At 43.7% G+C, this 63,149-nt stretch overlaps 1 protein-coding gene and 3 pseudogenes across 3 annotated transcripts; 2 read left to right on the top strand and 2 right to left on the bottom strand.

Annotated features, from left to right (window-relative positions):
- Nucleotides 1-1,687: 1,687 nt before the first annotated feature.
- Nucleotides 1,688-3,845, bottom strand: LOC144373541 (chemokine-like protein TAFA-3). The gene is made up of 3 exons (XM_078036584.1): nt 3,731-3,845; nt 2,622-2,771; nt 1,688-1,812 (listed from the first exon to the last, which is right to left on the bottom strand). Exons 1-3 carry the CDS (start codon nt 3,843-3,845, stop codon nt 1,688-1,690), a joined length of 390 nt encoding a protein of 129 aa, XP_077892710.1.
- Nucleotides 3,846-9,817: 5,972 nt separating this feature from the next.
- LOC144364681 (protein phosphatase 1J-like) lies at nt 9,818-15,588 on the top strand (annotated as a pseudogene).
- Nucleotides 15,589-17,834: 2,246 nt separating this feature from the next.
- Nucleotides 17,835-22,375, top strand: LOC144373542 (rho-related GTP-binding protein RhoC-like; annotated as a pseudogene). The gene is made up of 5 exons (XR_013433177.1): nt 17,835-17,867; nt 18,013-18,303; nt 20,440-20,560; nt 20,826-20,956; nt 21,790-22,375. The product of XR_013433177.1 is annotated as a rho-related GTP-binding protein RhoC-like (transcript).
- A 381-nt stretch (nt 22,376-22,756) lies between these two features.
- On the bottom strand, nt 22,757-34,136 carry LOC144373543 (helicase MOV-10-like; annotated as a pseudogene). Its single transcript, XR_013433178.1, has 17 exons — nt 34,076-34,136; nt 33,387-33,555; nt 32,870-33,106; nt 32,420-32,670; nt 30,802-30,936; nt 29,958-30,126; nt 29,059-29,212; nt 28,615-28,791; nt 28,345-28,492; nt 27,067-27,788; nt 25,412-26,975; nt 25,017-25,185; nt 24,740-24,805; nt 23,791-23,864; nt 23,568-23,656; nt 23,179-23,300; nt 22,757-23,093 (listed from the first exon to the last, which is right to left on the bottom strand). The product of XR_013433178.1 is annotated as a helicase MOV-10-like (transcript).
- Between the last annotated feature and the right edge of the window lie 29,013 nt (nt 34,137-63,149).

Consider the following 63,149-nt stretch of genomic DNA (forward strand, 5'->3'; position numbering starts at 1 on the left):
CCCATCCAAATGAGAGATTACTGGCCTGGCATAAGGAAGAAAGCTTTCCTTCAACTTATTAGCAGTTTACCATGGAATCAGGGTGGATGGAAAGGTGCTGATTGTGAATTCTCATCTTTTTGCCTTGTGACCAGGGAGTAGCCAAAGAGCTTCAAAAATTTCATCCCCAAACTCCTATCATGCCCTCAGCAGGTGGTTCAGAAGTCATGGTTCCATAGACTCTCAATGACCTAAATTATCTGTCTTCAATTCCCAGCCCAACTGGATATTCCTTAAGGGCAGGAATTGTGTCTTGGACTTCTTTGTCTCTAGCAGAGCACAATCTTCAAGATATGTGGTTGTAGATCCATCCATATCTGATTAGAGACTTGATTAAAATCAAGAGAGTTAATGCTGAATTTGACATGAAGTATGAGTCCAGGTGAGTGAATCTCCAAATTTGCTGGGTGATGACTGGATGCCATTTTTCAGTCCAAGGCTCAATCAAGCTTCTCCTGTCCAGGCTGTGATCCCTAAGAGCTATGATGTGACCTAAACAGCAAACAATAGAAGACAAGGTGGATCCATTCCATTGTTCCAGAGACTCTCCAGGATACACAGGTCACATTGCTGCTGGTCCCTTGCTCCTGAAGCAGTCCAGGCTGCAAAAGTGGCTCAGCTGGACCATGAAAACATAAATCAGGCACGCTTTACCCACTATTTGCTTCCAGGTCACTGTACAAATTTCAAGCACAGTGTAGGCTTTATGGGCTACAAACCTAAACATATAATGTGATGACAAATGTCGCAAGCTCTGTGGTGGGTCTCACTCTCATCTAGGCATAGGTATATTCAGAATGGCTGTCTCCTTTCTCTGCCTTCAGATAAGATGCTCTATATCTAGCCAAACTCCCTGCTCCATTTGTTCTGTGCTCTGGGAAAATTATTGCTTTCTTCAAAACTGTTGAGGCTGCCTTTCTTTCTCTTCTTGTTTGTTTGCCTGTTTGATGTGTGTGGTGATGGGCACGGAATGTAGAAGGCAATGCCTTGGCTTGCCCCACATTGTCACTCATCTGTACAAGTGGTGATGACAAAGAGATGCAACTAATTAACCATGACATGCATGGAATTGCTAACAATTTTAATAAAATTTTAATTACCCCTTGTATCATGGGATAGGCAACAAACCATGAAAATAATAATCCTCTTGGGTGCTGTCATAGCAGACAGAGCAATTTGTAGAGGAAGGGAGGTATGAACTGTTTGGAGTTTAGAATTGTGAGAATGGGGGGACAGTCCATGGAGAAGTGTTGGGCAGAGTGACTACTATACCTGGAATTCAGGTAGGAGGAGAGACTCCTCCCTGAATTATCTAGATAGCTTCCGCAATTCCCCACTTTTTTTTGTATAGACTTGATGTTTTCCAGAAGCAAACTCACTATAGGCAAAGAAGAGAAAACAAGGCATATGGACCATCAAAAAATCTGCCAGAAAGACACTCCTGGATTTCTGATCCACAGCCCTAACACCAGTCCTCAGAGTCTGACTGTACATGGAAGGACCACCTGGGGATGCAGTGAGTATCTCATTGCTCACAGATACCAACTTGGGTCATGCCATCCTGGGTACCCAGGGCTCCTGTGCCCCCTTGGCTGCCCCAGGTGAAAGAGGAAGAAGAGGAGTAGAATGAGGTGTCCACCTGAATACCTTAGTGGGTTTTGACTTTGTGTCCACTGCTGCAGCTCCATCCCGACAGGTCTGGGAGCACCTTACACTCCTCCCCTGGCAGGCAGGGCTCCATCTGACACCACCACCTCTGCAGGATGAAAGAGGCTATTGGGGCAGGAGGCAGGAGTGCAGCTCTAAGCTTTCTGCAAGCACAGCCATCAGTCAAGGGGGGGGTCTGTGAATGAGGTACACATTTCCACACACCCCTGGCATGGAGTCCCATGTTTCCCTTGTCCTCTGCCTACTCTGGGATGCCCAGAGAGGAAGAAATGTTGAGGCTTGGGGACATAGCCCTACCAACTTTAATCCTACAGGTCCCAGCATCTCACCAAAGATATTGAGGGGGAAAGGAGGCAGGTGAAGTTGTCTCTGAGGCAATCATGTCATTGGCACAGAGCTTGGTGTGTGTGAGCTACTATGCACCATGTGCAGAGGTCCACAGACCAGGAGGGCACAAGCTGGCATGCATGTGATCACACTGGGCATGGTTGCTCAGATGCCACTTAAGCTTGAGAGCAGAAGCCAGAGTGGGTAGGTAGGAAAGGGTGATGTGAAGGAATACAAGTGTTCATGTAAAGGCAGGGTTGAGAGTAGAGCATGTGGAAGAGGCTGGGGAGAGAGCAGTAGGTGAAAGGCTGTGTGTGACAGAAAGCCTAAAGTATGAGGGAACTAGTCTGTCGGTGTGGGCTGGGCAGTGAGGGACAGCACACAACAAGAGCTTTCCTTGTCTATAACACAGAGATAGTCATATCTACCCTCCTATCTCCCAGAGGGTGCCCCATCATTTGAGACTCTGATCATGAAAGCCCTGAGATGGGTATAAAATTGGATCCCCAGAAGATGAAATGGCCCAACAAGACCTCCTTATCTCTCTGCTCAGAGTCTCACTGACCAGGGCCTAGCTTCTCACTCACCATCCACACAGGAGGGCTTTGCCCGCACAGTGCCAGCCACCTGGCTGGAAAAGCAGGAGCATTTTACAGTCTGGGAGTGCTCCTCCATGTGGTATCTGTTGCAGCAGTGGTGAGAAGCGATCACCTCACAGGTGCCCTGCTTTACAAAGACTGATGGGGCCAGCCACATCAAATCAGGTCCCCAGCCCAGGCCTCCAGCCCTGCTCCCCTCCCACCCACCTGCTGGTCCTTGAGCCGCTTCTACCTGCTAGGGAGAAGGCCTTTCCTTCCTTCCTTTCTTGTTTGTGTGTTTTGGGTGGGAACTACTAGGGATTGAACCCAGGAGCCCTCTACCACTGAGCCGCACCCCCAGCCCTTTATATTTTATTGGGAGATGGGGTCTCACTCAGTTGCTGAGGCTGGCTTCAACTTGCCTCAGCCTCGGAAATCACTGAGATTACAGGTGTGCACCACTACACCTGGCTTGGGGAAGGTTATTTAAGAGATTTCCAGGGCTTTGGTTTTACGTCACTGATGGACCACATGCTCAGCAGCATCAAGTCCTCGGTTCGATCCCCAGCATCACACACAGAAAAAATCCAATGGCAGGGGAGAAAGACGCAGATGAAATCTTCCTGTTCCTCCCCAGTGAAGCCGCACTCATCACCCTTTGGCAGACCCTGGGTCTGAGCAGAAGAAAGCTGAAGCAGGCACCAGGTCCCGCCCCCATTTCCCTGCTTTCTCAGGGTGAGGGCAAGGGCCCCAGGGCTTATAGTGTGTGGGGAGGATCATCCACTTATATAGGCTTCAGCCATCCCAGAAGGAAAACCCCAGAATTAGGACAGGAGGCTAGACTTAAGCCCCCACCAGAGGGCCTCTCTCTCTGCAGAACACCTTCTGGCCTGGAAGGGACAGAGAACAGTGGGTCTTCCCAGGCATCATCCTGGTGGGGATTAGCAGAAGAGAGCAGTTGCCTGGGTGATGAACAAAGGAAGAGTCAGAACCCTGAAATCTATGGATTGTACTTTGCCTCCGAGATCTGCTCGCTGTGTGGAACAGGGTGGGGTGTTATCCAGTTTTCCAGTTGTGCTGGAAAACCTCCTTCCCAGTCCCTGCTGCCTCCCCTTAACCTGTGGCAGTTGGAGGCTGTGAGGAAGCAAAGGCCAGGAGGGTCCACAGCCACATCAAGCACAGTGCCAGCAGCCAGTGGCCTGAGTTCCAGTTCTGCATGGCCCTTTCACTCATCCTGTGGAGAGAAGGGCACACCTTGCATAGCTCCAGACAGGAGGGGCTCTCCTAGTGCCCAGCCCTTGTTGCTTCTCTGTGCTATGCCCTCTGGGAGGCAAGGGTGGGTAAGATGCCCATCTTGTCCCCAAGCAGCTCAAAGCCTGGCAGAAAGTCACTGTAGGGAGCAATGGATGCCACAGAGAACAGGGGAGCAGAAAGGGAGGACCTGAGGAGGAAGTGACATTTAAAAGGGGTCTTAGAGCTGGGCACAGTGGCACACTTGTAATCCCAGCTGCTTGCGAGTCTGAGGCAAGAGCATCCAGAGTTCAGAGCCAGCCTCAGCAAAAAGCGAGGTGCTAAGCAACTCAGTGAGACTCTGTCTCTAAATAAAGTACTAAATAGGGCTGGGGTTGTGGCTCAGTGGTTGAGTGCCCCTGAGTTCAATCCCTGGTATCCCCCCAAAATTAAAAAATGGGCTGTGGTGTGGGAGGAACAATCATGCTAACTCCCATTTTTTTCAGTTCTTAACCCAGACATGCTCTTGAATCCTTCATGACTATTCCAAAAACTAGGATAGTTATTACCTATTTTATAGATGAGCAAATGGAAACTCAAAAAGTCTGAACACAACCCAAACAGCCACCAATGAAGGACTGGCTAAATGCTTTGAAGAGAATCTGGGCAGTCTCTTCCAAACAGCTGTGGAAACACAATGGAAAATGCTTTATTTAATGATGCATGCAGTGATCTCCAATGATAATCCACTGTTAAGAGGGAGCAGCAACATGTGGGATGATGTGTATAAAACGTGTAAAAGAGAGAGATTATTTATACTGCTTGAATAGGCATAAACTAGCTCTGGAGCCACATGTGGTGGTCTGTACCTGTAAATCTCAGCAACTCTGGAGGCTGAGGCAGGATTGCAAGTTGGAGGTCAGCCAGGGCAACTTAGTGAGAGCTTGTCTCAAAATACAATAAAAAGGGCATGCACTTCGGAGGTCAGATAAGTCTGGCTGAAGATTCCTTAAATGGTGTGTCCTGCAGTGTCCTGTTAGCAGGTTCTATACCAGGCTCCGATGTCATTGGTGTAGGATCCATATTTTAATACTGTTCCTAAAATTTCATTTAATACCAAGATGTCTTTGACTTGATTTTATTCTTTGTAATTCTAGAAATGAGATTGTAGTTTAGCCATTACTGATATTTTTGAAAAAGGGATATGATTTTTTGCATAGTGCTTCAAAAGAGAAACAAGCTTCGGTTCTCAATGCTGACCTTTCTTTTTCAGGTACAAGTTTTCTAGCTCAGACAACTGAGAAGAACTATAGACCATTCTTGAGGCCTTGGTTACACGTTGATTTTCTATATTGCAGGCAGATTGGGCTGTGATGGGTGGTGTGCAGGCAGATACAGGATCTGACAACCTGGGAGGTTCTGTACTAAAATGTTACTTTGTATCAGTTTTATTACAACAAAATAAAGGACAATTTCAGAAAAAAATACTTAAAAATAAAAAGGGCCAAGGAAATAGCTGGCAATAGAGTAGCCCTGAGTTCAATCACTAATACCGCAAGCGTGTGTGCACACACATACATAAAACACCAAACCAAACCAAACCTCACCAAACAAAAATGTCAAAAAATTAGCTATGGAAAAAAACAGGAATAACATTGTTTGCCATTAAGAAGGAAAAGTGGTTGGCTGAGAAAGAAGATGATTTATTTTTCTACCAATTTCTTTTTTACTCCCTATTTATTTTTTTCTTTTTTGTACCAGGGATTGGACCCAGGGATACTTAACCATTGAGCCACATCCCCTGCCCCGCCCTTTTTATATTTATTTATTTATTTATTGTTTGTTTGATTTGAGAAAGGGTCTTGCTAAATTACTTAAGGCCTCCTTATGTTGCTGAGGATGACCTTGAACTTGCATCTTCCTGCCTCAGGGAGTTGCTGGGTTAACAGGTGTGCACCACCATACCCGGCTCTTTTTCATTGTTTGAGTTTCAAACCTGGGGAATGTAGTGGCCATTTAATTTAAACAATATTTAAATTTAAAAATGAAAATGAAAAATGGGGGTGGCAGGGGCCAGAACCCAGCAATCTTCCCTATGCCCACCTACCACCTTGCTTCTGAGCCAAACTCTCTTCCCCTTTCCTTATCTTCCTCCATCCTTGGTGGTTCAAACTCCCAAATCTGTTCCAGAGAGTCACTAGAAATGGAGGGAATTCCATCTGGGAAGTAGAGGTACACAAAGGCTGGGAGCTGCCCAGCCACAGATGGGGACAAAATCAGTCTCAGGAGGCATCAGGGTCTCAAGCTCAGGGATAGACCTGGGTCACTACCTCTGTTGCTCACCTAGCCCCTTGGGTCACTGCTGACCTCCCTCAAGTGCCAGCACAATTCTGAGAGTATTAGGGATCAACCAAATGCCAGGAACCTGCTGTCATCTTAGAATAAAATGCCCAATATCTGCCCACCCCTCACACTTCAAATCTTCAACTGTTTCTTCACTTACCTTTTGTTAGGATCTTTTAGATTCAGTCTGCTCATCTGCTGGTCTCAGACTCACTCCACCTGGACAAGTAGGAAAGATTTCAGTGAGTTGTGAGGTCCTGAGGGAGCCCGGGCCCTGGTCTGGTTGGGTAAAGGAAAGCTTGAGAGAAGGCAAGGGGGTGGGTTGGTCGGAGTCCAGTTATGAAGCTGTTCTAGGCAGGGGCAGAGTCTCTTCTTCTGGATTGGGAATGACCCTTACAGAGTCAGGATGAGCCTGGGACCAGTGGCCAGGGAGCTTCAATGTCACCAGAGTGAAGCAGTGGTGGGAGGGGTCTAAGAATCAGCATTGTCATCTCTCTGATCTTGGGACAGAGCTGAGGATCAGGGGAGGGTTCTAATCAGAATCTGCCAGATAGAGTCCTGCTGGGATAGACCTCTGGGGAGGATTCCCGATCCCTGAATCCTCTTTGCCTCTACCTCCAATGTCCCATGGCACTTGCTTCCTGGACTTACATACAGCTGGCTCAGTTCTGCCACTGTCACCTTCTTTCACCCCACAGAGCCAGAATGGGGGTTCAGCAGGTCTCTGAACTGCAGGCCACAGCTCCCCAACACCTTCTCCTAAGTACTCCTCCTTTTTCAGCCTCCTAAGGAGGCAGAAGTGAAACGCAGGATGGTGAGGCCCTGGAAGGAAGAGAACCCTCCCTCCTAGCTCCCAGCAACAAGGGACCTACAAAGGGGAATGAAGGTGTTCAGAGGAAGTGATGGCAATATCCTGGAGACAGTTAAGCTCCCACCTATCTGGATGTATCTCTTTCCTGAACAGATCTCTCCTCTCTCCGCCCCTATCAGGAAACCTCATTTCAACTATTAGAAATGCAGCTTCTCCCAGGTGAGGGGTGCTGGGGATTGAACCCAGGGCCTCAGGAATGCTAGACAAGGGCTCTACTACTGAGCTACATGCTCAGCCTGTCTCAGGTGATCTTGTTTCTGAGCTTACAGACCCTTCAATCCCACTCACCTGGTCTCTCTTATGAACCCCAAGATTCAAAAGACCTGGGGGAGGGGAGAGGACTGGGGCTAGAGGAAGCTGCAGAAAGCTTCTGGGAATGTTTCTTCAACTTCTATGCTCTACCTCAGTTTCCCAGCCTGTTTCCCCCCTGCTCCAACCCATGCTATAGTGAGACTGAGTGAGCAGCCTGCACACCAAGAAGGAGTTCAAGACGTGAACCACAAGAATCTCCAACCTTCCCCAACCTACCCTCACCCAACTCCAGTGTCCTTTCAGTCCTCAAAAATTCTGAGCACTCTCACAGGGACCTACCTGCCCCACAGCGGTGACCACTGTCCCACCTGCTGGCCTGAGGTCCGCGCTGCCTCTGAACCTGGGACCAAAACTCAGAGAGCAGACTACTGTTGGGTGCAGCCAGGTTGAATGCCCTCCAGTCCAGGGCTCTGTCTGCGTCCCTCACCAAGTTGCTGTGCCCCCAGGACAGCAGGGCTCTGGCCAAACTCGCATCACCTACGCGGCAGTGATGAGAGCCCTGGGCCCTGCTCTGATCAGTCGGACCCTCTCTGATTCTCCCGTCTGAAGGCTGGGGAGCGTGCTGCGGCCGCTGCAGCCTTGGCGCCGGTGCCGCCCCACTTCTCCAACCTGGGCCAGCACAGGACAGCGCGGGGCAATGGGCGGGCTGGTGGTCGAAGCCGGCCCGCAGAGGCCCCTGGCGACTCAAGACAGGAGGAGGGAGGGAAGAACTACTGGCCCCTATTGTCAGATAGGTAACCCAGAGGAAGTCCTCCCAAACCTGCAGGCCTCCTGACGCCTAGTTCTGTGGCTCAGGGGAAGGAGGTGATGCTCAGAGGTGAAGGGCGGAGGCAGGGTGGAGGTGGCGGTGGTGCGCTGGAAGTGAGGAGTCATTGCCTGGACCTGCAAGGTGTCTTGAGCTTTGAAGATTCCAGAACTGCATTGTCCGGTGGGGTAGTCGCTAGCCGCATTTTATTTAAATTTAAATCTAAACTCATTAAAATTTTACTTAGCACTCAAACGCTATTTAAAGTGTCCAGTAGCCACAAGAAACTAGGGACAAGTGTATTGGGCAGAGTAGATATAGAACATTCTCACGGTTGCACAAAGTTGTTCCCTGTCCTCCTTCTACTAGGGCTTGATCAAGGGGCCCTCTACTGGAGTTACATCCCTGGTCCTTTTTATTTTGAAAGGAGGTCTTTTTTTGAAGGGGATATATATGTATGTGTATATATATATATATATATATATATATATATATATATATATATATATATATATATAATTTGTTTTATACTTGACAGTAGGGTGTATAGATGAGGGCTGGCCTCAAACTTGTGATCATCCTGCCTCAGTATCTGGAATCAACAGGATTACAAACAATCACCATTAGACCCAGCTACAAAGTTCTTTTCAGTAGTCCTCTCCTAGATTGATATCTGGAAGGCAATATTTCTACCCCAGAAATGGTACCCTTAGTGACAGGCAGGAAGGCTATAATAGCCTGGTGAATGGTCACTATGGATGATGGGTGTGAGTCTCAACTTGGGAATCAAATTCTGGGACCCAGTGTCTGCATCAGAAAAAAAAATGTAATATAATTTCCACTGTAGATTTATTTATTTAGGTACTGGATATTGGACCTAAGGGTGCTTTACCACTGAGATACATCCCCAGTCCTTTTTAATTTTTTTTTACTTTGATACAGGGCCTCACTAAGTTGCTTAGAGCCTTGTTAAATTGGTGGGGCTGGCCTCCAACTTGCCATTTTCCTTCCAAGCCACTGGGATTACAGGCATGCACCACTATGCCTGGAAATAGTAAAATTCTTTGTAAGGTTATGTTTTGTATGTGAAAAGTACTAGGAAAATAAAGGCAAAGAGATTCTGTGAGTTTTTCTCTTCATATGAAGGACATACCTCTTACTGTAACAGGGCTCTGGGGTTGGGGTAATGTGGAGGGAAAAGGCAAGGAGGAAGAAATGGTAAGCAAACTATCCCTGAAACACCAAATAATAAAAATAATAGGCCCTGAACCCCTGCATGTGGACTGTGAAAAAGGGGCCTGCCTTGAGGCTCTCCAGTCCCCCTTTATGGCTAGACATTATCAGCCTGAACTAAGGAAAACATCCCACAGATTTGCTTCTTCCCATCCTGCTACCTTTCTCCTCTCACCTTCTGCCACCTTGGGATGGGTAGGGGCGATGACTGCATTACCAGGTCTGAAACAGTCTGAGGATGGAGGAGGTGCGATCGTGTCAGGAATGGGTGGGTGGCTCAGGGAGATGAAAGTCTTAGGGTCTGGGTAGGCTGGGGTGCTGTGCAACAAACCCATCTCCCTCTGAGAAATTGCTGCTGGACGAAGACAGAATGAGGTGGAGAAGAGATCAGGAACCATTGGGGCGGTTCCCGGGGTGGCCTAGAGCTAGGGGAAGTTCTGCCCCTCACAGTCCCAACCAGGCAGGGAGTCAATGGCCTCAAAGGACCAACAGGGGTAAGCACCGCCCACGCTGAGCCCTAGGGTCAGGGTCTGAGAGAGGCAGCGCCACAGCCGAGGGCGGGGCCAAGAAGCAGCAGGCTAAAACTGGTGCGCTCTGCGGTGGCTCACCTGGTGAGCTCTGGGGGTGCTTCACCTCTGCGCACCAAATCCCCAGACCTGCCCAGCATGACCTCCGCGCCACTGGCTGCAGCTACAGAAACGCCCAAGAGCCCTCCAGCGAGGCCAGGAAGCGAGAGCTGGGCGTCAGCGAAGACCTTAGAGGCTCCAGCGAGCTTCTCCAGACCGACCTTTCTGCAGCTGAGTCCTGGGGGCTGCGACGGCGCCGACGACCATGTGGGCTGGACGGGCTGGGCTGTGCAAAGCCCTCCGGACAGGGGCCGCCGCCTGCCCTGGAGCACTGGCTACACTGAGTGAACGCCCTCCCAGGGCACCCAAACCTGGATGGGACTACCACTTCTCCCCAACTCTGCATCCCCGCTCCAGGGAGGCGCCCCCCGTGTGGCGCTTGGAGCCGTGAACCCCCGTTTCCCGGGACCTTTGCTATCCTCTGGGCTTTGGGCACCACCCGCTCCGGGCCCTCTCTTCAATCCTGTGCAGCCTGAATCACCTTCCTCAAGACCTTGTAACTCGTTGATAACCCTCACTCTCTCCCCTCAAAACCCCGTTTTTTCCCAGAGCTGAGGGGGTGGGGGGGCTCTGCCAAGGATGAGTTGGCCAGGTCCTAATCGCAGCTCTGCAGGTTAAAGGCTAAGGAACTGCGGGGTGAGGGCGGTTGTTCAAAAAGGAGAGGAGTTCCTTCTAACCAGGGGATAGGGGTTGGAAAGACTATCAGCAGCTTCCAGCCCTAAAGCCCCAGTTCCCTGTCCCTCTTACGTTCCCCTCCCCCTCCACACCCAGAAATAGCCCAACACCAGAAGGCCGCCGGCCTCCCAGAGTGGGGGAGGGGGCAGCCTACTGCAGTGGGAGGGTACCATTTGGATTTCGTTCTCTGGGTAGACTTATTGGTGCAGCAGATAAAGGAAATAGACCCCTTGATCAGGACAGCGGGCGTGCTTCTAGGCTACATGGATTTTTTAAATGCATCTACCAGAAAAGCTAACCCTGAGGGAGATGGGGACACTGAGATCGCTGAGAAAGGTGGCTGGTGGTCTCATGTCCCCACCACCACCTCTTTTAACTTCCTACAAGGGAGAAGTTTGTGGTTAAGTGGATCCTTCCCAGTCCAGGTGGTCCTATACTCTTACTCTACTTTCAATTCCTCTTTCAGGATCTGGGCTGAAGCACTTCCTCACTACCAAACAGGCAGAAACTTTTGCTGGGTAGTTTTAGGGTGAGGGTGGGTGTGCACATGAGTTGTGGAATGCTGGGGACAAAGTACTGGGAGAACTGATTGACATTGGAGGTGGAATGTAGGGTCTTGGCGAGCAGAGAAGTAAAGCTTCTTACCCTCATCTTGCCTCTTCCAGCAGAACCTCTGAGGGAGCCTCTTTTGCCAAGTAAGGGGGGATCTGAGGCAGGCAGGTGCTACTGTCTACCTTTCTATGAAGTAGGGCCTGCCACCAAGACAGTATTCCTCGTCAGCTCTCCCTGCTCCTTTTCTCTCTGGTCTGGATACCAAGTGGCTGTGACCTTTCTCAGCTTGGCCAGCCGACAGGGGAGGATGTGTATATGTCTAAGGTGGGGGTTATTCCAGGACCTGGTCTGGTGTCCAACCTGATGTGGTCACTCTGGCCTGGCAGTGTCATCAACACTGGCAAGAGCCAGCACAATGAGGACCAGGCTTGCTGTGAAGTGGTGTATGTGGAAGGATGGAGGGGTGTTACAGGGGCCCCTAGGGAGCCTAGCCAAAGCCCAGTAAGACCTCACCCCTTCTCTTAGCCTCCAGAGACACAGACACTCGTCCTGAGGGATCCCAGGCATCTGGTTTTATTTCTGAAACTGGGAAGAACTGCCTCCTAACTCACTAGCTTTCTGTGTTTGCCACAGAACCCTTACGTGGCATTGATTCCTGCCATGTCAGATGAATGTTTACTTTTCTACTTCAAATGTAGATGTTCGTGTATTATGGATAATTTAATTAATTACTGATACTGATTTTTGCATCTTTTATCTTAAGAATTTGGCTTTTTTGAGGGTCTCCTTTCTTTTGACACATAGTGTGCCCTGGGTGAATAAGTGAATAAATCTAATTTGCCTGTAATGTCAACCTCTCTAATATTTATTGGATGCCTACAGTCTTGTTCTATACTATACTATACTATACTATACACACACACACACACACACACACACACACACACTCACTCACACATACACACACACACACACACACACACACACACACACAGATTTACTCTCCTTCAACTTTTTCCCCACCAGGGACTCAGCTTCTATTATTGGGGCCTGTTGGATGGACAGGCCAGTGGTGGAGCTGCCGAAATGGCCTCACGGCTCCTGCATCTCCACATCCGGGAGCAACTAAAGGACCTAGGAGAAACACTTCAAGACCACTCACCACCTCCCCTCTGCCTCCCATGCACCTCAGGGACCCCAGGTTCCTCTGATTCTACTCACTTGATTGGTCCTCAGTCCTGCTGGTCTTCACAGAAGGAAGTGACCCATGAAAGCCTGGTAGTAGGGGCCATTGAGAATGCCTTCTAGCTCATGGTGAGCGGGTGGCCCAGGACAAAGGCTGGCTAGGCAGACACTCTGGCCAACTCTGTGTGAGAGCCAGGTGGCCTCAGGGACTGACCCTGAGAACCCACAACACTATTGAGAGCCAGAGCAGAGTTTGGTTTTGAGGGGAGGCAGAAGGAGTAGTTACCCCCATGTGTTTCACTATTTTTCCAGTTGTGGTTTGGCTGTGCCAGATGATTTCTGCAGATGGGAGTGGGGAGGGTGACTCGGTGTCTGCAAACTCTTCTTTTACTCTCCTCCCTCTTGACCCTTCCTCACTTGACAGGATGAGCAGATGGCTTGGGAGCAGGAGTGTCATGGCCAACAAGTAGAGGGGGGCTGCTGTGCACTGGTTGTGGTGTACCTGCTAGGCAAGGTGTATGTGGTCAATGCAGGTGACAGCAGGTATGAAGGAGAAGGGCTTTAAAAGTGGCTACAAGGAGCCATACACTCTAGGATGGAGGGATAGAAGAGTGAGGTGGTGGGGTTCAAAGTCAAATATTGAACTTGGCATGGTGGCACATGCCTGTAATCCCAGAAACTCAGGAGGCTGAGGCAGAAGGATCACAAGCTCAAGATCAACCTCAGAACTTTAGTGAGACCCTATAATAAATTGGGTCTCAAAATAAAATCAAAATGGCTGGGGATATAGCTCAGTGGTAAAGCTGCCCTGGGTTCAATCCCCTGTACTGTAAAAAAAATAAAATAAAATATTTAAAGAAACCCTAAAGATTGAAGGAGCTTGGAGGACCACAGATATAAAGAAAGGCCTTATATATCCACAAGGAGAGGAAAGATGGAGTCCTGGGTAAGAAATCCTAAGCAGAAGGCCTGGTCCCTCTGGAATTATCCATGAAGGGGGCTGAGGAGAGCCAGGCCTTTTCTGTCTCTGGGCAGGGCCATCATTGTCCGGAATGGTGAAATCATTCCAATGTTTAGGAGTCTACCCCAGAGACTGAGCGCCAGCATCTTCAGCTGCTTGTAAGTAGAAAACAAACTTCCCACCCACATCGTTTACTGGTTCTTGTGCCTCTCTGCACTCTTGTCCCTGAGAACATCCCCCCAACCCTACCCTCTCTCTGTCTCTGTCTCTGTCTCTCTCTCTCTCTCTCTCTCTCACACACACACACACACACACACACACCACCACCACCACCACCACCACCACCATCAAACACAGAACACTCCCTACTGGAAGCTTCTTGGGAAGGCGGCTGTGTGGGCTCTTGAGTGCAGGGCTGTGCCCAGGGGATAATGCTACAGGAAGGAGTCTGAGATGGTTTGCAGCACCCACCGTGGCCCCAGCTGAGGAAGGAAGTAAAATCAGAGGTGGGGGGAGGGAACAGAAAAGGCCCCTGGGCTCTGGAACTGGACTGCCTGGATACTGAATCCTGGTTTGTTGTTCTCTGCTAATTATGTGACCTTTGACAATTCCTTAACCTCTCTGTGCAGTAATAGTTCCTGCCCCATGGGTTGTTTTGAAGAGTAACTGAGTTAATGTGTGTATCAGAATAGTGTGTAGCATGTGGACCTTTACTTAAAGGTCTGCTATAATAAATATCATCACAGGTGGCACACCTGTGATTCCTGCAACTCAGGAGCCCGAGGCAGGAAGAGCATAAGTTCAATGACAGCCTCAAAAAATTAGCAAGACCCTGTCTCAGAATAAAAATTAAAAAGGGCTGGGGATGTAGCTCAGTGGTAAAGCACCCCTCAGTTTAATCCCCATTAGTGCAAAAGAAGAAAAAAATTAACACTATCTATATATTGTACTAGGGTACGCTGTGAGTGTAACACCCTCTGGCCCTTTGCTCTGTCTGGCCATTCTCAACCCCAGGGCTTCCTGAAACCAGAGCTGCTGGGTGGTGAATTCACCCACCTTGAGTTCCCCTGCAGAGCTCAGCCCAAGGAGCTGGGGCAGAGGATGCTCTACCGGGACCAGAACATGACTGGCTGGTAACACTTCCCTCAGAGCTGGGTCGTTCCCATGGCAACCCAACCAGTCCCTCACCAGTAGCAAAGTGGAAGCTGAAGGCTGGGCCAGGCTGGGAGTTGGGGGATGGGGCCGTTCTAAGGGGTATGTGTGTGGGTGTCCAGCTCCTAGAAGAGAGGAGGCTTTGATGCCTAGGTGATGCCTCTACTCCCCCCCTCCCCAGAGCCTACAAAAAGATCCAGTTGGAGGACCTCAGGTTTCCTCTGGTCTGTGGGGAGGGCAAAAAGTTAAAATCCACGGTAGAGGTGGGAGAGGGCAGGAGGACCCACCACAATTTGTCTAGGGAGGTTGAGGTTCTACCTGAGGTTAGGTGTGCGAGGGCTGTGTGGTTTCAGAGAGCCTGGCAGAGGTCTAAATAGCTTTCCCCTTCCATGTTTCCCTCAGGCCTGAGTGATGGCCACTATTGGGGTAACCTGGGGATTGGGAGACCACAACCTTAATGTCTGCAGATCCACCCTGCCCATAAAGCCTTTCCTCTCCTGCTTCCCTGAGGTGAGCTGTATGGGGGCCTCCTTAACTATACCTTCCCTCCTCTGTGGGTCTCAAGCTGGCTTTCATCCAGGGTCCTTTTATCCCCAAGCTTCCTGTCCAGCAAACTCCACACCTCAATCCTCCCTATACTCTTTCCCCACCAGGTTCGAGTATATGACCTGACACAGTATGAGCACTTCCCAGACGATTTGCTAGTCCTGGGAACAGATGACCTATGGGATGTCACCAATGATTGTGAGGTAGCTGCCACTGTGGACAGGGTGCTGTAGGCCTAAGAACCCAATGACCCCAGCAGGTAGGGGTTGCATGACATAATGGTAAGGGGATGGCACTGGCAAAGGAAAGGGCAAACGGAAGCAATGCTTGAGGACCCCATGTGGGCTTCTGTGTCTATATTACCATATACATGAATCTGCACATGTTCTCCTGGCAGGTATACAGCTCTGGCCCAAGCTCTGGTCCTGGGGGCACGGGGCATCCCCCAGGAACATGGCTGGCATCTCCCTAACAACAAGCTGAATTCTGGGGATGACATCTCAGTCTTTGTCATCCCCCTAGGAAGGCCAGGCAGTTACTCCTGAGGGGATCAGCCCATCCCTCCCACCACCACCCAGCCTCTCCATGCTTACCCCTCTCTCAGCCCAGATTCTGCAGTTGTCTTCCTTTAGTGGCAGTTTAACCCAAAAAGGGATATCCAGTAGACCCAGAATTACAGCTTTTGGCAAATAAACCTGGTGGATAAAGGTGAGTGTCTTCATTTGCTTTAATTAGAAACTAAAAGTTAAGGAAAAGTTCTGTGCTGTGGTGGAAAGGACATCAGGACAGCCCCCCCCAAAATGAATTTTTTTCCAAGTTCTTCTTTCTGCCCTCTCCTCTCCTCAATCCACTCACTTGCCCTAAGTGTTCTCAGACACTTCTGTATCTTCATCCATCTGCTGATGTTTCTTCCAAATTGGGCTCTCTTCCCAAATCTTTCCTGAGCTTTAGATTCATACATACCAATCATCTCCCAAACATTTCCGTGAAAACCCACTGACACTTCACCTCAACACACCTCAATCCGCTATTTTCCCCACAGCATGTTACTTCTCCTACTTCGTCTTCTCAAAGAGCATCAGCTTGGCTGCTCAAATTAGAAATATTGGAGTTGGTAACCCTTTAATTTCCTCTTCATCATGCTAATCATCACTAAGTACCATCATGTGCTATATGATGTCAATGAGCTGCATTTATGATGGTATACACCATATAGCCTTGGTGTGTAGTAGGCTATGCCTTCTCAGTTTGTGTAAGTACACTTTATGATGTTTACACAACAATAAAATTGCCTAATGATGCATTTTTTATATCCCCATCATTAAATGATGCATGACTGTATTGTTGAATATATACATTTATGTATCCGTGTGTGTGTGTACCTTTTCCCACATATCTTCACTCCCACTGTCACCTTCTTATTTTTTCATTATATTAGTTTCCTAACTCTAGCAGCTCCTTGCTGTACCTGAGAAAAATTCACAGTCAACTCCTAGACATGGCATATAAGGACCTTCATGGTCTGTCTCTGTTTCCTTCTCCAGCCTCATCTTCCATCACCATCACTGTCTTCTGGGGAGTTCCCATGACTCTGTAGGCCTGCAGTACCTTCAATTTGTTATTTAAAATATACACATCAACCTAATTTGAATACTTTATTTGTTCTTCAGGGCTGGGCATCCCATAGCTAATGCATTCTCTCCACCCCCCAACAGCAAATGCCTCCTGTATGGCCGCCTGCAAGAGTTGTCCATAGGGAATGGCAATTAAGAGCAAGGTCTCTAGAGTCCATTGGTTTGAATTCTAGGACCAGACCCAACATCAATTCTGTAATCTCTCTGAGCCCCCATTTGTTTTCTCAGTAAAATGGAGATAACACTACTAGGCCATCAGGTTATTGTGAGGACTGAAATAGTTAATGGGTATAGAGTCAGGTTCCCCAAGCGTTAGATATCTTGAGATTGTCTGTAGTCCTCATTTAGACTATAAATTATTTGAAGGCATAAATCAATCTTCAGCACATAGCTCTCACTTCATACTGAGTGAACTATTGAGTGGATTAAGAGGCCTGGGGACCAAACTGCTCTTGAGCTCAGTTTTCTCATTTACCAAATGCGTTGGCTGTACTTCAGATCTTTAAAGTCTGTAATACTTCTAACATGCATCCATTCGGCAAATATTTCTTGAAAACCAATCATGGGACACACACTGTGCTAGACGAGAGGAAGGGAAGACTGGAGGAGCACGGTAGTCATCAGAAGACAGCACCAGCATTGTAGTCACACAGGACTGACTGTATGAATTCTTGCTATCAGAAATCTCAAACATTTGCTAAGCTGCGTCTTCAAATCTCAGTTTCCTTACAGGCAAAAGGAGATGGGTATACTTCCCCCGAAAGGATTGTGACAAGTATTTAAAAGGTTGAGTTATGTAGTTCCTAGAATATACAAGTCAATAAAATGTTGATAGATTTCCTCCTTCTTTGTCCACCTCCTCAGTCATTTTTACAAGAAAGATCTACATGTAGGTAAATATGGTATGTAACACATCATACGGGGCTAAGCGTCACTAACGGCACAATAATACAATAGTTGTGGGAACTGTATTCCTGGTTGAGGATCCAGAAGCACTTCCAAGAGTAGTACCCTTGGAGAAGTAGGTAGGAATTGGACTCAGGGAAATTCCAGGCAGTGGAAGGAAGGGGATATGAGGCAGAACGGTGGTCTGGGTCTGCAGGTCCCAGAAGGTCCGCAAGGATTCTAGTGGCAGAGAGTGGTCTTCTGCACACACCATGGCCCACTCCATCGCCCGCGCTGGCACCCGGGTTTCCCAGTCCTGCCTCCCGAGAGCGCCCAGGTGGGGCAGGAGCGGGTGCTGTTTGGCCGCGGGAGGGCACCAGCGGCCCTTCCTGACGCCACCCCGAGCGCCTCTCAACTTTCTCAACTTTCTCTACGCCTATCTGCCCCTAGGGGCTGGAATGCTGGGCAGAGGCCCCTCCGGGGTTCCACCTGCTCTGGTCACCGCCCACTCCTCTGCGGTCCTGGCAGCTCAGAGCGACTCTCCTTCCAGCCTCTCACCCAGCCCGGGGCAGGTGCCCCCCAATCCTCGCGCCGCAGCGGAGGCGACCCTTGGCCGCCTGGGGCTGGGCCAGAGGCCAGCCGAGCCAAGGACTGAAGGGGGGCGGGGGCGGGGCCCGGCCCCTAGGGTCAGTCTCAGCCTCCTGCAATGGCCACGCAACTCAAGAGGCAACCGAGCGGAAGGTACAGGGGTCCGGGCAGGGGGAGAAGGGCGTCCCAGTTCCCGGGAGAACACTTTCCTCCTCTCCACTCGCTGGGAGCTCGGGCGGGTCCGGCGAGGGGTTTTGGCCGGTTCCCTCCCCTTGGACGTGGTGTCCGGGCTGCGCTGGGGTCTGGCCTGCTGGGCTCCTCCCCGGACTGCAGCAAGGGGCCCCAGGAGCGGCCTGGCAGCGGCTCTCTCCTGCTGAAGCCCTGATAGGAGCCCTTTCCCTTCCCTCCGGGTTTCCCCTAGCCTCCCCCGCGGAACAGGGGAGAGGCCTTGATGTCCCTAGGCGAGGGAACCCAGCCCAGACGCCCTGGCTAGCCCCAGGCTAGACGGCCCAGCGCGGACCTGGCCTGGGGTGCTGGGCATGGGCTGGGAGTTCTCCCAGGCCCGGAAGGTGGAATGGCGTGAATAAGGGCATGGTGTGACCCTTGGGGGCTGCTACTGTTGGGGGAGGTTGGACACTGCCCTCGACAGTCCTTGGAAACTGCTTGGGGCATGGGGTAGGGGAGACCGGGAAGGATCCAGCCCGTGTGTGTTCGTGTGTTCGTTCATGCAAGTGTGTGAAGGAATCTACCCTCCACACTCCCCAGCTAGGCTAAAGATTTATTTTAGGGGTGTCGGCTGGGGAGCCCGGGGCACAGAGTTCTCTCAGTTCTGGCTTTAAAGTTGAGGAAGAGGTGTCAACTGAAGAGTGAGTCTTTCCCAAACTTCAGGGGAAGTGATCCAGGTAAAAGGCCCACTGGATCTGCGGGAAAATCAAGAGAATGAGCTAGGTGTCCCACATATCTTGTCTCAGGGGAGGTGCCACAAGTTCCAGGCTCCGTTCCAGCTACACTTCAGTCTCTGCAGGGGTTTGGTTGCTCCTTTTAGGGTCAGTGGGGCAGTTCCTCTGGGGTTTCCTCTCACAGGGAACTATTATTCATGCTATCTTGGCCTTGGGCCTTGTGTCCTGGCTTGGCCTGGGCTGCTTGCTCTTCTGGCCCAACCAGAGCCTGGAGGGAAAGTCTTCTGAGCTGGGGGTTCCAGGTCACTTAATTCATGTCCTTGTCCTGAAGTTCTGGCCTCTGCCTCCCACCATCTGGTGCCCGTTGCCTTGCTGGGGGATGGCAGTGGCGCACTCTTGCCTAAGTGACTGGTAGATCAGTAGTGATTGTTCTCTATCTGCACTGCCTGGGTTGGAGTTACCCCAGCCCGTGTTTACACAGCTGCATAAGTTGAACTAATGGGAGTAGGTGGGGGAGTTGGAAGAAATCCTAGTGTCAGTCACCTGGGTAGACTTCAATGAACCCCTGTTTGGAAAGGGATGTGCTGACAGGGAAGATGTGCCCTGCCATCTGCACTAAACTGCACTTTTAGAAAACCTGGATGTATTCACGTGTGGTGGTACATGCCCATCATGCCAGCTACTCAGGAGGCTGAAGCAGGAAGATTGATCACAAGTTTGAGGTCAGTGTGGGCAACTTATCCAGACCCTATCTAAAATAAAAAGGGCTGGAGTGTGGCTTATTGGTAGAGTACTTGCCCAGCATGCATGAGGCTCTGATTTAATCCCCAGTACCCCAAAGAAAACCTGGATATATCCTCTGGTTCTACCACATACTCACTGTGTAATCAGGGCCAAGTCCCTTTGCTTCTGGGTTTAAACTCCCCACCACCACAAAATGGTGATGATGGCATGACTTACCCCAAAGGAATGTGAGAATTAAAGTGGTATTCATGATAGCAATTCATCTGAGATCACAAAAATCAAACACATTTTAGTGATTTTTGTGGGAGAGGGGTTACTAGGGGTTGAACCCAGCAGCACTTTGCCATTGAACTACATCCCCAGCCCTTTTTACTTTTTTAAACAAATTGAATCAGCATCTTGTTAAGTTCCCCAGGATGGCCTTGAACTTGGCGATTTTTCTGCCTCAGCCTCCCACAATGCTGGTTTATAGGTATGCAGCAGTACACCCAGTTTACATCTTAGAACTTTAAAGAAAAACTCAATTGAGTTTTTTATGACTGTGATTAATATGGTGCCTTGCACACAGCAGGACTAGTGGTTTGAGAGGATCTCTGGGTAGTAGGTTGGGGCCCTTGGGGTCAGCTATGTATTGCCCGTTTGTCAGGTGGAGCTGGCTTTGTGGGACACAGCAGGGCAAGAAGACTATAAATGCCTTCGGCCTCTCTCCTATCTGGACACAGATGTCATCCTCATGTGTTTCTCCATTGACAGCCCCGACAGCCTGGGTGAGGACTTTGGAGAGAGCGGGTGGAGACGCTTTGGAGTCAGCCATCTTCAGAGGCTGTGGGGATGGAGTCACAAGGGCTGCACAGGCTCTGCTGGCTCCTTTGTTGTGGTATCTCCAGTGTTTGGAAGGGCTTGGGGGAGGATATGCTACAAGGGACCGGGTTTTGAGGTATGAAGGAGACCATCAGCCTCAGACTGCTATGGGAAGGAAGACCAGTGCCCACATGCTTAAACTGAGGAAACTGTTGGGACATGTCTGTACAGAAAACATACCTGAGAAGTGGACCCTGGAGGTGAAGCACTTCTGCCCCAATGCGCTCATCATCCTAGTGGGGAATAAGAAGGACTTGAGGCAAGATGAGCATATCAGGAGAGAGCTGGCCAAGATGAAGCAGGTGGTGAGGCTGCCTGATGGGGAACCCTGGGGAGGAAGGTGCCCTCTGAGGGGTTGCAATCTGAGGCAGAAAGGAGCTCTCTCTTCAGCCAACTGTCCTGTGTTAAGCAGTCATAGTGATATCTACCTCCTCCTCTCCCATGTGTGTGCCCTGCTAAGAACCAGAAGGAACCTCAGTATCAAATCAGATGATCATAGAATGAAGTGACTTGTCCAAGGTCACTTGGCATTTTAATTTATTCCAGTTTATTATTCTGTCTTTGGAATTGGGGCTACTAAGATGAATAAGGAAGTCCTTGTCCATGGGGAGACAGCTTATGTTTCACTTAGGGTATGCAGACTGTGCCATCAGTGTACCTGGGGAGGAAGGGCATCATCAATGGCTGAAGAAAGGCTTAGAGGGTGAGGGAGCTGGCTTATTCAGGGTCTCACTAAGTGGCCCACTGATCAGAGGAAGAGTTTATTACATGAAGCTGCCAGGGTATGGAATAGAGACTATCTTGAGAGGATAATTATATAAGGCAAGGTTTTAAACTGGGGACAGCAGGCAGAGGATGGGTTGGGGGGATGATGGAGAAGGTAGTCATTTAGGAGGTAGCTGACGCACATTCAGGCAAAACATATGTGGACCATAGAGTCTGCAACTAGGTGGGAGAGGAGGGGCTAGTCTGGGGATAACTTTTAATGTAAACATGAGGTTTAGATCCATGCCTGGGGCAGCCGGGGCCTGGATGCTTTGTAAGCTCAAGGCTGAAGGAGGTATTTGTTATGGGTGATGTGGTGTGAGGTGCACTTAGCCAACAGCTTCCTCTGCCTTATCTTCTGTCTTCTCAGGAACTCATCGGATCTGAGGAAGGCCAGGATATGGCAAATCATATCAGTGCCTTGAGTGCTCTGCCAAAATCTATGAGGGATTGCGGGAGGTTTTCAAGATGGCCACTCAAGCTGGCCTCCAGGTCCTCAAGAATAAGTGCCAGAGGGGCTGTCCCATTCTCTGAGATCCCCACGGCTCCTGATGCCCTTTTCCTTCACAGTGGCTTAGGGATCACCCACCTGCCCTTGAGCTCCACCCTTAGGACTCCATGCTGAAGGCTCCTTTTTCCAGTTTCCTCATGCCCAGGATTGCTTCGTTTCCCTAGCCCCCAGAGTGGTGGCAGGCCTGCTCTCCCTCCCTGTCCTCTGGGAGCTGGGCCTGTGGCCTGCCCTTCTTGAGCAGTGCCTCTCCCTGCTGCCTTGGTCCAGGGGTAGGGCTCTTGCTCCCTTTGGCCCTCCCCAGAGGATGGTCACACACCGGCACTTTATATACTTCTGGCTCAGAGGAGCATTTCTAGGGTAGGTGGATTGGGGTTTCTCCTTTGGGCAGGGGCCTTGTCTCTGACTGAACTTGTTGGGGGTCATGAATAAAGGCCACAGGTTCCAACACGTGTGTGGCAGCTTCCTATTTCCTTTGTCTGGTTCCTATCTTGGCTACAAGCCCAGAGTCCCATCTCTCTCTTCATTTCCAAGTTGCTTGCCAGACTGGCTCCCTGTTGGCAAAGGCAGGACTATGGTGGAAGGGTGGAGTCTTGGAGCAGAGATGAGGTCATGCCTGGCTTAGCCTGGGGGGTAGGTGAGGGGCATGGTCTCTAGTCTGGACTAAATTTAGTAACTGGTGGGTGGCTTCCCACTGAGTTTCCTCCCCTGGACATGGAGGCTGTGAGGAGATGTGGCCCTGGACAGGGTGTGACAGTCTCAGCCTCTTGCAGGTCAGCTTGGGGACACAGGAAGCTGGGCCCAAGAAGAGGAGACACGATCTAGAGGATTTTGCATAGAATAACATTTTTTGTTTTCAGAGTTTTTCTTCCTTCCCCTTCCCCCATAACAATGCTAACAAGCAGCTTGATGTGTCATTCTCCCCAGCAGTGGAAGGGGTGGAATGGCTTGGTTGTAAACACCATCCTCCAGCCTTCCTGTCCCTTAGAGGGGCAGCCCAGCTGGATTCTGGTTCAGGATTGGGTGCAGCGGGCTAAGGCTTGGCTTGGTGTGAGAAGGCAGGCAGCTGTGTCTTCAGAGCTCATTTCTCCACTGGGGCTCCACTTGCAGGGACAGGCCCCCTTTACTCTCCCACTCCTGGGGGAGGTATTCATGACCATGGGGCCCTAGAAAGAAAGGAGGTATGGTTTGTCTTCTTTACCTTCTCTTCCACCACTGTCCCCTGCCTGGTCCACCCTGGCCTAGTCATACCTAAGGTAGAGGGGCTGAGCTTGCTCAGATCTTGAAGTAAGTTCTGTCCATTCTGTAGGTCCAGTTTGGCAGGAAAGGGACACCCTGTATACCCTCTGTTTTCTTTACCGAACTCCAGGAATCTGTGGGGTACAGAGGTGTTGACACACAGAGCTATGCAGGCCTGGATGAGGAGTACCAGCACAGGCTGGAGGCGAGGCCTGGGTCCTGCCACATCTGAGCTTTGGTTGCTCAAGCTCTAAATGTCAGCTCACTTACAAATAAGATGGAGGTTTTATGAAGATTAACTGATCCTGAGGATTGAGCCATAAACAGGTACTAATGAAGATACAGCTGCCTAAGCTGGGGCTTGTGGCAACCATGAGGGATTACAGGGCAGGAATGCTCACGCTTTCCAGTCGGGGTCATGGCCCAAGAGAATGGGGTTGCCCACTATGATGAGCAAAGCTTTGGCCCAGGTCACAGCCACGTTGAACCTCTGGAAGGAAGAAGTGGTGGGGTCATGGGAAGGAAAGGCCAGAGGAAGGAAGAATTCCTGCCACACCCACCAGCCCTCCAACCTTGGGGTTCTTAAGGAAACCCAGGTTAAAGAACAGATCCAGCTGCACAAACCTCTGTCTGCTTCGCACAGTAGAGATGAAGACCACGCTGCATTCTTGGCCTTGGAATTCTTCCACAGAGTCCACCTAGAAGAGATAGAGGCAGGGCGTGAGAATAGGTGGGTTCAAGGGGAACTTAAGGGATGTCTGCCACATGGCGCTTGAGCTGCAAGGAGGGTACACTGGGCAATTGTCAATCAGTGGGTGAGTGCTGCCACAGGGGACAGGAGGCATGCTCTGGAAGCACAAGCCTCAAGAGTAAAGCTAGCTCTGGGATTCGGGCCTGTAAAGTCATCAGAACAAAGCAAACAGTGTTTCAAAGAACACAGTAAATAAAAAGAGTGTTTCTAAAACTTTCCTGGAGATAATCAGCAAGTACTTGTTAAGACTATAGAACCTTGGGCCCTAACCCAGACTTCCTGATCAGAATTTTCCAAGGCAGATGTCTCCAAATCTCAAAAGAGTAGGTTTCAGGCTTGTACCTGAGGAGCTGTAAAAAAATACTAGTGCCCTGGCTCTGCCCCCAGATATCAGTGTTAATTGGCTGGGAGGGGCCCTGGTAGTATTAAAATCTCTCCAGGTGATTTTTCTCTGTATTAAGAATCACCATCTCAGAGAAAGTGTTAAGCTACTGAGGGTGGAGATGAGGTGACAATATCACATGACAAATGGGGGTAGGCTGTGGCATTTGGACTTCATTCTTAGGGCAAAGACCTCAAACCTGCCCAATCACAGTGATGTGGGAGGTTGTTAAACATGCAGGCTTCCTGATCTCATGCCAGAACTATAAGCTGGAGCTTTGAGGAGCAAGAGGATGGGGAAAAACCCAGTTCTGTCCAAGGCAGTGGAGGTGGGACAGGGACATGGGCCAGACTGAAGCAGTGGCACAGGAGCTGAGGTCTCTGATTTGGGAAAAAGAAGGGTACAAAGAAGGTGAGAGTGAATGTGAAGTAGTGAGTCACCTTCAAGTCCTTCCAGTCTCTGAAGCTCCCTGTCAAGTTTGGTGATGCAATAATGGATTTTTCCACCTGTAATGAAGGGAAAGGCATCTTTCTCTTATGCAGTCACCTCAATTCAAGAGGAACCAGGCAGGAAGGAGGCCAGAGAGCTGGGGAGCAAAGAGGGAGGAGGAAGCTGACCTCTGCACTCTTCTGAGATATAGGGCCAGCAGAGGCCAGGGCTGTTCCAGAGGTATCACCTGGGGGAGGACCCATCCTTGCTGGGAACTGAGGGCCTGACCTGCTTCCGGTAATGGCGAGATGACTCCAATGCTTTGTGGGCTCAGGCAGGCTTTCCCCTTCTTAGAGGAAGGGACCAGGAGCAGCTCAGGTAGGAGGTCACCGTGGCAGCCTCTTCAGGGTTGAAGAAGGATGGGCTATTGCACTCATGCTCATCTTTGCCCATCACACTATGAAAGATGATGGGAAATCCCTGGTCATAGGTTAGAAGAAACCCTCAACTGGACTTCCCTGCTTCCCTTCCCTCCCACTCCAAAACCCTTGCAGGCAATAAGGAAGCTTAGGCCAAGGTGACAACTGGAGGGACCCCTGGTGTTCAGTGGAGCCTTTTCCTACCTTCAGTAAACAATCAAGATATGGGGGTGGGGGCCTGAGTCCTGCTCTTTCCAGCCTCACCTGTTGAGGCAGACCCTGTCAGCGGGAGAAGCACTCTTGATCCACCACATCTGCACAGGCCTGTAGCTCTCCATCATAGTAGAGTTGGTTGGGAATGTCCAGGATGGTGGGATGGGACCTGAGAGGCAGGAGGGAGGGAGAGCTAGACCAAGGCCTGGATTACTTTTGTCCTGCCCTTGGGGGACAGGCTTTAGGTCCACACATGAGCATCTTGCTTCCTGCTTTCTGCATAGCAGGACACATTCACCTGCAAGCTCTCCTGCCAGGCATTGCACACCACATAAAGCAGAACTTGTGGGTCCATAGGGATCCAGTGAACAGTGAAATTATTATTATTTTTTTCAAATTACTTTTAAAAACTAAGATTTGCCAGGCATGGTGGTGCATGCCTGTAATCGCAGTGGCTTTGGAGGCAGAGGAAGGAGGATGACCAGTTCAAAGCCAGCCTTAGCAAAAAGCAAGGCACTTAAGCAACTCAGTAAGACCCTGTCTCTAAAAAATACAAAATAGGCCTGGAGATGTGGCTCAGTGGTCATGTGCCCAGTTCAATCCCTGGCACACTCCATCCCTCAAAAAAAAAAAAAAAGAAAGAAAAAGAAAAACTAAGAAATTAGGGACTCAGCTTTCAATTTTGCCAAGGAAGTTCAGTACAGAAACAATGTATCACTTCCCATTACCCTTATTTGAGATAATATGTTAAATCCAAAAATAAAAGTAGTAATGACACAATAACATTTCCTTTCTGCAACTGTCCTATATGGTACTCATCCAAGCATTTTTAATGTCTAAACTTATTCAGTAAAAGAAGTATATAAACAGGGTGTGGTTCTGTGTGCTTGTAGGTCCAGCTAGCTATTCAGGAGGCTGAGGCAGGAGGACTGCCTGAGGCCAGCCTGGGGAACAAAGAGACTCTTAAAAAAAAACAAAACAAAACAGAGCTGGCTATGTAACTCAGTGGTAGAATGTGCCTAGCATGTGTGAGAGCCTGGGTTCAATCCCCACCACTGCAAAACAAACAACCCTGCCTAGCCCTCTAATCTGATAATATGTTTATGAAAAACTATTCTTTTTTTAATTTCTCCTTGGATTGCCTGGAAATGCCATCCGAGACAGACATGAGACAAATCCTGGTGTCTGACCATCCCCATATCTAGATAATCTCAGTAGTCCAGAATAAAACCACTAGCTAAAGGAGGCCTCCGACCTTCCAGTCTATACTCCTTTCTGCATCACAGAGGCACAGAGCACCAGGAATGCAGACCACAGCCTCCTGCTGGAGCACAATGGGTACGAAGGCATGGGCTAGCAGTGGAGGGAGATGAGGGTGTGGGCATATCTGTAGTTTCATAGCAGCTTGGTTATGAACTGAGGTGATGAGCTTGGTCATAGCCATCAGGGCCCTTCTTGTACAGGGCATTGTAGGTGAGCAGCCATTCCAGCAGCGAGTACACCAGCCCATACTTCTGTGTCAGTGGGGACTGCAGCACAGGTCCCAGCTGTCAAGGGTCTCCAGCCAGCACCAGTTGCCCTCCTGGATTGCCTGTTTCCTTAACTTCCATCAGTCCTAGAAGGCAAAGGTGGTATGAGGAGAAAGGTAAGTGATGGGATCTCCCCATGCAGGGTGGCACACCTGTACCCCACTCTGAGCCGCTCACCTACTATGGCCACCAGACTCTCAGGTTCCATGCAGTGGCCAGCATCATCGATGAAGATGTGTGTGAAGTGATCAATGGGAAACTGGGCTTATACCAACCTGGGAGGTGTCAGGCCAGGCAGGGTCATCCCCAGGCACCCAACTACCAAACCTGAATGCTCACCCAATCTGATCCCTCACTCACCCACTGAAAACCCTTCCCCATCTTCCCAGCCCACTACCCTTTTATTTACACACACACTCTCCACCTGCTGGCCATGATGAGAGTGGTAATTAAGATGCAATATTCCTGCAGTTCCTTCTTGGCAGGAAACACATACTCCCCCTTTTTCGCATCCCTGTTACAGTAGGGCTGTGGATTGTGAAGCAACATGAGGCATCAGCTTGGCTCTACCCATGCCCACCCTCACTCTGTCACTGGGCCACTTTATAGACATGGAAACTGAGGCCCAGAGAGGGTTCTCACCCACCCAAGGATGAGGATCCAAGTCTCCCTACTTTTCTGGTTTACCCTTAGAATCTCCCAGACATCTGCCATCCCTTGACCCTCTGCACTTCCCTGACCTTAATGTCCTCAGGTACCATGTAGATGTCCCTGCTGGGGGCCAGGAGGCAGTAGATGGAGCTGGGCAGGTGGACCCAGAGCCGCTGACAGAGAAGGTCAGCACCCGAGTTGGATGGAACGCAGGCTAGGATGTGAGCTTCGGGCAAGTGCTTCACCACCTGAGATGCGGACAGGTAGAGTGTGGGAAGCAGTTTCCCAAACTCTGGTGACTCACACTGGGGCAGTGAAGCATCTGCCTCCCACAGCCAAGGGAGGCAGTGATATAAATGACAAGTTCTATCCTGGAGCCCTGCTAGTTCAATTAGCACTTTGACGTGGGACAACAACTGCAATAAAACACACAAGTCTATGAATACCAAAATGCAAAAAGTCACTCCAAGAGCCACACAGTGCCCAACCTACCCAACAGTGCTCAACAGCCACACTGACTCTAGCTCCCCACTTTTTTTTAAAAAAAATTGTAGTTGTAGATGGACAGAATGCCTTTATTTTATCTGTTTATTTTTATGTGATGCTAAGGATTGAACCCAGTGCCTCACCCATGCCAGGCAAGTGCTCTGCCACTGAGCTACAGCCCTAGCCCTCCCCACCTACTTTTGATGGCTGCTGAGAAACAAGAACTTTCAGGGAGATGAAGGAAATCAGAATTTGGGGAAAACCGCTCCATCTGGGGGAGTCAAGGATATAGGTCCCAGGTTTATCCTCAAGCCTCACCTGCTTAATGGCCTCTACTAATGTGACAGTCTTGCCAGTGCCTGGAGGCCCAAAGATGATGTAGGGGGCTGGATGTGTGGTGTCCATAACAATGTGCTTTATGGCCTGCAGCTGCTCTGGGTGTGACTCCAGACTCCAGTCATACAGCCTGGCAGGGAGGCCGGGAATCCGAACTTCAACTTATCCAGCCAGCATCCCAGAGGCCTCTAGGACTCCATCCCCAAGCCCCACACTCCAACCAGCCCTGGAGTCCCCTGCCCTCAGTCTCACTTGAGCTTCACATCTGAGGGCAGCAGCAGGACCCCACAGGAGGCCACAGGAAAAAGCATGGACCACAGCAGCCAGCACCCTGTCAGTTCCAGGGCCCGATGCTGGACCTGCAGGGGCTGGCGGTTGAAGGTGAAGTTCACCTTGAAGGTCAGCCCATCCACAAATCGGTTCAGGAGGGTTTGGATAGGGAGAAAGGTAGAGTAGTTCCAGTTAGGTGGGCCAGACAGTAAAAAGCCAGGACCTCCCTCCACCTCCCTCTGCTACACTCCCTCTTTCCAAGACTTCCATAAAAGCTCCCTAGGACAGGCAGCTGTTGAGGTAGCTCAGAGTTCCCTGGAAGAAAAGCCCCTGCCCTGTGCTTGGGATCCACTCATCTTAGGAGAAAGCCTCTCGTCTCCCCTGGCCTGAGGGAGAAGACTGAAGAAGGGTTCCCCCAACACCCACCTCATGGAAAAGCTCAGTTTGACATGGTCCAGTTCCACCTTGTGCATGAAGCCCTTGTAGGTTATGGGGTCCTCCTGGTGTATCTCAGAGGACAGAGGGAAAACAGGTGGTCCCTCCGCAGCACTGAGGGGTGGCTCTCGGTCACACCAGGAACCTACAGGGTGTGAACGTAAGCAAGCTTCTGTCCCAAGCATGGTCACTGAAGGACCCAACCCCCAGGCTCTCCAGATCTCTGAGGGACGAGAACTGAGGCTCTGGCCTTCTAACCCAAGACTCAGAGAGCTGCGTTTTCCCTATTTCCCTTCCTCTCCCACCAGACAGGAGTTGTGGGGACAGGAAGAATACAACCTTCCCCAGCTGCTCACAGGTTCAGAACTCCAGGGTGCTAGTTTAAGGCCTGGCAGACACTTCCCACTCTACTCAGCTGCCCTCTCACCAGCTCAGTTCTACTCTGCCTTTAAAATATTGTTAAAACTCATCTCCTGTAGTCATCTTGCCCTGATCATCCTTGTTCTCTCTTCCCACCTGCATTTGTGTGGAGAAATTCATTCTCATGGGCAATTCTGGTCTAAGGTACACACATTCAAAATCTGTGTGCTAGAAAGGGGCCTAAGAATTATCCAGTGCAGCTCTGTGCTTTTTAGATAAGGAACCTATGGCTCAGAGAAAGCAAGGATCTTGCCCAAGATCACACAGCCAGTAGTAGCAAAGTCTAGATTAAAACCCCAATGTCCTGCTCTGACACCATTTTGGGCAAAGGATGCCCACCCTACCCCTTGCTGACCCCTCTGGGACAGGAACCATTTCATCCTTCTTCTAGTTTGCCCTGTATTTAGGAATGGCCTATAGAGGTTGGCTGACTTGAGCCTGCCCTCCCTGCACCTGATCTGAGCCCCAACCTCCAGAGTGAGCAGCCTGGGGTTCTGGTCCACGGAGTCCCAGGTCATGGGCACCGATTCCAGGTCATAGTGCCAGATGTCATGCTCCATCTGCAGCTCCTCCAGGTGCAGCAGCAGTCAGAGTTTCACCTCATAGTTCCTCTACGTCAGGGCTGTCTCTAGCTGGGCCCTGGCAGTGATGGTTGGAGGATGAAGTGGGAAGGGCAGGAAAGGGACAGGTCAAGCACCCCCATGACCAGGAGCATTTACCCTCTCCCATTTGCAACTAGGAACACACCAGGAAACAGAGAAGACCAGAAGGACAGAGAAATGGATTGGGTCAGAGGCCTTGAAGAAGGGAGCCCCAACTCTTGCTTCCTCCGATGTCCTTGATCCAACCTCAGACCTGACTTGAGTATCCGTGGTAGATCTTATGGCGGAAACATTCTTCCCCAGATCTTCCTTCCATGACTCACACCCTAACCTCATTCAAATGTCATTCTCTGTTCAAATGTCACCCTCTGTTCAAATGTCACCTCCTCAAAGAGGCCAGGACTGACTGCTCTCTGTAAAACATCACCAATTCATCCCCTTGTCCTGCTTTGGTTTTACTTTAGCATTACTTGAGTTCTTCAAAGCACTCACCAGAATATGGAATGTACAAGAAAAAATAAAAGAAATGATCAGTGCTCACTGTTCCCCACCAGAATGGGCAAGGCTCATTTGGAACAGCACCTGGCAAGAGGGCATACTCAGCAAGGGTGAACGAATAGAGCCTGGGAGGCTGGACAGACATCCAAAGCAACAGGCAGAGGCCAGCAGGGAGAGAGAAGATGGGAGTGGGGTATCGAGGGGAGGCACTTACTTGATCTCAGCAATCTCCTTTGAGGCAGTGAAGATACTTGTTCCCTGAAGACGGATGGGGAGCAGCTGCCTGAGGCATGGGGGTGGGTACTAGGTCCCCAGTTCCATACTTAGCTTCAAGTCATAGCCTTTAGCACTGCAGAAGTCGGGGGAAAAGCTTTCATAAACATTGAACTTGTCACCTTCAAGACTCTGGGAATGCCCCTCCGTGGAGGATGCACAAGGACCCCTGTGATGCCATTGCCAAAGGGTGATTGGCAGCCTCTGCCCAAGGACATGGAGCTCACTAGCTCATGTGGCTGCTCGGTCCATGGCTGGACCAATTTTGGAAAGCCCAATACTTGGAATATTTAAAAAATATTATTTATAATACATTTTCATTATTAAAAAAGAATCTGGCAAAAAAGTATAACATTTTTACCATCCTGAGACAGCCAATGTTAATTTTGGGGGGTATTCAGGCTTCCAGGTTAATATATATATATATATATATATATATATATATATATATAGTTTTTGTTTTGAGGTACTAGAAATTGAACCCAGGGGCACTTTACCACTCAGCCACATCCACAGCCAGCCCTTTTTAATTTTGGTTTTCAAACAGGGTCTCAGTAAGTTGCGTAGGGCCTCACAAAGTTGCTGAGGCTGGCTTCAAACTTGTAATTCTTCTGCCTCAGCCTCCTAAGTCACTGGGATTATAGGAATGTGCCACTGCACCTGGCACCTATACATTATTAAATAAAAGTGAACAATTATCTAACTGTGAAAGTCCTACAGTATTTTGTAACTAGCTAACTATGTCGAAAAGATGTTTACACATGAGTCCATTCACATGACGTCCAGCATAGGGAAATTTATGGAGACAGAGATAAAGTGAGTGTCTGCTAAGCACTGAGCAGGTGGGTGAGTGATAAAAGGGTGGAAGCTGAAGGGTATTGGGTCGCTCTTCTTTGGCATAATAAAATGTTCTAAAACTGACTATAATAATGGTTGCACATATCTGTGAACATACTAAAAAAAATCACTGACCTGTATGATATGTGAATTATTTCAGTAAAGTTGTTTTAAAAAAGAGAGAGATCTGGGTGCGGTGGTGCATGGCAATAATCCCAGCACCTCAGGAGGCTGAGACAGAAGGATCAAAAGTTCAAGGCCAGTCTCAACGTAGCAAGACTCTGTCTCAAAATAAAAAGGACTGGGCCTATAACTCAGTAGTAAAGTGTTCCTGATTTCAATTCCTGTACTACCAATTTTTTTAATTTAAAAAGAGAAGAGAGGGGGCTGGGTAGAACATGGGCTTAGCATGCATGATTTTGATCCCCAATGCTATGAGAGAGAGAGAGAGAGAGAGAGAGAGAGAGAGAGAGAGAGGTGTCTGTCTATAATGGGCTGCCTGATAATTCATTACACAGTGAAAACACTTCTTAAAAAATGTTTTTATACTGTCCTTGTTCCTGCTACTGTCCTGCAATTTGCTTCCTAGGCAGAAAAATTTTTCTGAGCCCAGAGGAGGGAATAAAGTGGCCCCTGGTTCCCAGCTCTGGGCTTTTCCTAAGGGCCCACACTGTTGTGATAAAGACATGCCAAGACCCATCAGGTCTGGATGGAGGGCTTACAAGTCAGGTCTTTCTCCTTCCTCTATCCGGTTGGTCAACACAGGGTTTCCAGTGATCCAGGTGCGCTTGAAGGGAGTCATGGGCTTCAATTGTGCAGCCAGAGGGCTGTGGGCAATGGCAGCCAAGAAACGGGAAATGTAGAAAGTGCCAGCTTCTTCTGATCCCGACTCCCAGCAGCTCCCAGAGCACCGTGGCTGGAAAGTAGCCCACAAAGCTGGTCTTACATTGCACATGCAACTCATAGCATTCACCTGCAGAAAGAAGGCTGAGTGAATGGGAGGGGGGAGGAAAGGCAGAGACCCTCCCACCAACATACTGACCCCGACACTCCCCCATCCAGACCCATCCTGAGAGGAGACCTCTGGACAGCCACAGTGTGTGCTCCAAAGCTGCAGCCCTGCTAGGACAAGCCCTGCCCACCAGAGTTCTTTCCTTTGGAAAGCTACTCACCAGGGCCCAGCAGGCAGGGCAGCTTCTGGTCACCATAGTAGAAGGCAAACTGGGGTGTCTAGCAGAGAGGGAAGAGGTGACTGAGGGTAGCAGGTTTTGTTTCCTCTGTTCCGGAGCCTCAGGGTCAGCACCTCCTTGTGGTTCAAATCCAGGCAGATAAGGAGCTGCTCATCTTGTGCTTCTTGGGGCCCCTGGACTTCCACATTCACCCCATGCTTCCCGTGAAGATACTCAGCCCTGGGGAGAGTGGGAGTCAAGGGTGGGGGCCAGGGCAGGAGGGGCCTGGGATGGGGAATGCCCTGGGGAGAGTGCCAGCCATGCTCCCACCTGCAGCCAAGCCTCCCACCTGCTTCCCCCATTCCTTAAGGAAGAGGCCTCCCCACAACCTGAGCAAATTACTCTTTTCTTGGTTAGACAGCCCCTTCCCCTATGCCCTGAGCACCCCTCACAAGCAAGTGTGTGTGCACCAACAAACACACACACACACACACACACACGGACACACACGGACACACACCTGTCATAAAAGTTCTTGGCTAGCAGTGACTTGTGGTGCTTGCTGATATCTCCTTGTGGTGCTTGCTGATATCTCCTCTTTTCTGGGAGCCGCGAGTCAGTCCAGCGGTCCAGTTTGAAGAACCTGACCCGAGTCTTGGTGATGTAGGCCAGATTTGCCTTGAGAAGCACTCAGACTGAACCCAGAGATTCCAGTGTGTGACCACAGTGCAGCTTCTGAGGCTCCCAGGGCAGCCTAGGGGAGGAGACAGGTCTCCCAAAGATGAATGGGCACTACCCAGGCAAAAGAGGGAGGGCACTGTGAGTCAAGGTGAGGGAGTGTGACCTTGCTACCTGGGCCGTTACTGCACCTCTGGGAGCCTTGCTTCCCTCCTTTATGAAATGGGAATGGCAAGGCTTGCCTCTTTTAAAGGTTGCTGTGATCCTCACCCAAGATAGTAGCATTGCGGCAAGCCACTTAGCCCAGCACCTGGCACATAGAAGACCTCAGTAATAGTGAGTGATGATTAGTATCACATAAAGTTTGGTTGCACTAAAGTGAGAAGTGCGAGGGGAGTGGCAGGAGGCAGCAGAGGTAGGCAGGGCCCACGATTCGGGCCTGGGGTGCGTAGGCCCTTACCTGATCTTGAAGTCGGGGTTATAAATGGTTCGCAGCTGCTTGCGATCTGTCTCCATGTCCAGTCCTCCTACGACTAGGAAGCACTGGCCCGTCTCCCCGGAGCTGCCGGCAGCTGAACATATTGGGCATCATAGTGGCGGCTGCTGCCCAGGCAGGAGGGTCCGTGGAAATGAAACTGAAAGTCCCCGCCGCGGCTGGATGTTGGCGGCCCTGCGACAAGGGTGCAGAAGTGGGAAGCTCCCTACCTCTGAACCCCTGCTCCTGCAAGCTCCCTTTCCCCTACCAGGCTTCTCTCCGCTTTTCTTTCCCTACCTGAGCCTTCCCTTCGTTCTCTTCCTCTTATCCCCTCCCCCTCTTCACATTAACTCTTTACTAAGGAGTCTGAACCCTCCCTCAGGGCCCTCCCCTTACCCCAAGCTCCCTCCCCTGGCTTCCAGCCAGTATCTGAATGTGGCCATCGCCAAGGGCCCCCAAACAGCCCAGGAGGACCTCTGAACCTCTGCTGGGGATACTCCCTAGCACTGGAGGCTACTCCCACCCTCCACAGCCTCAAGACTTATTGAAAAGCAGAAGTGCTTTGGGTCAGCTGCAGCTGGACTAGGGCAGCTCATCCAGCACTTCCCAGAGACTGGCAGAGACATAAACCAGCATGCCAGCCAAGCGGGCATCAAGCCCTATTCCCCCATATTCTCTGCTGGGCTCAGATGCAGGGAGGAAGGCATGAGTCAAAGAAGTTTGGGGTGAAAGAACTAGGAGTCTCTGAGATAAAGGTGCCTATATGTGGGAGAGAGGGACAAGGGGTTCTGCCAGGACGAACAGTCATTTTCTTCACCACACAGGCTTCATTATGTTGAAAGGCTGGTGATTCTTACCCTTGAGCCACATATTTGGGCACTTAATTACACTCCAGTCTGTATTGCTCTTTAAGTGTTAGTAGTATTTAAGTAAAGGTTGCCCCAGTCATCAAAATAAACTTAGGTCCCTGAGAGCAAGGTACTGTTATGTTAGGCAATAAATGGTTAACAGCAACAGCATGAGTACCAGGAAGAGAAACTGTTTAGACAAATAAAGGGGTGGAGCTACCACCAAAACAAATATAGCAAGCCTTTTGCGTGTTTATCCTCCAGAAAGAAATAACAGAAACCCACAGTAGGATGGGATAAAGATAATTATATAAAAAATTAAATACACCATAAAGAAGTTTCAAATATATCACAGCTTGTGTTGTTCTCAAGTAGTTCTCCATAGGAGGCCACACAATCTAACCTAATGTGAGGAAATGTCCAGAACCCAAGTCATTCTCCAGCTGGGCAAACCGTGCACCTTCTTCCAGGCCAACAGTATAGGAAAGCCAGGAATAAGGAATAACAGGCTTTAGCAACAGGAAATGCAATGTCAGTGAGAATCAAAGCTACAATGATGGGGAAGATTAAGCAGGGGAAAACGTTATGTTGTAGAAATTGATTATGCAAAGTAGAGGAAAAAACTAGGAGAGCAGCCAAATATTTTACCCTTTTTCCCCCTCCCCCAACTACCCGATGAAGCCCCAGAGGAGTACAGATGGTGAATAAAAAATTGTTGTTGCTTACCATCTCAAAGACCTATTTTTCCACATGCTGATATGTGTCCTATATGTCAGAAAGAGAGAAAGATGAATATGTATTTTTTAGTTGTTTCAGCAAAATCTTGTATCTATTATCTCTAGTCTCAGATCCGAGATCTATGTACTAGTGCAAATAAGAATGGTTTCCATCAATGAACTACATACAAAGCAGGAGTGACAACTAAGGCCTTGTGAAATTTATCACACAAATCAACAGGTAAACCAAGTTTAGATTCCAGATGAAATAAATGGACAATAAATAAAATCACATGTGTTTAAAAAAAAGTACAAGGACTGGTTGATTGTGTCAAATTTCATTCACTTAAGAAAACAATGAGATGTTGAGAGATGGTTCATTTGAAGAGCAATTGCCCAGCATGTGTGAAGCACTGTGTTTGTTTCTCAACACCATGTATAAATAAATAAAAATAAAGTTCTATCAAAAACTAAAAAAACAATTTTATTTTATTTTATTTTTTAGTTCTCGGCGGACACAACATCTTTGTTGGTATGTGGTGCTGAGGACCGAACCCGGGCCGCACACATGCCAGGCGAGCGCGCTACCGCTTGAGCCACATCCCCAGCCCAAAACAAAATATTTTTAAAAAAGAAAACGAGGGCATCAGGATAGAGGCTTCAAGTGCCGCAGTCTGGCTGGGCACAAAATCACGAGCCACTCACACCTTGTAGATTCAAACAGCAACTCTTTATTCTGGAAACTCTCACCGGCACTCTACAGACACATTCTGGGGAAATCCATGTTCTGGCCAAATTCCACCTCCACTGGGCTCTGTCTCCCAAAAATACTCTGTGAATCCTGTGAGAACTCAACGGGAACTCAGGCAGCAGGATACGCCCTATTCCCAGCAGGAATAACCTTAAACCTGGAACCGTCCTAAACCCCAATCCTCCCTAAACCCAGATCTGCCCTGGTCCTTGAGCAAGGTCACCTTACATGCAATGTCACTGCAAATGACCAAGGCAAGCCCATTTCCACAATGGAGAGTCCTTCTAAGCAACATGGGGTACGCTGACAAGGAAATTGCCATGCATCATACCTACTTGGCTAATGGCTCTCAGCATTCAAGGAGATTGACCAGCTGCTGCTAGAGTTCAGCCCAGAGAGAAGTGCATTGACACTTATCACTGTATATATGGTTAAAGTAATTTGTGAATAAATATGTATATATTTTTTATTTATGGAAATTATATCACAGTTACATTAAAATTATTTAACTTTTCTGTTTTCTGGTCTTATAAAAAACAGCTTGAGATTTAAACTCATTAGCAATTCCCTGAATCAGCAATGTTCCCATATTCCTCCCCTCAAAAAAAGTGACTCAATAAGTATAATTTTAAATTTTCTACTATTCACATTAAAAATGAAAACAAAAGTCAGTCACAGTGGAGTGCCCCTGATTTCATTCCCTTGTTTTCTTGCCTCAAATGGGCCTGGAGGTATTGCTAAGCTTGTACAGTGCTTGCCTTGTAAGCATAAGGCCCAGGATTCATTCCCCAGGATCATGAGGTGGGGGGAAGGGGAGGGAGGACAAAGGAGTTTAATGAAACATTTGGAATATGTCTATGGATGATTTAAATAAAATGGTCTTACATATGAAAAAAAAAATTGTGGACCCATTACAGTTAGTCTCCAGTGTCTGACAAAATAAATCCTCCTATGGAGCAGTTCATTTCTGAGTTTCCTCTGGGAAATCAAGTGGGAAATATACCAGCAGCTGAAATTTTGGAAATTCTGTTTTCTCCATTCATGGTATCTTCAATCATGGCCCCAACCCATGTGCATAGCTTTGTTCTGGCAACCTGGCATTTCCCCAGACTGTATGCTAATGATTGCTGTGATTATCAGGAGAGAATCCCAAATCCAGGTGTGATTTTTGTTTCTTTGCATAAGGCTTTGCTGGTATATAGGTGATTGAGTTGTTTTTTCTTCCTGAAATTTCTGAGAAGCAGAACATCAAATTCAGAATGCTGGAACTGATCTTTAGCTTTATATTCGTATCTCAGAATATATCCTATATTTTCATTTTCTTGTTCACATTCCTAATGCTAACTTTATTACTCCACAGTATAATAAACAGTTTCTCCTATTATATTTCAGACACAGTATTGTGTAACTATTTTCTCCAACACTAGATGGCACTGTTTATGGGATTTTTCTCTGTTGTATTTTATATGAGAGGAAAAAAAAGAGAAGATCGCTTGGCTCATTTGTAAAACAATGCTCATTTCTGCCCCCTCTTTGTCTTTCATAGATACAGATACCTTATTGGAAAGTCTTTGAGTGGGATTTCCCCATTGTAGACTTGACAGGATGATGTGTCCTCGTGTCACTTTTATACTTTCTCTTGGCTCAGAGGTTTCTGAGCTATCCACAGCTCTCATGTCTATATACTTTGGAGTGTCTAGCTAATTTGAGTCTCAGTGTCCTCTGTTGCCAAGAGAAAATGTTCTGAAATATGGTATAAGGGTTAACAGGGGAGTAGTTAGATGCCCTGCAGTTACAAGTAATCTCCTGGTACACCCTTCATTTGAAGAAACTTTATTTCTTCTTCTTTTTTTTTACTACTGACAATTCTGCTACATAAAATTTGGCATGCAGTTGTTTCTTTATCTTCCTGATTCTAATACCTTGAAATTACACCCAGAATCAATTTAACCATATTATACGTTAGTTGTGTTTTAAATGGTTCAGAGTTTACACTATTTTCAAAAATGACATTTTTAAACTTACATTCTCACCCACAGTGTACAAGGGCTTTCTTTTTCCTGTAGTTTCTTGAGTCTTGGTTATTATTAAATTATTGACAAAAGCTGTTCTCTCTCTTTTGGGGGGAAGGCTATTGGGAAATAAACTCAGGGACACTCAAACACTGAGCCACATCCCAAGGTCTATTTTGTGTTTTCTTTAGAGACATGGTCTCACTTATTTGCTTAGTTCCTCACTGTTGCTGAGGCTGGCTTGGAACTCTCAATTCTCCTGCCTCAGCCTTCTAAACTGCTGGAATTATAGGTATGCACCACCATGCCTCGTGATAAAAGCTATTTTAACAGTGGTGCTTTGTATACAATTGTCCACTGTTTGACTTGTGCATCAAATCCCTGATGAAAGATTGTAGAGTTCAGTCTGTCATGAATTCAAAGAGAGTGTGTGTTACAAACCTTTTGGGAGATTAATGGGCAAGTATTATTTATAACACCTTCTCTACACTATTGCTTGGGATTTTAACAGCCCATTGAGAAACTTGTACAGCAATGAGAAATGACTGGATTGTGATCTAGGGGAGATTTGCACGTGTTCAGTAAGCTTACTCCCAGCACTTGAGGATTTAAAATGGCTTTATATTTGGGGTCCTTCAGCCTAAGCCTCTCACTATTCTTTTGCCACGTAGGTTGGGAATCTTTGTTTTATGTGAGACAATTAGTTTCTTTCATTGAACAGAAGCTATTAAGAGATAATACATTCAGTGATGAAAATTTTTCCTTCTGGAAATAATTGGCAGTCTTGTGATTTTTACAGGGGAAAACCCAAGATTGGAGCTCTTCGTTTGCTGAACACTCATTAAGGTAGAAGCCAAGTTCTTTTAGATTTAACTTCTCTCTCCTGATCCCAGGAGTTAAAGTCCATGGAGGTCCTTGCCTGAACATAGACAACTATCACTTTTTCTCTGATCTTAGCACTTATGAACGTGTAGATCCTTTCACAGCACAATGTAAATTAAAATAGAAAGCACAGAAAACTGTTTAGTTAGGGTGTCATATAAATGGTCCCAATCTTGCTTTTCTCAGGGTGACACTGGCTATTGATGTTTTTGTTTCAATTATGTAGCATACTGTCTAAGGCTGGACTAAGGCCTAAGTCTACCCTAGCTTTTTTATATCATTAAGTGGCAGATATGTTCCCAGTTGTGCACAGATATAAATCTCTCAACAAATAAACACACACACACACACACACACACACACACACACACACACACACACACAAACATGAAAGTGGATTAAGAACAAAGATTTGCTTTATGAAATCTATCCCCCAACAAACTGAATAGCCAAGAAGCAAAGAAAGCACTGAGACCAGTGGTGGTGGTGGCAGCTGCTAAGGCAGATTTGTTGGGCTGGTGGATTTATTACAGGAGTACTCCTGGTTGGATGGGAAGGCTCAAGCTTATGCTTTTCCCTCTTTCTGCTTTTCTCTCTCTACCTCCTCCCACCCATCTCCCATAAGTACTGATAGACAAAAGGTGACTAAGGAGAGGTGGGGAAAATACCTTTGGCTGGTGATATCAGAAAGCTGTTTGAATTCTCAGCGAGGAGGGAGGCAAGAGACGTTGAGAGACGGTAAAGCTCAGTATTGGCTGTGCGCGCTGGCGAGCTGCGCTCCATCTCCCCGGGGTATGCGCTAGAGAGTTGCCGGTCCCCAAGCTCGCGCCTGCAAGATGTCCCCCTGCGTGCTCCTGGGCGCGCGCACCCGCTGCCAGCACTCATTCTGTGCGCTGAAAAGCTGGCCTGAGGTTCTTTGTGCGCCACGAGGTTGGGGAACCTTCTAGGAACTCTGTCTCCAGAGGGCGGGTGTGTGTGAGGGCAGGTGAGGAGAGCAGCTGGGTGGGAGAAGAGGGAGGGCCCTAAGGGCGGGCGGGAGAGAGAGAGGGGCGGGCAAAGAGAGCAAGAGAGGCCGAGCATGAGAGAGAGGGAGAGGGGCGGGAGGGAGAGGGGCAGGCGGGAGAGAGAGAGGGGGTGGGCAAAGAGAGAGAGAGGGGTGAGCTGGAGAGATGGAGAGGGGCAGGCAAAGAGAGAGGGGGCGGACAAAGAGAGAGGGGCGAGGGGAAGAGAGAGGGAGAGGGGCAGGCCGGTGAGAGAAGGAGCATGCTGGAGGAGTGTGCCATGGAGATCCACCCAGGGCCATGCCTGCAGGTAACCACTACTCAATCCCAGGCAAGTGCCAAAAGTGGTAGTTTCTGAGTCTGGGAAGGTTTTGTGTGCTTGGTTCCTACTCTCGGGCTGGCAGCGACCAACTATAAAAGAAACTGTGAGGCGGGGGTCCTGTGGGGTGGGGGGGCGTATGGTGAGTGGGAAGGCGACTCTGAAGGGTGGGAAGTAAACGCTGGACTTGACCATCCTTCTCTTTCTGTCTTTCAGCACGTACCTTGCTCAGCGAGAGAGCTGTCATTTCAGCATCAGGATTCAGAATTGATCCAGGCCACGCAGAAGGGGCTATATCTCAGCTTCCATTGCTGTGGGTCTTGGCCTGGAAATAGTAGTTTTTCTCAGCAAGGACACAATTAACATCTAATTTGTTCAGGTTCGGTACAGGTTATGTAGGGACAGCAGTGAAGGGACCTAGGTTGGTAATCTTGCATTTATTTCTGCATGGGAATGGGATCATGTTTGTGGCATCTAAACTTTTGTTTTGTTTTGTGGTCTTAATGTATCTTTTTCTTTTTCAAGTTTCCCCTAGTAACAAGCTTGGGGAACAAGTGGGATGAAACCCGGGAAAACCAAGAGAAGGACCTGATTCTCCATGTAAGAGGGAAGGAAAAGATAAATTTCCACTGCCCCGCCCCATATTTTATTATTTATTTATTTAGCCTCCTAAACTGTAGGCTCTTGAAGTATTTGCTGAACTAGCTTCAAATATGGGCTGCAAAAATATCATTGGACTCCTTACTATGTCTCTGCTTGTAGACTCAATTGGTGGTTTGCAAAACAAGTGCTCAAATAGTTCAGTGATGTGTGGGAGGAGACCATAAAGGGTAATTCATTTCAAGTGTGGAGTCTTCTTAAGGGTGAGTTGCTTGAGCTACAGGTAAAGTTTTAAAGCAATTTACCATCATTTTGTCTCCTCGCTCTTCTGCATTTTTGTTTCTCTTTTATTTCTCTATCCTGGGGCAATTGTGTAGCCACAAAAAAGATATTTTATTAAAATGTTAGAGTGAAAACAGCTGAGTGAAAACAACATAGTGGTTTGAAATATTAAAATTGGCCCTTTGTTCCTTAATACATGTTAATAGAATGACCCTCTTCAAGGATTTCTTTTCTAGGATAAGCGTTTAAAGAAAAACCCTGTAAGGGAAACGTTAATCATTCCCTAGCTGGCTTTAAGAGTATTTGCAGGAACAATCACCAGTGAGAGAAACTTGGGTGGCATTTTTGTTTTGTGTCATTTTTGGTTCATTAAAACAATTTTAATTCATTGAAACAAATGTGAAAAGAAAATATGGTTTATATGTTCAGGGCAAACTCTATAAAACAAACACATTTTTCTTAAAAAACAAAGAACATTCAGCAATACAAAGAAGGTACACATTTTATTTATTTCAACTTCCAGAGATTGAAATCATGGTATCTCCAAAACATTTTGGTCAGTTCTGTTATTTTATCCAGACAAAAATACAGATTAATGATAGATATGTAATAAAAATTAAGAAAAACTGCTTTTCACAGTTTGTGCTTTAAAAAAATGAAAGAAAAGTAAGGTTTAAATATGCTTCTATTTTACATTTAGTGGTTTCTCACATTATCCTTTAACATAGTGATTTTGATGTTTCTAAGAAATTATTAAATGTCAAAACTCAGTGATGTAATAACATCCAAAGAGAATTTTAAAAGGCTTAATTCTAAATGGAAAAGAGCACTCATTCTCAGGATCATTTCTATTCAAGTAGAGTGCAGGGCTGGATCAGAAAAGAAAGCTACCCTTAATAAAGTGTTTCAGCCTTCACACTGTTTCCTGTAACCTTCATAAATCACAGGTTCCTGAGCTGGCCTGATGATGAGCCTGCTGAGGTATATTTATAGCAGATGATTTGTAGATGATAAATATGCCAAGAAAGACATCATCTCCAGTAATCCCAGGCTCCACCGAGTTCCTCAGGGGTTCATAATTAAGACTCATAAAAGAACCCTGGATGTGGAGAATGTGTTCTCTGAACCCTGACAATAGTACAGTCCAAAGACAAACCAAGGAGTAATCACTTTGTTTCATGTTTGCACAATGTTCCACATAAAAACTTTACCTACATATTGATTCAACAACTAAAGAGAATAGCAGTTTGCATACCTAGACTCTGTGTCTTTTCCTTCCTATTGACATAGGTTCCTTTTTATGCTTTAAAGTATTTTAAAATCACCATTTCAAATTATAAGCTGCTTAACCTCTTAAGTCCCAGTGCATGTTCATGACATCTGTATGTGTACAAACACATTTTCACACACATATATAATGCACATATATGCTTCTATTGGAATACATACATATATAAATATACATGCACTTTTTCCAGTTGGAACACATTTTTGAGGATATTTCACGAGATTGCTTTGTGTATCTCTGTTAAAAAAGTGAATTTTACTCCCAAATTGCCAAATTAATGGTGTAAACTAATTTTGTTTCCTTTTGACTTTCAACAGAACCATTGAGAAATCAGTTTAACACATCAAAATATGGACTGACATTGCATTTTAAATTAGCCCATGTAATCAAGTTTAAAGTCAATTAAATTAATCTCTCCTATTATATATCCATTGGACTAAGATTTCTTTAGAAAACATGACATTTCTAAGTGTATTTTTATATTTTTTCCTCTTATTGTTTGTTAATTCTTCTATATTTGAGAATAACCTTATTCTCCAAGATTCCTACATAAAATTCAGTGTCACCTGCAAAATTCTTCTACTCAAAAATATGTTTCTCAAACTGGTTTACTCAGTTTTAGAAAGTTTCTTCTTCCTTTGTTCCTCCCATATCTTTGATGCATTAAAATTTTCTAAATTGTTAGTTTCAATAAGGCTTTAGAAAGATGAAATAAATTTGTAGATTATTCCTTGTTCAAAATCTTCTGATATATCTGTTTTTATTGTCTCCAATATGCACAGAAATGGCTTCTGGAAATAATTTCTATAATTAAAAGGAGAATTACCAGTCACTACATTGTTTCCTACCTTGTCCCCCAAGAGTCTTAAGGTGCATAGTTTAATAAAGGTATTGTGAAGAGTTAGGAGAAAAGAAAGTTTTTATGTTTGTTGAAAGAGGTTTTCCCAAGATTTTGGACATGGAACAATCCCTACCCCATTTTTGCATGACATCTGTTAAATTTCTGCAAAATTTGTGTTCTTTGGAAAATACCTTGGGGACTATTGACCTAACCCCAATTCCGAATTTTACTGATGGAGAAACAGACACCTGAGAGGGGCTGAAGTTCTTAGAGAATATTAGAGGGGAAGTTGAAACTAGAACCTAATCTCCTGACTATTTGGCCTAAATGGTCATCTGTACCCTAAGATGGGTCCTAGGATGCCAGGCATCATGAGTAGTGCTATGAACCTCTTACTCCCTTATGAGTTCTTCTTGGGTTGATTTGCTAAAACAGAGTTTTTTGTATGTTCTTTTAAAAATGGTATCTATATCCTATTCTTATATAATAAATCTTAGGGTATCTGCTCAACACAGCATGGCTATGACACTGGTACTTAGTAAATATGCTAAATGAGGATGGAAGTGAAAGCTCCTAGAAGGGCTTTAAAAGGAGGTTTATCACAGGAAGGAAGAAGGAAAGGGTCAAGAAATGAAATCAAGTGAGAAGGAAAAAACATGAAAAGAATAGAGGATTGGGGGAAAAATAGCCTCTCGATGGAACTGAGACTGAGAGAAGAAAGGATTGTTGCAGATGATAAAAAAAAATCATAAAACTGAGTGGGAAGCTGTGATCTTTACATGTAAACATGACCCATGAGGCTAATTCAGATGCCCTTGTCTAAATGATGGGGAAGACTACCAACTGCTGAGAACCTTTATGGACTCGTATCAAGATGTATTCATTGCATGGGTGTATTAAGTTGATGAAGCAATTTTTTAGGCACCACAATAATAATGAGTGAGACAAATCTTGTCCTCATCAAGGTTACATTCTTGTTAGGGAGAAGAGTTCAGACAGGGACTCATATAAAATAAAACTAGGTAAAATTTGATCAGGGCTTCTGGTACTGGGAGAAATCAAGGAACAGGAAAACAGATCATGAAAATTATGAGGCAGAATAACGACTAAGTGGGTGCAGCATGAGGCATGGATAGGATTGCACCAGGTAGAGATGGAGTAGGGCAGACCCATTTCAAGGTGATATGATGAAGAAAATGGGGAAGCATATGTGGCTGTGTTTGATGCAAGTGGGTTGGAGTCAAGGTGGGTATGTACTGGAAAGAGCATAGAGACATGGCCAGAAAGCCTTCAACCTCACTGCGGTTCTTGAAAGTTTAGCTGAGGTTCTGACACTCCAGAAGTTGATGAGAAACTAGTGAAGAGTGTTTTATTTTGTGCAGAGAAATAGTAGCACTAGAGGTGATATATAGGCATGGTGAGGTTTAAAGACAGGAGAAAGAGCCAGCTGGTAGGGGAGGAGGCAGTCAGTTTTGGAGAGACCAACACAGGACTCAAACATTGTCCATCAGATAGCTTGTGAGGAAAAGTCACAGAGACCAGCCACAGGAGACTGTTTCAATACAAAAACCGCCTGCATGGTTGAGAACCACAGCCTTGAAATTCTGTATGGGTGCATTTGAATTCCAGCAACCTGCCTAATTTGCAAAGGGACTTCAAAGCTTGTTTTAGTCTCTTTATCTGTGAAATGGGAACTATTTCTATATCAAACGGTTGTGGATATTCACAAAGAGAAACTTCTTAGCACGGGAAATTCACCCAGCCAAGGAGTGAGCATGGGCCACTGAGAGAAGGAACTGGAGAGTTGGGGTTATACCCTGAGGCAGTCCAGAACGAAATTTGGGCCTTCAGGAAGCCCAAAACCCTGGCTTCAGCTGAGTATGTTGAATGCCTTCTGGAGAGAATGGGTGAGCTGGGGCAAGGCAGCCTTGTCCTAGCTCCCATCCCAGGTTCTGCCCAGGTTTCATCCAGACAAGTGTCCCAACAATTCCGAGCTCCAATGCCTCCACTGTGAGGAGCCAAATGCGCAGGTGCCCCGCTGTGCCCCTTCCCCACAATTCCCTTCAGCACTCTAGCTCCACAGCTATGATTGACCAGAGGACCTCTGTGTCTTGGCCAATAAACGCCACTGTGTGCACAGCTTTTACTGGGTAGAAGAATACCAAAACGGTGAGAGGGGCCCCGGTGGCCTGAGGTGGCAGCCGAGGCTGAGGAGCCAGGTCTAGGCCAGACAACCAGGTACCTGGGGAGTGGTGGCAAGACTGAGGGGTCAGTACAGTGGGCACGGATTGTAGAGTCAGGAAGACCTTGCCCACTCCTGGAGCTCCAGACCCTCCTCAGAGGCCACAGCACCTGGGGAGGAGGCGGGGTCCTGGCCTGGCGGGTGGACAAGGATTCTCGGCCCCTCCAAACCCACCCGCGTGGGCTAGTGGCGGTGGGACTTAGGGGTCAGTAATGTTGGGCACTGCTTGCAGGCTCGGGAAGACCATGTCCTCTGACCCCGTCCTGGCGCATCCTCGGAGGACACCACGCTGTGGGGAGAGGAAAGGGGCACGGAGGATATGGCGGGGTCCTGGAAGGCAGGGCGCACCACCTGATCCAAACCCGCCAGCGGGCCGGCCTGTCCCTTGGCCCTGTGCTGCAAGGGGTTGGCGCTTCCTCTTCTCCCAAGACCTCTCCCCACCGACCGGGCGCTTGTGGGCGTGGGCGCTTTGTCAGGGATGCAGATTATATTTGAATCAAGAGTTTATATTTGCAGCAGAGTTTTAATTTTGGAGAAGGATCGAAGTGTGTTTCCGCGAGGCTGAAATTCTGGGAGGATGGTCTACACGGTCCCCACCTTTTTGCTTCCCCTAGAGAAGCCCAGGCACCTCCCAGGAGCCCCGGGGCTGGGGGCCTTGGGAGTCCAGAACACGCGGCTGCATTGCAGCACGTTCATGGGGAGTCAGACACGTGCCCACCGCCCAGCCCCGCTCTGATTGTGCTGTGTCCCTCCACTGGAAAAGGGTCTGCGTAAATTAAATATAATTTGAAAGAAACGGGACGGAAGGGGTCCTTGTTGTGCTGCGTATGTCAGTTTGCTGTAGGATGCACGATTTTTTTTAAGAGCTTAGAGCCGCTCTGCAGTCGTCAGTGTCTCCCATCTCCCTCTTGCCCTTGTGCCAACCGGCTGCATAAGCAGCATCCATAGGATCCACAGGTGATTAACAATGCAGTGCATCAGGATGGTCAGGATGAAACGTTGCCACCTGTTTTTTATTTTAAATTGTTACTGTTGTTTTCCAGAAATTTTAGTGTTTTTATTAAAGGGATACTCTTTGGGAAGCCTCCTTATACATTTTAAAAAAGGGACCACAGCAGATATGTTCTAAATTTAACTATTGTTATGTATGCCTTTAATTACATTTCATTAAAGGTTAATTTAATTCCTAAGTATCCCAGTAGGTGTCAAAATATACTTTGTTTTCATGTAGTAGTAAATGTCAAGGGAAAATAGGAATTCAAAAATAAGTGCTACTTGGATAATTTCTATAGTGCAAACTTTTGCGTTACACTCCTAGAGTATTTCCGGGTGATTTTATGTTGCTGATAAGGACGATTGGAGCTAGGGAATGCAAAAAAGTCATTTTATATTTTAAAAAACATGTAATTTTCTGGGCTGGGGATGTGGCTCAAGCGGTAGCGCGCTTGCCTGGCATGCGTGCGGCCTGGGTTCGATCCCCAGCACCACATACAAAGATGTTGTGTCCGCCGAGAACTAAAAAATAAATATTAAAAATTCTCTCTCTCTCTCTCTCTCTCTCTCTCTCCTCTTTCACTCTCTCTTTAAAAAACAAAAAAAATTCAATTTCAGCCTTAATATTTTCCAACTTAATGTTTTTCCACCTCTTGTTTCCTCATTGAAAATTAACTTTTATAGATTAGTATGAAAGAACTAGGGTTTAGGGTTTTTTTCCCTGTACATTTTCTTAATTTTAAGTTGAGAATATTTTAAGATTGTTAAATAGAAAAATATCTACTTTGAAGAATGGGAATGTGGGATTTTTTTATCCTTTCTTTTTCTTTTTTTTTAATTAAAAAATGTTTTAATCTTTATCCTTTCAACTACTTTGCTACTACCAAATGTGTGGCTGAATTCTTGATTTCTTCATAAGGTTATCATTGTCTAAAGAATTACTTAATAAAAACAAATTTAGTAAGTTATAGATAATAAGCAAAACCTGATAATTTTTTTCTAACTCAATGTCTTCTGTATAATATTTTAAAATAATTTTGTTGTTCAATAAGCAGTACTTAAAATTTTGATTTAACAATAGAAGTCTATGCTTTAATAAGCTTCCCTCTATTAACTCTAAAGAGAATTTTCATGAAGAATATTATAAAATCTTTTACTTCATTTATTAGGTCTGAATTTTAACCTTGGTTATTCCATTGAGCAGCTTTCTCTCCTTGGACTGATTACCTACCTTCTCTCAATCTATTTAATTGTGTGAAATGCAGAGTAAACTACCTCAAAATTGTCCTGTGAGGTGCATGAAATAAAGAATGTAAAATGATTTTGAAATATAAAGGCTTTATGCGCTTTGGTTATAATCATTTTATTTCTAAGGTTCTGTAGGAAAAACTCTCATAGATTATATTTGCATCAAGAGTGAAACACTTTAAAATATAACTTTAGTTTAAAAAAACTCAATATATACCATATAACAAATATAACACATTATCCCTTTCCTATAATATACTGAAATTAAACAGTATGTGGCATTCTTAGACATGGAAAGGGCTAAATGTTTTGGTTTACAGATTATTTTTGTTCATATGTGTTTGAATCAGTGTACATGCATTTAAAAAATATTTTTGAGTTATTGCCGGACACAATACCTTTATTTATTTTTCTGTGTTGCTGATTATGGAACCTAGTGCCTCACCTGTGCTAGGTAAGCTCTCTGAGCTATGACCACAGCCCTCTTATTCATATTTTAAGATTCAGTTTTCCCCTAAATCCAGAGTTGCTTGGAATTATAATGAAAAGTGATTATATAGAATCACATATGCCAGTTTATTCTGAATAGACTTAGATAATGATATTTCTGTTTTCTTAATTTCTGAATCTATAATATGATAGCATCTTACACTAAGGTTTACCATATGTTTATAATTTTAGCATACTCAGTATTTATGTTGGTTTCACAATTTTATAGCCTCTTATTTTGAGAAAAGAGCTATGGACTTAAGGAGTATTGAGGAATTCAAAAGTCAGCTCATCTTTGTGTTCCTAGAAGCATCATATAACATTTTATCCTAGAATGACATCTAACAGTAAGTCATTGTATATGAAAAAAAATTCTGAAGTTAGTTTTTCACTAATTGTTGCATTTTATTTTGAAAGATAAGCACACTGCAACTGTAATCACTGCAAATTACTGGAAGAACTTATATCCAGAATTAATGACTTAAACAGTACACAACACTTATGTACTTTAAACTACTTTTAAAAAAATATCCAGAAATTTTGAAATCTTACTTCAGATTTGACATCTGGCAATATATTTTAAAATATATTCCCAAGAAACAAAATTGTAAAGTCTTTCTTTAAAATAATGAGTAGTTCTTGTAAGTAATTGGTAGAGAGCTTGCCCATATTTATGTATGTGTGTGTACGTAAACATCAGATTTTGGGGCTTGATATTCTTAAAAGATTTGGGATATGTGTATGTCTTTAACTTGAAATGTAGACATACAGAAAATGTATGTTTTAATTCCAAGTTTAAAGGGTGCACTGCCACACACTAAAATCTTGTGGTATTTCATATAGTTAAACTTGTCGAGAAAATTTGAATCAAATGTTAATTAATTTATTCCTGGTTTCTTGGAATATAAATTGAACTCATAAAAATAGAACTGAACTTGTCATAGTGGTGTATGCCTGTAATCCCAGTGGCTCAGGAAGCTGAGGCAGGAGGATCACAAGCTCAAAACCAGCCTCAGACAAAGAAAGGCATTAAACAACTCAGTGAGGCCCTGTCTATAAAAAAAAAAACAATACAAAATATGGATGAGGATGTGGTTCAGTGGTTGAGTGCCCCTGAATTCAATCATCAGTGAGCCCCCAAAATAGAATTATGTAATTTTTACCATGTTCTTAAATATGTTGGATTTACATTAGTTTTATCAGTTTAGAAAATGTTAAAATTTTGTGTTTTAAAAAATAGATACTAAAGGAAGTCTTCTATTTGGTAATTCGTTTAATCAGTGCAAGTGAAATGAAAAAACAGTATAAAAATGAATTTAGAAAATGAGAAGATACTGAGTGTAAATCCCATAGGTGAGTAGAGATTTATGACGAGTGCGGGCCATTTGATAGTAAAAGTGTCTTTAAATACTATCGTTTTTTGCCATCAGGAAACAAGTGATGCTATTTTTATTTTTAATTTTGTTTTTATTTCTTACATACATGACAATAGTTGAATGCATTACTATTATAATTATCCATTCACAACACCATTTTTCATAACTCTTCCCTCATCATTAAACAAAATACATGTATGAAGACATGAATTTGGTGTCAACATACCATATATACAATCAGAGATACGATGCTATTTTTAAAATCAAGTTTTTGATTCTTACTTTCCTAGAAATTTATTCTGCCCTCATTTTTTTCTTCTGCCTGTCCTTACACATTGCATATATTCTTACTTGCCATTATTTATAATAAAGTATATAGTACAGAATGGAGAAGAATAGTGAACCTACTTACTAATATTTCACATTGACTTGTTAGTGATCTCTTCAACATAGGCTATAATTGGCATCTTTGATATATTTCCTAACTATTTCTTATAAATTACATATGGTATTTTCCCATGGTACTTCAAGCACATAAACAACATAAAAACAAACATGGTTTTGTGGAATAGATGACCATGTTCTAAAGAAAATGTGTTCATTTTGTAACTTTCAGAACATTTTTCCAAAAAGAGTTAAATTAGGGTTGTGCAATATGTTAATAGTGATATTGGTATATTATAGATAATTGCTTGTTAATAATTTTATTAAAATGAAAACCTTGTGTTTTCTGTACTTGTAGATTATTTAACAGTTAAATACTAATTTCATTTCTCCAGTGACTTTTATTCACTATTGTATACAACTTTAGTTTTCTTTATCTAAACCTTTTGATTTAAAGTAGGATAGAAAATTATATTTGAAAATTTGCTCCAGGGCTGGGGATGTGGATCAAGTGGTAGCACAATCACCTGGCATGCCTGCGGTCCTGGTTGGATCCTCAGCACCACATACAAACAACAATGTTGTGTCTGCCAAAAACTGAAAAATAAATATTAAAATTCTCTCTCCTCTCTCTCTCTCTCTCTCTCTCTCTCTCTCTCTCTCTCTCTCTCTCTCTCTGTCTCTCTCTTTAAAAAAAAAGAAATAAAAAAGAAAATTTGCTCCAAAAATTAGTGATTATTATGTGCTGCTATATACAATGACTAAGTGAGTACTGGGAAAGGTGTTAGAGAATGAAGGCTGAGGCAGGAGGTCCACAAGTTTAAGACCATCCTCAGGAATTTAGTGAGGCCCTGTCTCAAAATTAAAATTTACAATTGCTGGTGATATGGCTCAGTGGATACATATTCCTGGGTTCAACCCAAAGTACCAAAACAAAAGTTTTTCATGTATAGGTAACTGTTTCTTTTCTGCACTGTCCCTTACAATATCCACTTGGCATTTGTGGCTATTCTGAATTTAGATGCAGGTGAAATCTCAAATTTCATATTGATTGCATGTTCAAATAATATTATTGTTACATTGGGTAAAATATTTTAAAATTAATTTTACCCATTTTAATTATTTTAATGTGGCTACTAGAGAATTTTAAATGATGTGGCCTAGATGTCACTTCTATGAGGAAGCATACCTTTAAGCTTTATAAGTTTGTATTCTTACTACAAGAAGACCTCATTAAAACTCATCCTCCCAGTACTTCCTTGAAATAAGGGATTTAGTCTTTAATATTTGGATAGCCAAGAGGCAAACTTTGCAGTAAATTCTTCCTAGAGCATATAGTTCAAGTCAGAGACAATAGTATTTTAATCCAACTTCTACCTTTACCTTTACCAGTTTTTTTTTACTATGAGGAAGTAGGTTATTTATGTAACCTTCAGTTTCCTTATGTATAAAATGGGAGTATACAGTTTTATAAATTTATTTTTAGAATTATCGATATATTGTATGTCAAGCATAAAACCCTTTAAGGTATGTAAAATACTCCTAATATTGTTACTCTAAGGTTGCCATTCATTGGAACTCCAGAATTGGAAATGTGATTTCTGATACTTTGGTCATATAAGTGGAAGTGGTTAATACTGAAATGTCAGAGAATTCAGAGAAGGAATTAATTCACAGTAGAAGATACCACCTTCTCTGTTTTCAGTTTTTTTTCCTTTTTAATTTTATTCAGTCAGATTAACAGTTACTTGACTTGCCCCAAATTTAGGTAAGTCTGTATAGCAATATATCAAAAAAAAGAATTGATTTAGGCATGGATGAAAAATTATAATATTATTATAAAAATATTATAGAAAACAATGCTGCAGACACAGAAACACATATTGAAGAGGGTGCTAAAATAGTTGGAGAAAAGAAATTCAAGTATGGAAATACATATGTATAAATTAGATACTTTAATATTTCAATAGAGTTTTTTTTAAAGAGAGAGTGAGAGAGGAGAGAGAGAGAGAGAATTTTTAATATTTATTTTTTAGTTCTCGGCGGACACAACATCTTTGTTGGTATGTGGTGCTGAGGATCGAACCCGGGTCGCACGCATACCAGGCAAGCGTGCTACTGCTTGAGCCACATCCCCAGCCCTTCAATAGAGTTTTAACACCTTTTGTTATACTTGTAAGCCCTTTATCTTGTGGACCCTCTATAGTTTAATGTTAACAGAATGAAAGCAATATATTTCAATGATATTTTAATGATTTTTAACCACCCATTCTTAATTGAAAACTCAATCTAATATGTCTATCTCTGGTTTTTCCTCCTTTCCCTTATCTTCTGTTCATCTTTTTCTACCTTTACTCCTTTGTTTATCCTGTCTCTTTACCTTTCAACACTGCTGAATTCTAGTTTTATATTTTCTGTAGTTTTATGAAATTTAAAATGTGGGTTTGATTCCTGGTCACAGTTCTTTCTAGATAGGGAAAAATTTCAGTAAAATAATTTTTTTCTGTAAAGTGAGTTTAAACTTCCATAACTTCTTTATAGAGCTTTGTGTGGCTTATAGACCATATATAGAAGTGAATGGCATGCAACCTGGTATACAGTGTGTACCAGGTAGTATAAAACCCGATATCTAGTAGGTTAACAATAGTAACTGTAATGACAAAAGAAGTAATTATAGAAGTGCTACTAAATATGGTAAGTTACTCTTGCTAGTTTTGTTATAATGATGTCTCATACATGTTCTTGTAACACCAGCTTCCCATATCAAAAACTTGTAAAGCATTATTTTACTATTCCAATATGCTAATTCTGTTCCATGTGAAATGACATTTTTAACAGTGAACCATTATTATTAACTCCAGTTACTACACTTAACCTTTTCCAATTAGCTTGTCACTGAATTACTGCAACATTTTCTTAGCTGTCACCCCCATCACATTTTATGTTTTTATCTCATACATTTTATATTCCTCCCTGCAACTTATTCCCTGAACACCTACCTATCATACCAAATCTAAGGTTAAATGATTTGGATATGTTTTTAGTCAGCAGTGATACTGTAAGGGAAGCAGGGATAAGATCATGGATTACTTTAATTTACAAGGTAAAACCTTTGCATTTTAAGATAATGGGAAAAGCTTTCAAAGGGTTTTCTGTGTTGGCATATTTTGGAAAATGAGTCTCTTTTCTGTTTGGAGGATATTTAAAAGATTAAAGACAGTAATACTACTTGTGAGAATAATGGGAAAAATTGATTTCAATTAATGTTTTTATTTTTTAATTTTTTTGTTTATTTGGACACAGTACATTTATTTTATTTTCATGTGGTTCTGAGAATCAAACCCAGTGCTCCACATGTGCTAGGCGGGCACTCTACCACTGAGCTATATCCCCAGCCCTGTTTTGTATTTTATTTATAAACATGGTTTCACTGAATTGCTTAGAACCTTTCCCTTGCTCATGCTGGCTTTGAACTCATGATCCTCCTTTCTCAGCATCCCAAGACACTGGAATTACAGGCATATGCCACCATACCTGGCATGCTTTTTTTATTACAATGATGTTTGTTATTAACTTTTATACTTTATGTCATGAATTTTAAGTGTTAACCTTTTTAGAGCTTCATTTAAAATTTTTTGTTTCTACAACTTAAAATATATTAAAGCCCATGCACATAGATCTGATGCATGGTAGTTTTAAGTAGGCATATTTAAAAACATTTAAGACCTGGAAATAGTGGTGCATATCTGTAATCCCAGCTACTATGGGAGGCCAGGGTAAGAGGATTGTAATTTCAGGACCAGCCTGGGCAACTGAATGGGACCCACTCTCAAAATGAAATAAAATAAAATGGATGGTGGATGTAGCTCAATGGCAGAGTGCTTTCCTCACATACATGTGGTTTCTGGGTTCAGTCCCTACTACTGAATAAGAAAAAAACTTTTTGTGCTCTGACTTGAGATAACCATTGATGAATAAAACCAGCATAGTGATAAAATAGCTTTTCTAATTTAAAAAGTTTTCAGAGCAAAGATTAAATGTCTCCATGTGATCTCCATGAACATTTGAGTTGCCAGAATGAAGGATGATTTGCCAGGTGTTGGTACACAGTAATCACAGTCATAGCCATTTGGAAAAGCAAGGCTGCTTCAAAAAGAAATAACAAACTGATTTCCAAGATGTGTTAGATGAATGGTATATGACTCTTAGTGTAGCTGTGACTATAGAGTTGTTACAAAAAGTCTTCATGGAGGGAGTCGGATTGAGGTATATCCTAAAAGATTTGGATAACTGAAAAATCAAGGATGATATTAATATGGGAACCATAAAGAACTCCAAATTTGTTGCTCTCTTTTAGGTTATATTGTCCTTAGGCTAGAAATTTTCTTGAGTATGGAAAGTGTAATAATATGTGTCAAATTTGGGGAGATTATTAGAGTTTTTAGATGATGGACTTGAAAGTAAGCCCTATCTTTAAGGCAGTGGACCATCAACAGTTGAGCTCATTAATCACATCTGATCATCTGTTGGCCAAATGTGTTTCACTCTCTTTTGAGTTACTTATATTTCCTAACCCTAACAGGGTAACTATACTTCAACATGTTTGGCAAGTCATTTAAACACTCTGAAACTTAGTTTACTTATTTATATGAATGGTAAAATAATTATCTGCCAGTCTTGTGGGTAAACGTGACACAGTATAGAGTACAATGCTTGATAAATAATAGACTTTCTGGAAACATGAATTTATCTCCTTTTTTTCAAGATTCTTCATTTTAATATTTCTAATTGCTTAATTATTTTTGCTCCCAAATGTATAATGATTCTATGATGTTGATATTAACATAGATGTTGTGGTCTAAACGTGAGATAACATATTTTAAGGAAAGCTTGTTCATTAAAATCAGTGTTTTAGTTTATCTTTCTTTATAATGGGAAATGTAATCTGATTCAGTTGTCAATTATTAGATTGAGATGTTTCCAGGTTGTAACTGCTATATTAATGGTTAGAAATGGTAATTTCATGAGAGTCACCCTAATTAAACTTGGGACATCACCTGATAGACCAGTGGATACTTAAATACTTAGTTTTTATAATTTCCTTTTTCCTCATAAAGGTCCTGATAAATTCAGTGCCTTTCTATTTTCTAATGATAAAGAAAATGCTGTTACTGAGGAAATAAATGATAAAAGGTGGTTTAAGTACTAATATTTTCTCAATACATACCTCTATTGCAGTGCTCAGCAGATATTGTAAAGGAAATCTCTCTTCCATTTTGAAATAAATTCTGCTTAGTTTTGTTCCTGGGAAACCAGTACCATTTTTATCTACTTTCCACGTGTGTGTGTTTGTTTGTGTGTGTGTGAGTGTGTGTGTGTGTGTGTGTGTGTGTGTGTATGTAAATAGGAGTACAGGCTAATCATGATCATGACTTAGTTGGAAAAGAAATAACAAACTGATTTTCGTGATATGTTATATGAACGGTATGTGACTCTCAGTGTAGCAGTGACTAGAGTTTTTATGAAAAGTCTTGGAATATGCATATGTATATATAATTTTTACAGGCATGTACTGCTGCTTCTGGGGATTACAGGCATGCAATTTCTTTTACATCTGGACATATAATTTTTTCACACATAGTAGTAAAGTATGCTTTTTGAGCTCAGTTTTCCTCACTTAACTATAAGTACTATATGTTAAATATATTAATATTTAGCATATAGTACTTTTTCTGTTCTAGGTTATGTTTATTAAGCATTTGGTATTTATTATTAATATTCATTTCAACCTTGAGAAATAGGTAATGCTATTCCTTTGTCATAGGTGAAGAAATAGGCCACAGAAACTGTAAGTAGCATCTTTGTTGTTGAGTTGAACTCCAGTAGACTGGTAGAATCCTCACTACTGGACTGTTTGCTGCTATACAATAGTTTCTCTTTATCTGTAGGAGCATGATCCAAGACTCTCAGTGGAGGCCTGAAACTATGGGTAATACTATGTTTATAAATTTTTTTCTTACAAACCTATGAGAAAATTTAATTTATAAATTAGTCACAGTAAGAAATTAATAGTATCTAGTTATAAAACAGAAGTTTTTACAAATGGACATTGGATGTAATAACTGAGCTAATTTCAGTAGCACATACAATGTGGATATGTTTGATTCCACATCCCAGGTGGAAGGAAACAGAATTGTGTGAGATTTCATCCTACTAGTCATAAGAGCGCACAGTTTAAAAGTTGTGAATTGTTATGGAAATTTTTGTTTGATCAGTTAGGATTATGGTTTATTGTAGATAGCCATAAAAAGCAAAAAAGAAACTAGTACTGATTCAATTGTTTCCTACCACTATATAGCTAACTGCTGTATTCTTTTAAATAAATACTTGGAATTCTATTAACTAAAAATTAATTCTTAATATAACCATGTCCTAGTTGGTGGACATGTGTTTCCACCTATGTAATGCCTGCATCATTTTGAATATGTACAGAGTTTCTACATGTTTTTCATCCTTTCATATTTTGAAGTAAACGAGTCTCGTAGTCACATAATTATGTTTTGGTTTTTGACTTGAGGCTTTTTCTTATAGTGGATATATTTAGAACATTTATATTATGGAATAATGCTTAGTTCTTCATATTTTAGAGATAATGGTTTGAGATAAATGAATGTATGACAATGGAGGTGTACTTAATGGTGTAAAGAAGTACAGTTGTAACGATGTTATAACTCAGTCCATTTTTTCTCAATTTTTGTTGGTTATGCAACATTGTCATTGACTCTATCATTTGTATTTTGAGGCAAAGTTTTTTTCCAGAGGACTATATAGGTATTCCTTCAATGATTTTTAAAAATATTTTTATTCTTTTTAGTGGTACATGAGAGTAGAATGTATTTTGACATATACACATAGAGTATATTTCCACAGTTTTTAAAACATTGATAACTCCATTCTTCTGCTTTTTACATAGTAGTGCTTTTGCCTAGATTCTCAAAGGATTCTCTTTTTAAATCTGTCAAGTATGTTGAATATAATAGCATTTATTTTGATTAGTTTGTACCTATTGTTCTTAGGAAAATGTGTGTCCTTTCAAACTATGACTTCTTCTGATTCTTCTCTGTCTTGAGAGGTGCCCAAGGATTTGGGTGAATGTTTCAGGTGATGCAAGCAGAGATTGATTGGCTGTGCAATCTAATTTAGTGAACGGATGATAGTTTTTAGATTTGAAGCTTATACCTTTCATGCTTGCTTGAGATGTTCCACCATTTCTCGTTAGTTTCTTCACTGCATTTGGCAACTCTTCTTCTATAATGTGGCTATGGTGGTTTCCTGTTTATTTGAAGATAGTATTAGTATTTCTGTTTCTCATTTTTCTCTCCTGGTTGTTTTGAGACTTTCCAAGAGGAAGAGGAGGCCATCTTTCCTCTACCATTTTTCAAACTAGAAATCTTAAGAACTGTTGGTCCTGTTTTTTTTAAATTAAAATAATTTTGCTATAACAAATAAAATATGGGAGCTGGAATAGTGGCTAAGCAGTAGAGCACTTGCCTAGTCCATGAAAGGTGCTAGGTTTGACCCTTAGTACCACAAAAAAATAAATAAAATAAAGCTATTGTATCAAAATACAACTAAAAACTATTTTTTAAAAATAATAAAATACATGCTTATCTGTCAGTGTAGTTTCCTGAGAGCTAAAACCATTTTATTTACAGAGGGTGTGCTAGGTTCCCCCTCCATCAATGCTTGCTAGGGAAGCATGTCAGCACTGATCTACATCCCAGCTATAGATTAAACAAAAATTAACTTAAAAAGTCACATTTTAGCATTAAATTGTTTTTAAAAGTATTTTTCTTAGCTGTAGGTGGACACAGTATCTTTATTACACTTTTATATGATGCTGAGGATTGAACTTAGTGCCTCATGTGTGTTAGGTGAATATTCTACCACTGAGTAACAACCCTAGCCCTACTATATTATTTTGATTGTATCAATTTGTGATTATAAAGCCTTGTATTAGAAAATATTAAGAATGATATTAGAGAATATAGTCAGGCACTATTAGTAGATTGGTTATTAGTTCTTTAGTATGTCTTACTGTTGATTCGTTTTTTAACTGAATCTGAAAATTTAACTTTGATGTTTTAGATTCTGCCACTCAAATAATTTTACTTTAAGACCCTTGATATAATAACAGTAATTATACAATATATTTTTTCTGAATGACATTTTGTTTTCAAAGGAAAATGCCAATCATTTTTCTCACTTAATGATATTTTTAAAATAAATATTTAAAATCCTTATGTTCTCTGATTTGGATATATGCATTTGACTCAGTTCCATTCTCCCTATCATTTTGGATTTGCAAGAGAAGTATAGCAGTTGGGAAGAGATCAGTGTTTTCCCCTTAATTTTTCCTAGGCAATTACAAGATTACTTTCTTAGTTCCAAATTAAAAGTACGTCTGACAGGGTTGGGATTTTGGTTCAGTGCTGGAGTGCTTGCCTAACATGAGCAAGGCACTGGGTTTGATTCCTTAGCACCACCTAAAAAGTAAATAAATGAATAAAATAAAGGTATTAAAAATGACATCATGTTTACAAACAAAAAAAATTACATATGACAATGTCACGGAATATTTTAATATTTGGTAGATTATTGGAAATTTTGGTCTCAACTCTTTATCATTCCAGTTACTGGTAACTTTATACTTTTTAAAATCTCAAAATTATAATAGTTTTAAAAATATATATCAGTGTTCTAGTTTGTTTGATAAATGACACATGTTTGCTAGTAAATGGAACTTTAAATGCTTAAAATATTATGAGATTAATAGATATTCCTGAGAAAATGTTTTATTATCCTCATAAATTTGAGAACTTTTGTGTATAATGTAATGATGGCCCCATGAAAAATATAAAGAGCACAAATAATTTCTTCTGAAAATCCAATCAACATTGATGTTAGAAACACATTTTATCCCAAATATCTTTGACCATTGAAACTAGAGGATATTGAAATACATTTTGGGGAGATTTTGAGAATATATTACAGAATATTTTCAGATTAACATATTGTTAGGATATTCATAAATATGTGTTTGGAGATAATCATGGTTACCTAAGGCCATGGGGACCTAATATACTTTTAAATATTAAAATATCTCAGTGTGTAAATATACTCAGAACAATTAATAATGTTTGTGTCTTCTATTGTCAAGTGTATTTTTCTATAATCCTAAGAATTTTATTAGAATTGATTTTCAACATTATGTACTAAACTTTTGGGTTTTTTGGAACTATATTCTATTAAGACTTAGTAGTAGAAATTTTGGTGTTTTAAGAAACCTATGAAATCATTTTATATACCCTCAAGACTTACTTTTCTTATAAAAAATTGAAGCCCAGAAATATATATTTTTTTTTGCTCAAATCATATTGCAATTCATCAAGGGATTTAGAACCAAAACCCCAGTTCCACATCTTTTGTTGTCTTTTTTTTTCTTTTTACTGCATTTTCATTTATGTATTATTCTTTTAAGGACATTTCTTCTGAGATGAAAATTAGTTAAATGATATCTCCACTTAACAAGAGAATTGAGGGAAAAGGTTGTTTGTATAATATGAGGTGAGTCATATTTAATGAGAAACTAAGTAAGCCACTAGACACACAGTTCTCTCCTCAATAATCTAAATTATTTTTCTCTTTATCTCATTCATCTTTTGTTGCCCCCCAACATAAGATTACTAGTTTTAAAATAAGCATGTATCCTTACTGGTTATACTACTAAGCAAATTATCAGGGCTAGGTATTAAGACCAGGGAAATGGGCCAAGGATAGGTGAGTTCAATTCTTTTCTGAATTGAGTTGCATCATCAATTCTTAGTGGCTGGTTATGGAAAGATTTATCTATATCATCTAATATTATTAAACAAGTGCACTTAAATGACTAGAGTTAATATCTACATTTTGAATTTAAATTTATTTAAAAAACTATTTTGGCATACTTTTGCATACAGATATTTAGTACAATTGGACTTTATGAATTATGCATTTGATATAAGTGTATTATTTTTAAGTTCCAGAATGATCAGTAAATTACAAGTGTGGTTGTAGGATCAGGACTGAATTGAGGGGGAAAATAATTTCTAAAAAAAATACATATTTGAGTTTTTTGTATTTAGTTGGCAATTTTTCCTTTAAACCATAGAATTCAATCCTACCTTTAGAAATCTTTTTTCTGTCAAATATTTTTCTTGGTTCATATGTCCAATTCAAATTATTTACATGATTATTTATATTTACTTATTGTATTCTGAAATTCAATAGGCATATATTATCATAGGTGATAGTTCCATGACTGTCAAAATATCTTCTTAGATAGGTCATTTAATTTCTTTAAGCCAGCATTTTCTTATCTATAAATGGGCCTTAATCTGCCTCAGAATTATTTTAGCAACTTAGTGAATTGAATGATAAAAGCACTTATCACAGTGCTTGGCACATAACAATTGCTCAATAATTACTTTTTTGCTGCTGCAAATACTGTTGTCAGATTCAAATGATACTATCTGGCAAATCATTTCACTAGACCTTGGTTATCTGTTAAATAGGAATACTGCTACCTGGGATGCTTGCTTTTTTAAAAAATTGTTTTGGAAATCAAATGTAATAGTTGGTAAACTCTCCTGTCTGAGCTGAAGTAGCAAATTTTATACTATTAGAACCAAGTGGGGTGGAATGGGGGGTAAAAACATATAGAGTGGAGATCTGCTTTTAGGAAAAGAGTTTAACTAAAGGCTCTAAAACAGATTTGCCTTTCCTGAGTTCTGCCAGACATAGACACATGGGGATATACAGCTTCCTTCTAGGCCAGCCAGACAAATACAGACTCCTTTGTTAATTGTCATTTAGAGATACATCATTCCTCGGAAATTAAAAATTATCAATCAAGATATTAGTTTCATTGGTGTTATTGATATATAGTACCCATGAAATCCTAGAAGAGAAATATGTGGCAGGGTATAGACTCTTTTAACGGAGTATCCATAGCCTTTAAGAATTTGGCCTCAAATTTTTTACCTTGTTCAACTTTGTGCCCTCACCATGCCTTCCCCTTACGGCCTCATCATCTCAACTCCCACATCTTTTCCTGTGAGAGATTAAGCACGTAAGTTTGGTGTATATTTTTAGTTCTTCTGTGCTCTTACATAGATGTGTAACTTCCACATAAATTTATACTTTTTTATTTTAAAAAGATACAAAATTACACATTATGAAGAAGACACATTTTTGGAATTTATATCCCAATACCAGCACATATGATAACAACAGTCTATAAATACAAAATCTCCGTCAAACTTCTGTAAATGCTTATAAAGTATATTACATATAACTTTGGAACATATTACATATGATTTTTCATATACAGTGTATGTAAACATGGTGATTTATATAGTTGTGTAATTTTAGAGATATGGTTAGTGCATTATTTAGGTATTGCTTATGTATTACAAGAAATTCATTAACATTCAAATTTACAGATTCATACTTGTTGTCATCTTTTGTTCCTGTGGTTTTTATCAGTTATTGTTTATATAATGTTTTTCTGATGCTTTCAATTAATTTAGACTTTTCTGTGACCAATTTAGAAACCATTACCTCCACTCTGTCTGGTCTCTTGAGTAATTGGCAAAGAAGGGGGTGTTGAAATCCTCAATTATAGATGAAGATTTATGAGATTTCTTTTTAGTTTTATTATGGTCATCTTGAGACTTATGAAATAATCATTTAAAACTTGAAACAGTGACAAGATAAGACTTGTTAAACTATGGACCAGTGGCCAAATGTAGGTTGAGGCCTGGTTTGCTATAAAATTTTATTGAAACTCATCTACTTCTGTTTGTTGTGTGTTGTCTTCTTCTGCTCTCATACTTAAATAACAGAATCCATATTCCTGCCACACAGACTTAATTTGGTCTGCAAAGCCTATGGCCCTCTACAGAAAGTTTTTTACCTCAAAATTTCATGTATTAAAGGCCTGGGCCCCACCTTATGGCCCATTTGAGAGGCTTTGAAACCTTTTATGAGGTAGAATTTAGTGGAAGGAATTTAGGTCTTCAGAGGCACACCCTTAATGGGAATATTGAGACTCTGGGATGTTTTTCCCATTTTGCTTCTTGCAAGCATGTTGAGAGAAGTCTTGCTCCTCATGTATTCCCTGCCATGATGTACTGCCTCACAATAGGTCCAAAGGTAACGGGGCCAAGCAACCATAGCCCAAAGCCTCTGTAATGTGAACCAAAAGAATCCTTACTTCCTTAAAGTTGTTTATCTGATATTTTGTCACAGTAACAGAAAGCTTCTTGACAGAACCCTGACTTAGAAGATACTGGAAGTCTAAATTAATCAACACCCATATGCAATCATGATATGGATGCTTATCTTTGTAATTGAGCATGTTATAAGGCAAAGGATATACATGGAATTTAAAATCAGCATCCCTTTTTAAAAAATTTTCCACTTATTAGATGTGTCATTGTTCTTGTTTATATGTACGGAATAGAGTCACTTTTCAACTTAGAAATTCAAAATTGTTTTCATAATTTATAACATATTTTTTTTGCTCATGAAATTACCTCAACCTAGACCTTTGCAAGGGGGAAATCAGTGCCATTTTCTGGTTTGATGCCATTTTGGATTAATAGTAAAATGGATTTAAGAGAGTTAACTTGGTTATAAGAATGAGATTTGTTTAATATATTCCTTAGGATCTGGTTGTGAGACTATGAAAAACCCCATATAAAGTGCTCTATATACAGCAATTATTAGATGGTTGGAAATAAGAGTTACCAGGGG

This window comes from Ictidomys tridecemlineatus, unplaced genomic scaffold (assembly GCF_052094955.1).
Source record: "Ictidomys tridecemlineatus isolate mIctTri1 unplaced genomic scaffold, mIctTri1.hap1 Scaffold_42, whole genome shotgun sequence".
In the NCBI taxonomy this organism is placed as follows: domain Eukaryota; kingdom Metazoa; phylum Chordata; class Mammalia; order Rodentia; family Sciuridae; genus Ictidomys; species Ictidomys tridecemlineatus.

What these genes read in the sequence shown, in the direction of transcription:
- LOC144373541 (XM_078036584.1), bottom strand. Translation starts at nt 3,845, where the DNA reads ATGAGTGAAAGGGCCATGCAGAACTGGAACTCAGGCCACTGGCTGCTG. An exon ending in ACAGCCTCCAACTGCCACAG is followed by an intron (nt 2,772 to 3,730) that starts GTTAAGGGGAGG and finishes TGGCCCCATCAG; the next exon opens with TCTTTGTAAAGCAGGGCACC. An exon ending in AAAGCCCTCCTGTGTGGATG is followed by an intron (nt 1,813 to 2,621) that starts GTGAGTGAGAAG and finishes CTGCCCCAATAG; the next exon opens with CCTCTTTCATCCTGCAGAGG.